The following is a 72,089-nucleotide window of genomic DNA, read 5'->3' on the forward strand; positions in this document are numbered from 1 at the left end:
ATATATGTATTTTCAACTTTAAGTATTTTTTAAGTATTTATTTCTCTTTAGACAACAAAGAAACTCTCAGGAGGAGGATGTTCAGGAGAGGGGAATTTACAGACAGCACAGAAGACATTTCCAGATGTACCAATAAAATTTATCAGGGCAGCACTCGGAAAAATTAAATTATGAGCACAAGTTACAAGTAAGGTAATAATTTGTTCACACACACACACACACACACACACACACACACACACACACACACACACACACACACACACTTATTTTTATTATCACATTTGTGAATTGGAGAGTACAACAAATTTTTTTTACAATTCTATCTGCTGAAATATTAAAAGAAAAACTCCAGGATGGTGTTATCAAGACTTACAGAAAAAGGAAAATAAAATAGTGAGACTGATAATGGCAGCCTGAAGAGGGAATGATGTCAGATCTACGATCCTGTCCCCATAGACACTTCATTAAATACTCCTCGCATAAGCGATCATTTGTTTTTTGTAATTTGTCGCAAAGATTATATTATACATAAATACATATAAATGTACATACATTTAAAAAATCTAAATATTAAAAACTTTAAGGTATTTAGGATGCTGATGACTGTTAAACACATTTTAACAGTTTTGTGAAAAGGGTCCATTGGTTGTTTATGGGGATTCATAGCTGTAATGCTTTTTATACTGTACAGACTGCATTCTGCCCTACACCAACTATACCACTTACTTTCTTTACTTTTTTTAGGGAAATGGAGGAAATGCAGCCTGCTGTGAATTGGATTCTGCTTTGGTCTACTTTTTTCTTTTATTCTTTTTTTTTCTTTTTTTTTTTTTTTTTTACAATTTTAATAAAAAATTGTGAAAATACATAGTTTCATTGTGAAATTTTTCTAAATTCATATCTGTCCTGCACGATAATCCTGCTGGAACTGTTGTTTAATAGACCTGTAGGATTGTAATTCCTGCAGGAATAATCCCTGCATAAATTTCCTGCAGGTATTCCTACAGGAAAATGAGCTGAAAATCCTGTAGGAAATCTGCATAATATTCCTGCAGGATTCCTGCGGGGTTTTTTTGTAAGGGTACAGTGTAAGAAGTGGTTCCTAGCATGCCAGCCAATCAAATGACCTATCACTAGAAAGCCCAGGATGTCATCTGAACAGTACAACAGGACTTGACAGAGTAGCTCAAATAATTTAAAGAAAATACACAAAAAAGTAATGTCCACTACAGAGGATACAAGTCAATGGACGGGGACTCAGGAGGATATATGTATCATCTCCTTGTGATGATTTCTGTGCACATGTGACCAGCAGTGTGGTAAGTGGGGGGGAAGGGTGGGGGCTATGCGGTATAGGTGAATCGGATGAACTAAACTGGCCATAGTGTAGTTGTATGGATGAGAATTATGGGTGTTTTCCAGTACTGGATTGCAGCTGGAAGGGCATTCTGTAAAACATACGCTGGATAAGTAGGCGGTTCAATCCACTGTGGTGAGTCCTGGTGAATAAAGAGAGTAACTACAAATTGTGGTGAATAAAATATATGTCTAGCTATTCTGTGCCATGCATCGTTCATAACTTAAAATAAAAAAACTGTTTATTATACACAAAGACAGTTAAGCACCAATAAATGGATGCATGATGTGTACAGCATGGTTCTCAATGCAATACAGTGTGTTAAAACAAGCCATGTGAGCATGAATTTAGAATGCAAATAAAATATTGAAATTAAATTAAATAATAATTCAAAAACATAATATATTATTTTCTAAATGTAAGTGGTGTATGATGAGTGATGTATAAGGAAAAACTGAACCTGGTGTGACCTCATCAGGTCACATGACCAGAAAGAATAATGGATTTAAATATGTAAAAAATGTTTTACAAATATACAAAATATTCTTTTTAAAAAGCAAGTGTTGTATGACGTGTGTCAGGTGTGTGAGAAGATATTAAAGCTGGTGTGACATCATCAGGTCACATGACTAGGAAGTTATATAGATTTAAATATTACAGAAATTCATAAAAAATAGATGAAATATTCTTTTTAAAAAGCAAGTGTTGTATGACGTGTGTCAGGTGTATGGGAAGATATTAAAGCTGGTGTGACATCATCAGGTCACATGACTAGGAAGATTAATGGATTTAAATTTTACTGAAATTCATAAAAAATAGATGAAATATTCTTTTTAAAAAGCAAGTGTTGTATGACGTGTGTCAGGTGTGTGAGAAGATATTAAAGCTGGTGTGACATCATCAGGTCACATGACTAGGAAGTTATATAGATTTAAATATTACAGAAATTCATAAAAAAATAGATGAAATATTCTTTTTAAAAAGCAAGTGTTGTATGACGTGTGTCAGGTGTGTGGGAAGATTATAAAGCTGGTGTGACATCATCAGGTCACATGACTAGGAAGTTATATAGATTTAAATATTACAGAAATTCATAAAAAATAGATGAAATATTCTTTTTAAAAAGCAAGTGTTGTATGACGTGTGTCAGGTGTGTGGGAAGATATTAAACCTGGTGTGACATCATCAGGTCACATGACTAGGAAGATTAATGGATTTAAATTTTACTGAAATTCATAAAAAATAGATGAAATATTCTTTTTAAAAAGCAAGTGTTGTATGACGTGTGTCAGGTGTGTGGGAAGATATTAAACCTGGTGTGACATCATCAGGTCACATGACTAGGAAGATTAATGGATTTAAATTTTACTGAAATTCATAAAAAATAGATGAAATATTCTTTTTAAAAAGGAAGTGTTGTATGACGTGTGTCAGGTGTGTGGGAAGATATTAAACCTGGTGTGACATCATCAGGTCACATGACTAGGAAGTTATATAGATTTGAAGATATTATAATAATAAAAAATTGATTAAAAATAAACATTATGATTTACCCAAAAGTGAAGTGGTGTACGATATATTAAAAGTGTTACTGCGTGTAGCACAGGTCCCATAACACCAGCAACTTCTATCAGTTACAGGAAAATGTTGAAGTACAATGTAATAGCAATGTTATTAAAAAGCTAATAACATATTACAATATTAAAATATTTATAAAAAAATACATATTATTTTTAAAAAGCAAGTGTTGTATGACGTGTGTCAGGTGTATGGGAAGATATTAAAGCTGGTGTGACATCATCAGGTCACATGACTAGGAAGTTATATAGATTTAAATATTACAGAAATTCATAAAAAATAGATGAATATTCTTTTTAAAAAGCAAGTGTTGTATGACGTGTGTCAGGTGTGTGGGAAGATATTAAACCTGGTGTGACATCATCAGGTCACATGACTAGGAAGATTAATGGATTTAAATTTTACTGAAATTCATAAAAAATAGATGAAATATTCTTTTTTAAAAAGCAAGTGTTGTATGACGTGTGTCAGGTGTGTGGGAAGATATTAAACCTGGTGTGACATCATCAGGTCACATGACTAGGAAGTTATATAGATTTAAATATTACAGAAATTCATAAAAAATAGATGAAATATTCTTTTTTAAAAGCAAGTGTTGTATGACGTGTGTCAGGTGTGTGGGAAGATATTAAACCTGGTGTGACATCATCAGGTCACATGACTAGGAAGATTAATGGATTTAAATTTTACTGAAATTCATAAAAAATAGATGAAATATTCTTTTTAAAAAGCAAGTGTTGTATGACGTGTGTCAGGTGTGTGAGAAGATATTAAAGCTGGTGTGACATCATCAGGTCACATGACTAGGAAGTTATATAGATTTAAATATTACAGAAATTCATAAAAAATAGATGAAATATTCTTTTTAAAAAGCAAGTGTTGTATGACGTGTGTCAGGTGTATGGGAAGATATTAAAGCTGGTGTGACATCATCAGGTCACATGACTAGGAAGTTATATAGATTTAAATATTACAGAAATTCATAAAAAATAGATGAAATATTCTTTTTTAAAAAGCAAGTGTTGTATGACGTGTGTCAGGTGTGTGGGAAGATATTAAACCTGGTGTGACATCATCAGGTCACATGACTAGGAAGATTAATGGATTTAAATTTTACTGAAATTCATAAAAAATAGATGAAATATTCTTTTTAAAAAGCAAGTGTTGTATGACGTGTGTCAGGTGTGTGGGAAGATTATAAAGCTGGTGTGACATCATCAGGTCACATGACTAGGAAGTTATATAGATTTAAATATTACAGAAATTCATAAAAAATAGATGAAATATTCTTTTTAAAAAGCAAGTGTTGTATGACGTGTGTCAGGTGTGTGGGAAGATATTAAACCTGGTGTGACATCATCAGGTCACATGACTAGGAAGATTAATGGATTTAAATTTTACTGAAATTCATAAAAAATAGATGAAATATTCTTTTTAAAAAGGAAGTGTTGTATGACGTGTGTCAGGTGTGTGAGAAGATATTAAAGCTGGTGTGACATCATCAGGTCACATGACTAGGAAGTTATATAGATTTGAAGATATTATAATAATAAAAAATTGATTAAAAATAAACATTATGATTTACCCAAAAGTGAAGTGGTGTACGATATATTAAAAGTGTTACTGCGTGTAGCACAGGTCCCATAACACCAGCAACTTCTATCAGTTACAGGAAAATGTTGAAGTACAATGTAATAGCAATGTTATTAAAAAGCTAATAACATATTACAATATTAAAATATTTATAAAAAAATACATATTATTTTTAAAAAGCAAGTGTTGTATGACGTGTGTCAGGTGTATGGGAAGATATTAAAGCTGGTGTGACATCATCAGGTCACATGACTAGGAAGTTATATAGATTTAAATATTACAGAAATTCATAAAAAATAGATGAAATATTCTTTTTAAAAAGCAAGTGTTGTATGACGTGTGTCAGGTGTGTGGGAAGATATTAAACCTGGTGTGACATCATCAGGTCACATGACTAGGAAGATTAATGGATTTAAATTTTACTGAAATTCATAAAAAATAGATGAAATATTCTTTTTTAAAAAGCAAGTGTTGTATGACGTGTGTCAGGTGTGTGGGAAGATATTAAACCTGGTGTGACATCATCAGGTCACATGACTAGGAAGTTATATAGATTTAAATATTACAGAAATTCATAAAAAATAGATGAAATATTCTTTTTAAAAGCAAGTGTTGTATGACGTGTGTCAGGTGTGTGGGAAGATATTAAACCTGGTGTGACATCATCAGGTCACATGACTAGGAAGATTAATGGATTTAAATTTTACTGAAATTCATAAAAAATAGATGAAATATTCTTTTTAAAAAGCAAGTGTTGTATGACGTGTGTCAGGTGTGTGGGAAGATATTAAACCTGGTGTGACATCATCAGGTCACATGACTAGGAAGATTAATGGATTTAAATTTTACTGAAATTCATAAAAAATAGATGAAATATTCTTTTTAAAAAGCAAGTGTTGTATGACGTGTGTCAGGTGTATGGGAAGATATTAAAGCTGGTGTGACATCATCAGGTCACATGACTAGGAAGTTATATAGATTTGAAGATATTATAATAATAAAAAATTGATTAAAAATAAACATTATGATTTACCCAAAAGTGAAGTGGTGTACGATATATTAAAAGTATTACTGCGTGTAGCACAGGTCCCATAACACCAGCAACTTCTATCAGTTACAGGAAAATGTTGAAGTACAAAGTAATAACAATGTTATTAAAAACTTAAAATTTTGTAATAATGGTTTACCACTTAGTCCACATCCATATATTCTATTTGTATGATTCTTTTAATGTTTTCAGGTTTTGCAATACATATATTTTTTCAGTTTTTATGTACTTTTGAGACAGTCCCTTAATTCGCTCTACGATTGTCAAACGAATGTCCAACATAAAAACAACTTTACCGCACCTGGAGCTCCAGCCGCGGACAAACACCGCACACGCTCACTCCTCCACTGATGTCAAGAGGTATTTGCGCTTATATGCTGTGCTGTTTATGTAATATTAAAGTTAATTTACTTGAGATACAACATAACTAGTGTTCATGTTGGGTTGAGAAAGTTAATCTTTAAATAGAATTATTTCGTATTAGTGTTCAATATACCCACGTGAAAAATACTGTAGTCATTTGTTTTTGAATCATATAGTATAGTGTGTGTATTACAGCACTTTGTTAATGAATGAACGCTGTAGCATACTGTAGTATTGAAAACTTGAACTAATAGTTTCGTTTTTACTACTGTAAACTGCGGTGTTTTGTTGTATAACAGCCTATAGTTGTAGAAATCTACATTATTTGGTCATTTGTTTATATTGATATAGTTGTTGTGTTATCACTGCAATTATGTAATTACCACTACAGAACACAAAAGAATATATTCTGAAAAATGTTGGAAACTTTTGACTATTTCCATAGTATCCAAAGTTTTTTTTTTTACTATGGACACCAGTAGTTACAGGTTTTCAGCATTCTTCAAATATCTCATAAAACTTTAAAATTACTTGTTAGGGAGTAAACAGTGAGTAAATTTTCATTTTAGGGTGAATTATCCCTTTAATTCAAGTACTTTACTAGTGTAGTTCAAAAACACTAGCATTTAATATACTACAGTATTTTTTCATGTGGGTTTGTTTTGTCTGCTACTATACTTCTATTTTTGTCAAGTATTGAATACTAGAATATTTTTTGTAAGGAATAATTGATAATGGTACATTTAATTCTTAGAAAATAATGCCAAACACCTGAGGTGGTGAAATGGCCACAATGTGAATTAATGCACTTGGTTACCACACAAAGACATTGTTCATATGTTTGTCAGGTTTTTGTCTTCTAACAGCTCCTGTGTGTAGGATTGCTTTCTTACACATCTCATTTAATGCTGATGATAATGGTTTTTTTTTATCTAGTTAAATTTATACTAGTTTATTATTGTTTAGTGAATGTGCCCAAGAAGAGGTCCGCAGTCATTTGAACATGCGTAGAGGTGAGGTCCTTTTGGGAGAAAGCCCATCAGTAATTCAACAAGACCAAGTAAGTTCTCCTCATTGCCTGATAATATTTATAAAAGCTGTCAAGTTTCTTTATATTTTATATGAATATAAGATATAATGTCGTATCAAGCTATCAAAGGACACCCCGCAGCAGAACTGTGAGATAAACCAGCCGATTATTGTGGTAAAGCATGAGCCACGTGATGTTTGGACCGGTCAAGGCAACAATGAAGAGGGTAAGTCTTTGAGCTGTGGGGAAAAAAAATCTCTTGATGAATTGATTCTGCATCAATTATGAACTTTTTAAAATGTATCGCTGTTGTCTCTTGACCATTCTCTGAGCTTAGTTTTTAACCAGCAGATTGCGCTCTAGACTAGTTTTACCAGCAGATGGCGCTCTATGCTATTTTTTTAACAGTAGATAGCACTCTAGGCTAGTTTAACAGCAGACAGCGCTCTAGGCAAGTTTTGAACAGCAGACGACGTTCTATGCTAGTTTTTAACAGTAGATGTGCTCTAGGCTAGTTTTTGACAGCAGATGGTTCTTTAGGCTAGATTTAAAGAGCACATGGTACTTTATATTAGTTTTTAACAGCAGATAGCACTCTAGGCTAGTTTTTAACAGCAGATGATGCTCTATGCTAGTTTTTAACAGCAGATGGCGCTCTAGGCTAGTTTAACAGCAGACAGCGCTCTAGGCTGGTTTTTATCAACCGACTGTGCTGTAGGCTAGTTTTTAACAGCAGATGGTGCTCTAGGCTAGATTTTAATAGCAGATGGCACGCTATGCTAGTTTAACAACCGACAGTGTTCTAGGCTAGTTTTTACAGCAGATGGTGCTCTAGAGTCTAGGCTAGTTTTTAACAGCAGTTGGTGCTCTAGGCTAGTTTTAAACAGCACATGGCACTCTAGGCTAGTTTTTAACTGCAGAAGGTGTTTTAGGCTAGATTTTTATATTAGATGGCACACAATGCTAGTTTAACAACAGATGGTACTCTAGTTTTTAACAACCGACAGTGCTCTAGGCTAGTTTTTACAGCAGATTGTGCTCTAGGCTAGTTTTAAACAGCACATGGCGCTCTAGGCTAGTTTTTAACAGCAGATGGCCCTGTAGGCAAGTTTTTAACACCAGATGACATGTTATGGTAGTTTTTAACAGCAAACAGCACTCTATGCTAGTTTTACCAGCAGATGGTGCTCTAGGGTGGTTTTTAACGGTATACTTATGAAGAGTGCTTCTGTGTTTGGCTGAATCGACATTTACATTGACATAAGTTGACTTTTATGTTACAAGCTTAATGTAAACAGCTTTATTAATGATTAGACAGAATTGATTCAATAGAAAATAGCTATGCAGTTTTGATCATGTGAGATTGGATGCAGTATCGATTTCTCAGATTTTTCACCACAGCTCTATTAAGTTTGGAGTAAACTGTTGCATGACGGATTATAAATTATTCATAACATCCTACCATCTTAAGTACGCTTACAACTCTTTTACTTAACCACAGGAGGCGAAGTTGTGAGCCTTTCATCTATTAAGGAAGGGCTCAAAACTGTTCCTTGTATTGACAGAGGAAGTAAAGAAAACGCATCTAAAGCTGAATCGCCAGCCCTGAACAGAAACAGTCCACCTGCAATAATACCATTGAACCAAATGGTGCAGTCGATCTCAAAAAAACGTACTTCAGAATCTGAAAATGCTTCATTTAGTCACTTACAGAGCTGGAGCGCTTCAAGGTCCACAAGAACGTGCAGTGCCAGTACTTTTGCAGGGGACAAGCGTTTTGTTTGCTCCTACTGTTCGAAGAGGTTCAGGTGTTTCAGTCAACTCACAATCCACCAGCGGAGTCACACAGGTGAAAAGCCCTACAGGTGCACAATCTGTGGAAAGAGGTACATTCAGAAAGGACACCTGTACACCCATCAGCGCACCCATACTGGAGAGAAGCCATATCGCTGTCCGCTGTGTGGAAAAGGCTTTATTCAGAAATGCACACTGGACATGCATCTGCGAAGTCATACTGGAGAAAAGCCCTATACCTGTGTGAAATGTGGAAAAGGTTTCACCACAAAGTTTAACCTTAACAAACACCTGTCTTGTCAGTCTTGTGGCAACTTCAGTTAATGAACGGCTGTGGGTTTCAAACTCTACATTCAGTCGTGCTTTTTACCAGTTTGATTTTAGTTGAAAATTTTGTTTAATAATTGAAAAATGTATTGTTTCAGATAATCCAAAATGTATAGTTTCAGATAATTTATGGTGTTTCTAGATGGAGATTAAATATGAAAATGTTCAAAACACAGTAAATATAGTTTGTTTTATTGCGGTTTTACTAAAAGTCAATTCACCTTTATTTGTATAGCGCTTTTACAATGTAAATTGTGTCAAAGCAGCTTCACATAGAAGATCATAGTAAATTGAAACAGTGTCAGTTCAGTTTTCAGAGTTTAGGTTCAGTTCACTTCAATGTGGTTTAATCACTACTGAGAGTCCGAACACTGAAGAGCAAATCTATTGATGCGCAGCTCTACAGATCCTGAACCATGCAAGCCAGTGGTGACAGCGGCGAGGAAAAAAAAACATCACCAATTGACAAAAGTGAAGAATTAAAAAACCTCGAGAGAAACAAGGCTCAGTTGGGCAGCGTCTTGTGCAGAGCTGCAGTCTAGGCACTGGAGAAGCTGGACGTCAGCGAGACTCGTCTGTCCCCAAAGCGTCACAGGAATCAGTCTCATGCTGTCCACTCCTCCATGACCCCCACAAAATGTATTTGTGGATAACTGATGATCACGAGGGGCTAACAACTCTGATTTTCTGTCATCCGCAGCTTCCAAAAATATACTTCTATTATTTTTCATCCTATAGTGTAAATACAAAGTCAATGTTTCTAAATCTTAGTTTGGCGACGCAGTGGTGCTGTAGGTAGTGCTGTCGCCTCATAGCAAGAAGGTCGCTGGTTCAAGCCTCGGCTGGGTCAGTTGGCATTTCTGTGTGGAGTTTGCATGTTCTCCTCGCGTTCATGTGGGTTACCTCCGGGTGCTCATGGTTTACCCTACAGTCCAAAGACATGCGGTACAGGTGAATTGGGTAAGCTAAATTGTTCGTAGTGTATGTGTGTGAATGAGTGTGTATGGATGATTCCCAGAGATGGGTTGCAGCTAGAAGGGCATCCTCTGCATAAAACATATGCTGGATAAATTGGCGGTTTATTCTGCTGTCGCGACCCCAGATTAATAAAGGGACTAAGCTGAAAAGAAAATGAATGAATGAATAAATCTTAGTTTATTATCGAGTAAATCTTGTTTTTATTACTACTTTATACTACCTGACAAAAGTCTTGCCGTCTATCCCAGTTATAAGAGTGACAAATACTAACTTCTAGTTGATCATTTGGAAAAACTGACAGAAGGTCGATTTTTCTGATAAATCATTTGTTGAACTGCATCCCAATCATCACAAATACTGCAAAACTTATTGGAACACACATAGACCCAAGAATCTCACAGAAATCAGTCAAGTTCGGTGAAGCAAAAAAAAAATCATGATTTGGGGTTACATTCAGTATGGGGGCGTGCGAGAGATCTGCAGAGTGGATGGCAACATCAACAGCCTGAGGTATCAAGACATTTGTGCTGCCCATTACATTACAAACCACAGGAGAGGGCAAATTCTTCAGCGGGATAGCGCTCCTTCTCATACTTTAGCCTCTAAATCAAAGTTCCTGAAAGCAAAGAAGTTGATGATGCTCCAGGATTGGCCCTTCCCAGTCACCAGACATGAACATTATTTAGCATGTCTGGGGTAAGATGGAGGAGACATTAAAGATGAATCCAAAGAATCTTGATGAACTCTAGGAGTCCTGCAAGAATGCTTTCTTTGCCATTCCAGATGACTTTATTCAAAAGTTATTTGAGTCATTGCAGAGATATATGGATGCAGTCCTTTAAGCTCATAGGAGTCATACACAATATTAATTATTTTTTCCAATGTACCATGACTTTATATTCTATACTGTACATTATTTCTGTTAAGTGACAAGACCTTTGTCTAAGCAAGTCCTAATTAAATAAAATAAATAAATAAATAAATCAAGGCATGGTCAAATTGGTAAAATAAATAAAAAAATACAATTAATCTAGACGCTTTGTCTTACATATAAGCCACTTTTGATAGCAAATGACAAATTTTTAATTGTTGTTCCTAAAACTTGAATTTTGTCAGGTAGTGTACTATTTGTTTAGATTTTTGGTGTTAGGAATTCCTTTTTAATATTTTGATTTTTTTTTTTTTTTTTTTGTAATTTTCTAATTTATTAATTTTTTTCTCCAAAAATGATCTAGCTTTTTTACATGCATGTAAAGCTTTAATTAATTTAGTTATGTTTTTGATAACAGTCGCTGGTTCGAGCCCCAGCTGGGTCAGTTGGCATTTCTGTGTGGAGTTTGCATGTTCTCCCTGTGTTTGCGTGAGTTTCCTCCGGGTGCTCCGATTTCCCCCACAAGTCAAAAACATGTGGTATAGGTTAATTGGGTAAGCTAAATTGTCTGTTGTGAATGATTGTGTTTTGGATGTTTCCTAGTAATGGGTTGCAGCTGGAAGGGCATCTGCTGTGTAAAACATATGCTGGATAAGTTGGCAGTTCATTCCGCTGTGCCGACCTCAGATTAATAAAGTGACTAAGTCAAAAAGAATATTAATTAATGAATGAATGACCCAGCTGAAGAGTTTAGGAAAAACAAAAAGTGTCCAAAATATATGAGAATGTTCAGAAAAACAAAAGGGTAAGAATTGCTTAGATTTTTTTAAAGACAACCAGACTGGACAAGAGAGTAAAGAATAAATATATAGTACATAGGGGGGCAGTAATGCAACAAAAGAGACGCCATCTGCCACAAAACCACAAAGAAGTTGCAAGTTTCCATGCGCTTTTCTTTATGGTCGGTGAGTTACGGTAATTCTTCCCATGATCCTCCTTTTCTTCTGAACAAATGCTATTTATGGTTTGTTTCTACAAAACGAACGTTAAGAAATTTGAGGTTGTCTAGAAGAAAATAACACTGTCGTAAGGGGGTCTTGACAAACACCATGAACACAGCCGATTTTCAGACACATTTAACCGCTATAATTGAAATCATGGTGAGAACCGCTGCTGCGGAAATAAGCAAACTATTCGAGGAGAACTCACTGCTGCTGCGAATGGAGATCTTACGATGTACAAACGAAAACGAGTCTCTGAAAAAGAAATGTAATTTTCTGGAGAACGAACTTGAGTCTGCCCGGAAAACCGCTGGAGAGATGAACGGGACACAAGCACCACTCAGCGTTACAGGTGATTTATTATAAAATACATTGGGCGGCTAAATATATACCATACACATGCTGATATTCGTCGCCTTGAGTAACTCATACTGTTCTAGGTAGGACTATTTTGGAGTTCATGTCTTTTTTTAGTGTGCTCTGTCATCTTTTTTATTAATTCACCGAATATTATTTACATTTTGGCTGTTTAGTGCGTATTCCCGCATGAACATTATAATAGTAATTTATTGTAAACAACACTTAGTGTTTTTAACCATAAAGTGCATTATACTGTATATGTTATAGTGGTTACACTTCATTTTAGCCCAAATTCCTGCTATTAACAAACCATGAGATCATAGAGAATGAGATAATACTTTTAAAGTACTAATCAGTATCTTAATAATTGTCAAGTAATAAGCCAGTAGTTAATTGCAAAAATTACTTAAACTGAAGTGTTGACATTGTAGTATTTACAGATAAAAAAAATAATAAAAAAGAGTGATACCGTATACTGTTAGGCATGTGCCGGTATCACATTTTCATGCTGCGATTAATTGATTGAGCTTTTATCACGGTATACGGTATTATCACGATATTGTAATTTTACTAGAGAAACTTCAGTTTCGTCAACTTAGTAACTTTAATAACTTTTTAATTAACTAAAAGTACTTCAAACATTTAAATACAAATAAATATAAATAAAACAATACACAATATAAAAGTAAACTTGAGCAATTATATCAAAGTTAATGCGCAAATGGAAACCGTCTTCAATCAGCAATCGTGGAATGAACTGCCAACTATTCCAGCATGTTTTATGCAGCAGATGCCTTTCCAGCCACAACCCAATATTGGAAATCACCCATACACACTCATTCACACACACTCATACACTACAGTCAATTTAGCTTATTCAATACACTATTCACTCAGCCTATATTCAATAATAAACATAACAAAAACTGCCTGCTAATGCATGAGTAAATCTTCAAAGGGAACAGTGTTACATTTTAACCTTTCACCTCATCCTGCTTGCTGTTTCACTATCTAAACAATGAAAACATAATATAAGTCAAATTTGTTTCATTTTGATATTTGATTTACACTGTCAGAATATCAGTTTTAATAACCAATAATGGCCATTATAACAGTATAACGTACATTAAATTTAAACAATAAAGGTAAGCAATCAGTCAATGTGCAGAATCGGTGTATGTGGTTACATAAATTAATATATTAGCTTATCTTTGCACTCAGCCAAAACAGTTAACTGAGAACAAGTGATTCAAAAGACATAAGAACTGTTAGATAGAGACAACAAGATGAATTCAATATCACGTTTAACAACTATAGTGAGATGAGATCCTCCAGCAGATGAACTGTCTGACATGGACTAAACTCTCACCTGGGGTTTATGCTTACCCGCTGAACTAGCGGCTGCAGCTCTGGGCAGAGAGTGTGTGGTCACGTGATTTGCGTTTTTAGCCGTGTACTAGAATGAACAGAGAACTTTTCAGAATCGCTAAATGAAAGGCCGGTGTATTTCCCGCGATTTCTCTGCGCATCCCTTGCGTTTCTTCTCTCTGACTCTCGACTATTTTGACAAATACACACAGACGACGCACGCTCACACGGAGTCCAAAATAGGAGTTTGTGATTGGGCCAGCCCAATGTCAATACCAAAAAGAGCCAATGGGCTGTACAGTGTCACATGGGCCGGCCCGGTCTGTCTGTCCGGGAAAAAAGCATCTACTTTCAGAGAGTCACAGATCACAGCAGCGTCAATCAATAAGGCAGAAAAAAACGATAGGCTGCTAAGCCTTTTATGGGCCGATCAAATCATAAGACGATGATCAGCCCGGCCCAGAAAGTACGTCGGCCCACCGGGAAAGTGCCCAGTCTGCCAGATGGCAAGTCCGCCCCTGCGTGTGAGGATTATAGCGCGGTGGCAGCGGCGCCGCGCACACAGTGCTTCTATATGCGTGGATTGTTTACATCAGAGTGCGCATCAGTTCTGCGCAGCATATACGCAGTGTTTCTTCAAGCGGTTGATGGAAAATAAGCTAAGGCGCGTTCTAAGAATATAAATTCGGATCTATAATTTTTCACGGTATTTTGAAGTGCCCGCGATAACAATATCGTGCATATTCATTACCGTGATTTATCGCATTACCGAATACCGGCACAAGCCTATATACTGTAGTATTAACTATTGTTAACTGACAAACCAAAAAATACTGTAGTATACTGTAGCAAACTGGTGTATTTAGGTAATACCCTCTAGTTGCAGAAACGTATTGTATTGGGTATTTTTTATGTATTACCACAGCAACAATAGACACTAGTACTTTAAAATTAGCAACTAAATATGTATTAGCAATTTAAAGAATGTAACAAACTACATTGCTACAGTATTTTTTTCAGGTGGGTTGACAAACTGTGACAGGAAACGCACACAAATCTTTTTAAAAAACTAAATGTCCAAATTTGCAGGTGCATGGAAAAAGGTGCAGTTTGCCTGTTGTGTCTCCTCTTAAATTAACATATCCCTATACTATGGAGCTAAAAATATGCCAAAACAATCTGACGTTTTTCCTTCGGGTGCTCCGGTTTCCCCCACAGTCTAAAGACATGTGGTATGGGTAAATACCTTGATAAATACCTAATTAAATTGCCTAAATTGTCCGTAGTGTATGAGTGTGTATGGGTGTTCCCCAGTGATGGGTTGCAGCTGGAAGGGCATCCGCTGCGTAAAAACTTATGCTGGAAAAGTTGGCAGTTAATTCCGCTGTGGCGACCCATGATTAATAAAGGGACGAAAAGAAAAAGAATGAATGAATGAATGAATCTGAAGATTGAAAATACGACCATTAATAATTCAGCCCTGAAAAATTCAGTTGTCTTACATTTCAGATGTTTAATATTCAAGTTATGAAATTAAAATTAAGAAATTCAAATTCAAAACAATTTTAACAGCATACAAAAATTCAGATTTAGTAAATTATTTATTAAAACAATTGTCAATAATTCAAACTAGTACAATTCAAATTCAATTGTTTTGGCATGTTATTAGCTTCATGCTTTTCATCACAGTTACATTTGGATTACAGTTTTACTACAGAAAAAGTTTTGAAAATGCGTTCCTTCTTACTGTTCTTTGATCCTTGTAAACAAAACTCCCCATTGAACCAAACTGCATGATAACTCAAGTATCTTTCACAATATCTATCTGTAGATCTAATTAATTATAACGGCTGTTATTGGCATAGTCCGCTTTTAATTTTTTTAAATTATCAGTTGAGAAAAAAACTAACATATGCCCGAATGTTTAACAGAAACTGGACAACCTCCCACAATTGACAATGTGTTTGGTAAGGAATGGTGCATGAACCTCTGGAGACAGGAGGAGTCAGGGTTTGGAGAGCCGGAGGATGCACAAAAGGTTTGTTTCACATACATTGCATTTAGAGTTTCCTGAGGGTGTAGTTTGTTGTAGGTGTCATTTGTTCTTCATTTAAACATTAAAGAAGATTTTTATAGTAACAAATGTGGTTCTTGGTGATTCATAAAATGTAAGTCAAAGGCTGCTAACACTTCAAGAAATAAAAATACAGAAACAAAACATAAATCTAAATTCCACTTATTTTTTGACATATTAGAGAATACTTTTTACTTTTTTGTTTTTTTTTGTTTTAAGTTTCGGTACTCCAAACTTTCTTATTAGTCTAAAATCAACTACTATTGACAATCTGCCAAAATGATAGGTTGTGAAATGTGACATTTTGTTATGTAGTAGTTTACTAATAGGTGTCACCCTTGTCATAGAGAAATACACTGGTCTCACGGTTCAATTCAGTTACGATTCTCATGTCATCGATTCAGTTCCATTCGATATCACATTGCCAATCATTACAAAAAAGGCACAGTTCAAAACAATATTTTCAGGAAGACTAAAAGTAAAAGACAATGGCTGTTTCTCAATTGCAAGATCGCAGAGAACGGACTTGCTTTCTTGTGGAGAGTGGTCTTGCCAGGTGTCCTCGGAAGAACGAACTCGGGAGACAGCGAGAACAGAGAACGCATCCTCTGAGAAATGAGATGCTGCATTCTTCCTGATGGTCACATGACCTTCATGCATTTTTAATGGAAAATTATTTAAACATTACAGCATTCATACAGCGATTTATTGTTTTTCCCCTTTTCAAAATATATACTATGCATAAAGACTTTACAAATATATGTTGCACAATATAAATAAAATAGATTTTAATATGAATTTCAGCAAATAAACACCCAAACAAAATGTGTTTATTCCTTTATTAAGATGTCCATAGTAATGTTTATATTTACCGTTTCATTTAGGTAAACTCCTGAGATAAATAAGTTATATCTCTGAACTTTAATAATAAATCTATATAAAATGCTGCGCTTCCCACCTCCAGTTGCAATGACATCTGGGACTTCTCAAGCGAGTTCGGCGCTCAAGTCTGCACCGGTCCGTCTTTGATATCAAGAACACATCTGGGAACTTTCACGCATCCTCCGTTCTTGTCGTCTTGAGTATTGGAACTGAACTTTGGCAGCTGATGGTGACTTTACAGGAGAACATGAGGAGGCAAGATCGCTGAAGAACGCAAATTGAGAAACAGCCAATGATTTGCCAACTATACTGGATCTGACAGTGATTTTGCACCATACAAGTTTAAGTAACTTATTTTTAACTCGCTATTGCTTTGCCTATTAAAACAGATTGTTTACCATTTATTCAATATTTTGTGTGCTTCACCCTTAGATGTAGGTATCAAACACGCATGCAGAAGTTTTTATTGGTGGAGACATAGAGGGGTTGGACAACGAAACTTTAACACTGGGTAATTTAGTGTTGGACGTTTCATGGCTAAGTTTGACCAGCCTGGTGGCCAATCTTCATTGCTCTTACTGGTGGAATGTGTAATCAGCGTGTGAAGGTTTAATTAGCAGAGTAATAGCACAGTTTTGCTTAAAATATTGCAATGCACATCATTATGTGTGATATATCAGAGTTCAAAAGAGGACAAATTGTTTGTGTGCATCTCATTAGCACATCTGTAAACAAAACACAGCCGCGGTATCCAGGCTAATCTCAGCAAACCAGCAAGAAGGACAAACCATATTCAACAGGAATAACTGGGACGCAAGAGGAATCTGTCTGAAAGGGATGTCCGGGTGCTAACCTGAATTGTATCCAAAAAACAAAGCCACAGCTACTGAACTCATAGCAAATTTAAATGTGCACCTCAACTCTCCTGTTTCTACCAAAACTGTTCATCTGGAGCTCTACTTGGTCAATATACATGGCCGAGCTGCTATAGCTAAAACTTTTTTCAGTGGTGCCAGCAGTGAAAATCTTGGGCTGTGGACAATGTGAAGCAAGTATTGTTCTTTGATGAGTCCACCTTCACCATCTTTGCTAAATTTGGGAAAGTTACGGTGTGGAGAAGCCCCAAAGAAGCACACCACCCAGACTGTTGCATGCCCAGAGTGAAGCATGAGGGTGGATTAGTGATGGTTTGGGCTGCATTGTCATGGCATTTCTTAGGCATAATGCTTGTGCTAAATGGGTGCGGTACTGTCAAGCACTACCTAACCATTCTGAAGGACCATGTGCACAAAATGGTTCAAATATTGTATCCTGAAGGCTGTGCATTAGGAAGATAATGCACCAATACACACAGCTGAACATAAAAAATAAAGTTGAACATCACCCATGGCCTGCACAGTCACCAGTGCAAAACTTGTATATGTCATTTTCAAGTCGAGTTGATGCTGTATAGGCCACAAAAGAAGGCCCTACGCCATACTAATGGCTTATTGTTGTCTAAAACTAGACGTTTCAGATTCATTGTCCAACCCTGTTCACACACACACTTGAAAATGCACTTTAAAAAAGTGATGTTTGTGTTTTAGTTTTTTTGTATGTGTCATAACATCTCTGATAACCTTTCTGCTTTCAAGTGGTGATAAAATTTGAACACATGAAGACAGAATAAAATCCTTTGTTTTATTTGTTTAAAATCAGAGGTTTGGAAATTTAATATGCCCATATATATTAATAGGCGAAAATTAACTAAGGGCCATCAAAATTAGGTGAAATTTGTCAAAATCTTGCAACTTAAAAAATAAAAGCAAAAACAAACCAAAAAAAATGGCCTGGAAATATATCAAATAAAATATATAAAATAAGTGCCGGTAACCTCTAACTTCCATTTTATTTCTCACCAAGCACCAATGTTTTTCTAAAGAAAAAGAGACATGTGTATGTTTGATATGGTTCATTTTGGGGTAAACTATTGCTGAAATCACCAGTTCTTTCTTTAATTTTTAATTTTTTAGCCAATAGATTTGCTTGATGGAGAACCAGATATGATTATGATTAAAGATGAGACGAAGAATGCCAGTTGCTGTTTAAACGGTAGACCTGAGGACAACAAAAGCAGCAGTCTGACAGGTTTGTGAACAGAAAACTACAGACTAATTGTTATATTAATTATATTAAAGAGCCCCTATTATGCATTATAAAAGGTCAATTTTGGTTTTGGTCTCCAGCAACAGGCTGATATGCATGCAAGGTCAAAAACACATTCATTGTCTTATAATATGCATTTATTTTTTACCTAATTATCCCAATGACTCCCATATGATTCATTCAGCGATTCATTTCTAGTGGTTCATTTAGCACGATGCTAATCTGCGCTGATTGGTCCGATGACCAAGTCTGTTGTGATTGGTCAACTGCGTTCAACATGAGACAGAGAGAAATCCCCACCACAGCTTATCAACAATTTTGAAGTAGTCAAAGTGCAGAGTGTATGTGTGAGCCCAAAACAGTAGTGCATTAAAGCAATGCAGTTTTACACCAGCATATTGCTCTATTTTTAACCATAAGTAATAATAACGACACACATTCATTATTAATCCACACAGTGGCAAAAGCTGAATGATTTTAAAACTTGACCTCCGCACGTGTGTAAGAACAGCTGACAGTGACCATAGGAATGACAAATGGCAGGGGATTGTACTTGTAATTTGCAAGTTAGAGAAAACAAGGAGGCAACCAATTTAATCACACTTACTTACACTTGTGAAATGGTGGAAAAACTGAGAAAAGTTCCTGTAAAGCTCTGACAAAGTCCCATACATCAATTGTCTTTTCTGATTCTTCTTGTAACAAACGGCCAATGAATTCTCCTTTGTAAGCGTGTAGATTGCTGAATCACTCATCAGAAAAGTTATGGAAACACAGCACAAGGCTGGGGCTATAATGCTGAGGTATTTTTGCAAAAATAAACTTTAACCACTGACTCTTCACAACCTCATCTTTGGGTAGAGAAAATAACACTAACTTTCCCTCACACTTCAGAGCACAGTGTCTTCATGACTTGATTCAACCGGGATCTGCTACAGCGTTCGTCTTCCTCGTTTTCTTTCTACAGTGTTTGTGGGCGGGGCTGGGGGATTCAATTCTCCTGGGTCTGCGTGTGCAACAAATGGGCGGGGATTGAGTTCTGTATGGACGTCACACCGCTAAAGATTCATTACCCGCACAATTCATTTGAACCACATGAATCGATAGTTTTAAACACGGTGCACTTTTAAATTGAAGCCTTAGCTGGATGTTTCACTTCACTTAAAGCTGTGTTACACACCGCATGGAAGGTCATTTTCAAAAACCCATAATAGGGGCTCTTTAAGACATTCATACTGTATGTAACCTTATATTACAGGACCAGCGATGTCCAATGATGAGAGATGTGCTGACCAGAAGTCTGATGATTATATCACATACACTGTGCCTTCAGATGAACAAGCCCAATCGCATGTACAGCAGCCACAACCAGAAGAGCAAAGTCTTCATAGGACAATTCATGCGCATGGACACATTACAACAGATGTAAATTTCAACCACATGAAAGTTGAAGCGCAAATGATGAAATACAAGTGTGTGTTCTGTGACAGACCCTTTAAATATATAAGCCATTTGCAAAGACATATGCGGAAACACTCTGGAGAAAAACCATACGTCTGTGCAATCTGTGGTCGACGATTCGCTCAGAAAACGTATCTCACAACTCACGAGCGCACACACTCCGGCGAAAGGCCGTATGCTTGCATTGATTGCGGAAAGAGTTTCTCTCAGAAAAGCTCTCTAAATGTGCATCTCCGAAGCCACACTGGAGAAAAGCCATTTAGCTGCTTAAAGTGCGGTAAAAGCTACACGTACAAAATTGCTCTTAAAACACACCGATGTTAGAGTAGAAATGAGCCATTACTGAATATATTGTGTACTTTTAGATTGAAACTGTTGTGGGTCATTATTAAAATATTCCCGTTTTCTGTTTGATGAACAGAAGGAAATACGTTGCTGACTGAAATATATTAAAAAAAATGAAAAAAAGTTGATTGAATTGTTTAGCATAAAGATTGATTATAAATGCAATAGATTTAGGACAGTATAAATGTAAATGCTCACCGACACTAAAGTGTCCCATAGTAAATTCCTTTTAAGCAATATATAATTGTTTATACACTGTGAAATGTGTTCTTGTGAAGCTACTAGAGAGAATGAACTATGGATTTGTTCTTGCTGTAATTTTGTAGCTAACCTTAATTAATCTTAATTATATTTTTACCTTTTGCCCTATATGAAGTGTTTACTGTTTTCTAAATTAAACATTAGTTTTATTTAATTAATGTGGTTGTGTTTAATTTATTGTTTGTTTTTGGGTAATGTAATGCTTTAGGGACAAGGACATGTAGGCGTCTGAATCAAATTTGAGCTGCAAAAGAGAATTTATATACAGTGCATCCAGAAAGTATTGATAGCGCTTCACTTTTTCCACATTTGTTTTGTTACAGCCTTATTCCAAAATTGGTTAAATTATTTTATTTCCTCAAAATTCTACACACAATACCACATGATGACAATGTGAAAAAAGTTTTTGAAATTGTTGCAAATTTATTAAAAATAACCCTGAAAAAAAAAATAAAAATAAAATCACATGTACATAAGTATTCACAGCCTTTGCTCAATACTTTGTTGATGCAGTTTTGGTACAGCCTCAAGTCTTTTTGAATATGATGCCACAATTTGGTACACCTGTCTTTTTGCCCATTCCTCTTTGCAGTACCTCTCAGGCTCTATCAGGTTGGATGGGAAGCGACCGTGTACAGCCATTTTCAGATCTCTCCAGAGATGTTCAATAGGATTTAGGTCTAGGCTCTGTCTGGGCCACTCAAGAACATTCACCGAGTTGTTATGAAGCCACTCCATTGATATTTTGGCAGTGTGGTTTGGGTCATTGTCCTGCTGGAAGATGAACTATCGCCCTAGTCTGAGGTCAAGAGCACTCTGAAGCAGGTTTTCATTCAGGATATCTTTGTACATTGCTGCATTCATCTTTCCCTCTATCATGACTACTTTTTCAGTTTCTGCTGCTGAAAAACATCCCCACAGCATTATGCTGCCACCACCATGCTTCACTGTAGGGATGGTATTAGTCTGGTTATGAGCAGTGCCTGGTTTTCTCCAAACGTAACGCCTGGCATTCACTCCAAAGAGTCTCATCAGACCAGAGAATTTAGTTTCTTATGGTCTGAGAGTCCTTCAGATGCCTTTTGTTGGCTTCCGTCTGGCCACTCTACCATACAGGCTGGATTGGTGGATTGCTGCACAGTTGGTTGTCCTGTAAGGTTCCTCCCTCTCTACAGGGGAATTCTGGAGCTCAGACAGAGTGACCATCGGGTTATTGATCACCTCCTTGACTAAGGCCCTTCTCCCCTGATCACTAAGCATAGATGGCCAGCCAGACCACTGTGCTCATTGGAAATTTTTCTGTAACCTTCCCCAGCTTTGTGCTGAGAGACAATCCTGTTAATAAATCAGTTATTAAAAATGAGTTATTTAAACTATTATGTTTAGAAATTTGTTGAAAAAAATCTTCTCTCCGTTCAACAGAAATTGGGAAAAAAAATAAACAAGGGGGCTAATAATTCAGGGGGTTTAATAATTCTAACTTCAACTGTTTTGATCGAAGGAATGTTAGGAGAGGACGACAACAGAAGAATGCATTTTCTTTCTAGATATGTACAAAAGTGTAACACAGATTCTAGTCTATGACTAAGGTGTATAGCAGTTTTACAATTCAGAAGATAAATAACTGGGGATTGGGCAAAAGGTTTACCAATAACTTTCTTTACTAATTTGTGGATTTCTTTCCAGTATGTCTAAATCATGTCACAGTCCCAGAATACAACATTGAGAAACATTAGGAAATACCTTATTGAGATGAATTGGTGTTAAATAAGTTCTGTAAAGGAATTAAAAATTTTGCTATTGGTTTGATATTGTGGCACCTTTGAAAAATTTGCAAGAACAGACCGAAAGCCATTCTTCTTTACTAAAATTTGTTCCACAATCTTTCACCCGTATAACTTTCATGGAGGTATGGGAAGAACACTACATTTGATGACATTTAGTAAAAAAGATATCTTCCTTTGAGAGAAAATGAAGAATACAATTGTTTTTCCATGTCAAAATATTCAAGATGTATTCTGCCATCCCTAAGGGACGATTCTAGAAAATGTCATAGTTGCAAAATTTTTTAAAAGTTGTTATTTGGTCTATTAAATTCCTGTTTTAAAAACTTAAATGATTTCAAGTTCCTGTTGTCAAATATCTGATCTAATTCTAAATTCCTCTTTAGTCTCCATGATTGATGGAGCCATTCTAATCGCAAGGGGATAAGTGTCCCATAACCGAGGACCCGCCACAGGGAAAGTTTCAGTCTGGACTGAGGAGCTAAAAAAAAAGATTTTGATTACTTGATCTGAGAGATAGGTTGGGGCTAGATTATGAAGGGACTTACATACCAGCAAAAAATATATAATTATAATCAATTCTGAATTGGATGGGGAGCCAATGGAGGCCCCTTAGAAGAGGGCTAATGTGGTCAGGTTTCCTACTATTACAAATGTATCTATCAGCAGCATAATCAAGGTGTTCAAGACTACTAGAGACAATTAAACTGATGTGAGTTGGAGGTGGTTGGAGCTAAACTATGCAGAGCTGTGGCCCTCCAGGAATTGAGACCACTGCTTTAAAAAATTTTCTTGTGAATTTTAATGCTTCAACATTTTATTGTTCAGTGTTATGGATGTTATGTAAAAGTCAATTCATACATTTATTTTATTTTTTTCAGCTTAGTCCTTTTATTAGTCTGGGGTCGCCACAGCGGAATGAACCGCCTACTTATCCAGCATATGCTTTACATATGCCCTTCCAGCTTCAACCCATCACTGGGAAACATCACACACACATACACAACAAACAATTTAGCTTACACAATTCACCACATGTTTTTGGACTTCTGGGGGAAACCGGAGCACCCACAGGAAACCCACACGATGGGGAAAAGATGCAAACTCCACACAGAAATACTAACTGGCCCAGCTGAGGCTCGAACCAGCAACCTTCTTGCTGTGCGACGGTCGTGCTACCCAAGTCAATTCATATGAAAATTTAAATCATCAAAAACTGATGATAAATGGATGAACTATGGATAGTTGTATAAAGCATAAAGTTTTACAAACTGCAGTCAGTATTATGGGCTGCACTGTGATCCTTAAATGGAGTCTTTTAATATGCCATGAAATAATCTTTGGTCTTAGTATGCCTGACAATACTTTTTGGCACATAAACTACTGTTGCACTAAATGACATTTTAGCAGGTGTCATAGTAATAAATAATATTATGTTGTATGGCACCTTTCAAACTCCCAAGGACACTTTACATAAGGTAAACAGAAGCAACACAACAGAAAAGAACACAGACAGTACAGCAGTCATTTTCAGATTAGACAAACAGTGTACAGAAATAACTCCATTTGTGTTTGATAAGTAGTTTTTCTTTAGAAATGTGTATTTCATCCAAGTTATTTAATCTCATTGTGTCTTTGAAATCAAATAAAGCACCCGTGAACTACTGAAGCCTCTACATATGAAGCCTCTACACGACGGTTTACGGTAATCCATCCCATGATCCTTTTCTGCTAAAAGCAATGCTTTGTTTCTATCTACATAAATACTAAAGGTAACATATCACCATTGTTTGTTTATGGAAAAGTATACATCTGCATTTAGATATTAATAGAGTTGTCGAGGGGACGGGGTCAGTGTTCATTGTTAAAGTGTCCCTTTAATGATGGACATCATGGAGAACGCCGAATTTCAGACACAGTTAACATCCATCGTGGAGACGTTGGCGAAAACGGCTGTTGTGGAAATAAGCAAACTTTTCGCGGACAATTCGTCTTATCTGCGATTAGAGATTTCAAGATTTACAAGCGAAAACGAATCTCTGAAAAAGAAATGTCGGTTTCTGGAGAGTGAACTTCAGTCTGCCCGGAAAACCGCTGGAAAGATGAACGGGACAGAAGCTCCACTCAGCCGCACGGGATTTAACGTTACAGGTAACATTGGAAACCTTCGCTAGCTCATTCACAAACTAATGACACGCATAAATATGTTGTTAAATGACACTTATATCAACAAAATAACATGAATGTTTAACCCCCCAAATCGTTACCCCCTCTGTTCACAAGTAACTCCATCTAATGTTCAACAGAAACTGCACATCGTCCTGAAATTGACAATGTGTTCGGAAAGGAATGGTGCATGAACCTCTGGAGGCACGAGGAGTCCAAATCTGGAGAGCAGGAGGATGCACATCTGCACTCTTCGGTCGTTATAGGAGAGGTTGGTCTTGCATGCTGCTGTTTGAAACCCTAAAAACTAATGTCAGATGATTGCAACTTTGAATTTCCTTTCTCTAGCCAGTAGATTTGCTGGAAGAAGAACAAAATATGATCATGATTAAGGAAGAGAGTTTCGACGATTGCTCTTCAGAGACAATCGAGGAAGACCATGAGAATACGAATGTGAAAGGTATGCAGAGATGATGTGGTAGCTGATTGCATACATTTATGATTAAACAAAAACTGTGATTGTGATTGCACATCATCAAGTCAGGGAAGCACAGCGCTGTCCACAAAAGAAGACACCCAGGGCTTCAGAGTTTAACTGCTTCTTTTAATTCAACATGACTATTAATCACGTGACTGAAATCTTCTCTCAGAAGCATTTTTTTATCGACTGAAATGAGTTTTGAGTAAAGTGGGATTTTTTTTTTCAGAACTACCAGTTGTACATTGGTCTATGTTCACATATATCCAGCTCATTTCAAAATGTTCTGACCACTTTAAGCATAATTGCCAGTGTTTTTTATGCAGGTCAAATCTTCATTCAATTTGAAAAAAAGTTACAGTTTTTAAGATAAAAACATCCTGTCAATCGCCTTTCTGACAAGCTGACCGATGACAAGTGAGCAGGGAGACCTGTTGTTTCCATATCAAGAACAAGTAAACACAGGGAATCTATCAAATCAGTAGATTTAAGTCTTACCCTACTAATTTTGGGGCACAGGACGTTGTATAGTCTAAAACAAGGGTGTCCAAACACTGTCCTGGAGGGCTGGTGTCTTGCAGATTTTAGCTCCAACTTGTCTCAACACACCTGCAAGGATGTTTCCAGAAAGTCTAGTAAAGCTGCAGTCACAATCGAGTTTGAGCTTGTGAAATTCTGTTGTACGGCGCTGCGAAAAGGGGCGGGATTAAACAAGATAATTAGACAATTAAAACATTTCATTAAAAAAGCTATTGGCGATGAAAAAGCGATTGGTCCATATTTAAAATTTCTGTCCAGAGGTCATGTTTTGATCCTTGATTGGTCTCACGCAATCATGTGATGTGATTTCGCAGGTCAGAGTTCACCAAGCTTGAACGCAGCGAACTGCAAAACTTGTCGCACCAGTTTGTATTTACGGTCTGACGCATTCACGTGCGTATGAATGGAAGTCTATGGCGAAAAAAGTTCAGTTAAGACTGCAGCTTAAGAGCTTGATTAGTTAGCCCAGGTGTGTCTGATTGGGGTTGGAACTAAACTTTGCAGGACACCGGCCCTCCAGGATTGAGTTTATGCGTCACTGGTCTAAAACATGCCACAAACTGTACATCATCCAACTGGAGCTCCTATATTAAAATTTTCTAAGCACCATAATGTTTTCTTCCCTGTATAATGTTGTGTACCCAGAAACATCACTGTGAAGTGACATTCTCCTTCCCATTTGCTTAAAAAAATAAATTAATAAAAAAAAAAAGGATAGTGCCAACTTTTCTCCTTCTTGACATTTTGGCACCAAACAGCACTAGACTACAGTTGTGCACTAGTGTTGTTATAGCAACAAAAGTCACCCTCAGGTGCTATTTATAACCAAAACACACTTTTACCCTTTGACTGCCGCTCTACCAAATGGTTGACCATGTTTTTACTGTTAAAGTAATTTAAAGAATGACTGTTTTAAATAATAGTTTACACTAAAAATCAAACAAACATAATTCTGTTGCACTAATACACTTGATTTTGGTTTCATTGTAAAAACAAACAAAAAAAAAGACAAGAGAATATGTTAAATGAGAATCTGAAATATTTTATGGCATAATTAAAAAATAAAGATGATTTAGTATTTAAAAATGTTTGAGATTGATTATGTTTTAAATAAATTGGTCTTACACTTCATATTTTCAGATTTTCATAGTATATGTATTAATTCCGGTACTTTTACCATAAACCAACATATCTACCACTTGGTTGAGGCTGATATTTTAGAAATTATAAGAGGTGTTAAAAAAATGCATCGAGTGTGTTAACCTGCGACATAAGGAGTTAAGAAATGCAATCCCATTTTTTTTTCTTGGTGGGGTAGTTAAAGGGTTAAAAGCCTTTTTTTTGCATTACTATTAGTCTTAAGGTGACCAATTAATCCATGTTTGTTGGTAATCTTTAATCAAAATCGAACCATTTGCTTATGCTCTAAAACATCAGTCCTTCTCTGATGACATCAGTTCAATGGCGTGAGCGAAATATGAGCAGTATGAAAGATGAGCGGAGGCTAAAAATAAAGCCCCGCCCCTTATTCGGTATTCAGTTTCACTTGGAAATATGCCATCAAACAGTAATAAAGCTCAGCAGAAACTTCTGATTCATATGGATTTTAAAGTCCTAAAGAACCGGAAGCTGCAATTGTTTAGTTTTTTTTTTTTTCCTAGAGAAATAGAATTTTATATGAGCAAACAGTGGCTGTGGCTTGTTTTGTCTACCTAACCTAACTGACTCCTCCTGCTCACCGTTTTTTGTCAAAACCACGCCCATCCAGCTGTCAGTTAAGTATGTTAGCCACACCCAATACCTCAATATCAATCTAAATCATTCCGTAATCTTATAATTTAACTGAAAACAAACAGGAAGTGCATTTTCAGATTTTAATTAAAGATTAGAAGGGCAAAAATTTTTCTTCTTAATGACATGCACAGATTAAGTGATTACCACAAAACATGATTACCTAACAAAATCAGATAGTTTTAATTTCTTGGGGAGTTTAAGGATATCTGAAAATAATATTGCAAATTGAAATGAGCAAAATAGAAAGTGACAGGTAAAAGGAAAAAAATATATATATACCAAATCACTTTTTTTCACCCCTTACAGTTGTAATCCAAGAGGAAATCAGAAAAATACTGCCAGAGCTGGACTCTAAAACTGTTCAAAATGTGGTCAATCATCTCTGGTTTGTGGTGGGTGTGGAGAAGACAGAAGACCTTTCCTTAGTAGAAGTATCAGATCTGAAGGACTTAATGGAGCCAATCCAGTGTCGCAAACTTGTGAAAACATTCAGACAAAGAGGTAAGAAACAAACTTTAAGGCTGAAATGTTGCTAGGGTGTTCGTCCAGAATTCTCTGTTACGCCTGTTGCACAAAAGTGTCTGCCAATCTCTTGTAATGGCTCAAATGGTGATTAAACTGAGAGACCTGACACTGACCTGCAGATGTGGCCTTTAAAAACATGTTTTTTCTCAGGTGTCTTCAGACAACAACAGCAGTGGCCTTCATTTACAACACAAACTTCTGAAACTCCCAATTATATTTTTTCAAACAATGGGGCTAAGGCTGGACTATACTGTAAAAAATTACACTGCAATATATATTAGGGCTGTGCAATTTGGGAAAAATATCTAATTGCGATTTTTATTTAATTAAATTTTTGAATTTTTTTGACAAATATTGCGATTTCGATTGCAATTTAAATTGAATTTACTTTTGTAGTCAAGCTTCAGGTCAGTAATCATTATTGTAGCTTCTTACTGCTAAAATGCGGTGAGTGTTAGCTAAAAAAGAAACTGAAAAATTTACTTCAACATTTATTCAAAATTGTTTTTAAATATTCAAAAATTAAACAAATTTTTTTTCTCTAGAACAAACATTAAACACAAATAAAATTACCTTACCTATCTGTAAACAAGTTCAACTCAAATTAGGGAGATAATGTAGCTTATTATAAAAACAAAAAATAATAATTATAAAAATACAGAACACCCAGTAAACTAAAATGACTGATAAGAGGCAGATTGAAAAGTTCTGATTGGGCAGAATGGAAAGTGAGCTCACTCGATTGGCTAGTAAGTCTATCACACACAGATGGCAGTCACGCATTTGCTCTGGGTTGGGGAAATTAAATAATACATATAATATTCCATATCGTAGCCTCTTGCAAATCATAATGTTTCAAATCTTGATTGGAATTTGATTTTGATTATTTGCACAGCCCCAATTAGAATTATATATTTAAGTTATTTAGCAACAAATCAGAGCACTGGTGTGATGTAATAAGGTGATGTAGCAAGTAAACAGTTCAAGCCAAGAACGATCACCAAGAGGCCGGCTGTAGCTACATTGCTCAAATATTTGCAAACGATATGGATTAATAGATTAATCACACATATTTGCACTAGCGAACCCCTTACAAATAATGTGATAATGGTACTAAATGCTGCTTTGTTTATGCTTCTTCTGTGCGCGTTAGCAGTTTGGCACCGATCGCCGAAAACGGAGCTTTTTGAAAATGCTGGAGAGGCCGTTTTCATTTTAAAACGCTGCTGCTCCGTCTCAGTGTGGATGGGGAAAACGGAGACGGGGCTGCAGATTAGGGGCTGATTGGGGCTTTTTCCTCAATATTAAGTAGCCTACACAAAGTTCAGTCTTGCATCCTCTCCTTGTAAGTTCAGACTTTGCAAGTTTGATATGAAAAACAAACTCCCGAGGACACGTGGGGTAAATCTTGAGAAGGAACAGTGTACTTTATAACCTCATTCACATCACCCTGGTTACATTGTTTCACTTTCTTAACAATAAAATGAAGACATGATATAAGGAACTGCTATTTTCATTTTATTATTAACTTAACAGACACCAAAAATTGAGGCATCGTGTAGCTGCATATTTATATGATCGTCATCTTCACTGTATGCATATTTATAACAAAACAGAGCCTATAACATTACTGCCTCCTTTCATTTTCATTAAAAATACAAAACATACCCTTTCTTTTGCTGAATATCAGTTTTAATAATCAATAATGGCCATTATAAATGTATAACGTACAATACGTTTATACAATATAGAAAATAAAGACAAGTAATCAGTTAAATGTGCAGAATCAGTGTACGTGGTTACATGAATTAATATATTATTATTAATATAATATTATTATCTTTGCGCTCAGCCAAAGCACATTACCTGAGAACAAGTAATAGATTCAAAAGACCAAAGTCAGGGAATATGTCGTTAGATATAGACAACAAGATGAATTAAATATCATGTTTAACAAATATAGTGAGATTAGATCCAGTGGTAGATCCTTGATGAACAGTCAGAATGTGCGTTTTCAGTAGTGTAGTGTGGACAGAGTTGTTCAGAAACGCTGGGTGAAACGGCAGTGTGGACGTGGATCGTTTTCCTCTAAAACGCCGTTTTAAATCTAAAATGTATTAGTGTAAACGGGGCTTAAGATGATTTGGCAGATCCTGGATCTTTTAATCTTGATAACGGATGCCTGGCTTATTAGGTTCCTCAAACAAGTTTGCGGATCAGATTAAAATATCTGTATAAACTGATCTAAGATTTCTGCGTTTGCTTGTTGTGAAGGACAAATCCATCGATCCTATAATACTATAATACTAAATAACTTCCGAAACACTAGTTGGCAGTGAGGTTTTATGTTCCTCTGTGTCGAGTTTCTTCACTGGTGTTTTTTTAAACGCTACTTTAATGTACAAGTGGCTTAAACTCACTCATTCAAAGGTGGGAACCAGCGGACGTGCAACAACTTTAATCATAAAGTAAACACAAAACAACATTCTGCATCCGGAGCTCCTTCACAGGACTCCACACTTGTAAACACTCACTCCATCTGGCTCACACCGCTTTCACCCCCGCCCACACTCGTCAGCGACACCAAGTGGACCAATCATAGAGCTTGCGCTACACATCGCTGTGACGTGTAGTTACATTTTTGAGAGGTCAACATCGCCGACGGCCACGGCGAGGGCTATGCATCCACGCGTAGGCTGCGCTTGATGCAGAAGTATAAATCAGTCTTAATTCATGATCAGCAATGCAGCAATTGGCTGACAGCAGGCTAATGGCATCTTTTGATTAATGTTCAATTGTCATCCATGTGAGCAAAATTACATAAAATTTAGTCAATGAAAGGTTTTATTAAATATGATAAACGACAATTCTCTATATTTGTTGTAAGCTGCAGGGTGTACACTTTTAATTGTCAAAAGTGTAGTATTAGCAATTTATTTAGTTTTACCTTTAAAGTGGATTTGCTTAGTTTATTAAATTTTTTTTTAATTCTATGGCATAAGGTAGGGGTGTCCAAACTCAGTTCTGGAGGGCTGGTGTCCTGCATAGTTTAGCTCCAATTTCCTTTAATACACCTCTTTGAAAGTTTCTAGTATACCTGGAAGGAGCTTGATTAGCTAGTTCAGGTGGATTTAATTGGGGTTGGATCTAAAATACACAGGACACCGGCCCTCCAGGACCAAGATTGGACACCCCTGGCATAGGGCATAACTGGCTATTTAAATTCATTTTGCATTAAAAAAAGCATTTTGATATTTGAGAAGTGTCCAGATCTCCCGCTGCATCAAATCACCCACATGTTAGCTTTCAATGTGTGCACGACTACCATAAATTATGTAATTAAAAAAGCAGCAGTACTAAAGCAGAGGCAGTACTTTTTCTAAAGTACACGTTTGCAAAAAGTCCATATTTGTATCTTAAAAGTATTAGTTCCTGAAGTGCACATCAGTCACTAAAAGTACAAAAAATCTTCTGTGCAAACCCCTTGGGGGTACCACTGCATTTACACATGGGGTACAACATTCAGAACAACATAAGCTGTATGTTGTTTCAGGTGTGGTGTCTGCAGCCTCTTCACCTTCGATGGCCTACTCTTGCAAGCAGCAGCCATTCAAGAAAATTAAATTAGATCGCAACCACTCTTCTCCAGTAGGTTCAGCATCACAGACAGCCCCAACTCAGAGCTTGCAAGCTCACATTTTTACATCTAATCAAACATCTGTGTTTTCAACATCAGCAGTTTCTCCTCCATCCACCACTTCGCCCCATTGTCCTTCAGTGATGTCCTCGATTGAAACTCAAGACACTTCAAATTCACAGAAACATGCTTCTCAGTTAAATCATCAAGGAGTGATTCTTCCTGACATTTGTTTAAATCCAGTTTCCATGGAGGAGGAGAAAAAACTATACCTAGCATCAGTTGGACAAGATGGTAATCCACGGCCAGATCGCTTTGCTGCACTTTTGTTTAAAAGTCTTGTGCCACATAAAGTTTACTTGGACTGGTCAGGTACTGCCAATTATAATGGCAACAGGAAAAAAAATGCACTCCCTAACAACTTGCGAGAAGAAATAGCAGATGCCGTTCGCAGAAAATTCCCTGACAATAAACCCAGTGACTGGAATAAGATAAAGGATCGACTTAATGAACTTCTTCGTAAAAGACGACTGGCCTTCCCCTTAACCTAATTATGCGAAGGCTTATTCTATAAATGACTTATATACTACTTATGTTTGATACTTCATGTATGCACGGTGGAGGTGACTGGCTGTAAAGTGCTGTTACTTTCTGTTTTTATAAAACATTGAGTAATCATAATAGTCTACTGCTGGTGTTAAACTGAGTCGAATATTTATATTTTGACTTGGAAATATGAAGCATTTCCCGCTGCATAAATCTTAATATTAGATGTACAGTCAAGCCGAAATTCATTCATTCATTTTCTTTTCGGCTTAGTCCCTTTATTAATCTGGGGTCGCCACAGCGGAATGAAACGCCAACCTATCCAGCATATGTTTTTACGCAGCTGATGCCCTTCCAGCTGCAGCCCATCACTGGGAAACATTCATACACACTCATACACTACGGACAATTTAGTTTGGACTGTGGGGGAAACCGGAGCACCCAGAAGAAACCCACACGAATGCAGGGAGAACATGCAAACTCCACACAGAAATGCCAACTGACCCAGCCAAGGCTCGAACCAGCGACCTTCTTGCTGTGAGGCGACAGCACTACCTACTGCGCCGCCCTAATCTGAAATTATTATATCTAAAAATAAGATTTAAACTCAGAGATATGCTTTATATTTCCCCTGGGGTATGGATGATTTGCTTGACTAGATATGTCTGAGAGAATTTATTGTGATGTTTAACTTAATATTTCATGCATCACATCACACATATTTGTGCCAATATGCAAAAAAAATTCTCTATGTTACTAATGTAAACTCATATAATGCGTTCTAATGGTAATTTGCTGACATATACTGTATGCATGCTTCGTATTTTATCACCACAATAAATCATATATTTTATAAGTATTGTTTGTCTTTTGTTTTATTGTATTTCTGTAACTGTATACTGGCGTATCAATAACAGCATTTCCACTGTCGGGCCAGTGCGAGCCAGGGCTTTTATCAGGCCGGGTTGTGCCAATAGCCCGGGAGTATGAGCAGAGAGGCTGAAATCATGTCACGTTTCCACTGTCGGGCTAGTAGCTTGCAGCACGTCATGCAAACCCCCAGAACGTCCCCCCAAAATCCAACGTCACACAACCAGGCCAGTTCAGCATGAATCAGGCAGACAGATAAAGCACACCATCGCATCATCACGTAACGATTAAAATGAAAACAACCGAAATAAAAGAAATTACACTTTACTGTACAAAATTACAATATATGTCTATACGCACAGACCTATGTATTTTCATTCATTATATCTGTTTACTCGCAGACTGACTGTTGGCATCATGCTTCAAGTGTATTGTATATTGTATGGTATAGCTTTTGTTTGTTTTATATTGGTTTATTTATTTAATTTGATTTTATTATTTGTAATTCTTTAAATGATTTCAACATATCTTAGGCTATTTTATCTAGATTTGACACTATTGTGTTGAGTCTACAAAAGTAGACATGTGATTTGTAAAGTTATGTCTTTCTGTTGTATTCATATTTTGTATTATCTCCAAAATAAAGAAAAAAAGAAAGAAACCCAGCCGCTCGCGGTATCAACAAAGCGGTCAAGCGAGTGCTCTTTCGCCCAGTATCACACACTTGCATCTAAAGGTGCATGTTTCATGCACAAACACTCCTATTAAACATGACAAAACTCTTAAAAACTGAAAATATTTGGCTGATGTGTCTTTAATATGGTATAAAGATTATTATGTGCTATTGAAACAATCGAGGACGCAGCAAAGAAATATCACTTATAAATTAAAACTACTTTATTATTATATACAACACGCTTACATTTAAAAGGGAAACAGAAGGGCAATCAGAAACCATCTTATAGGCTAGGGGTCTTTTTGCTTATGGAGTAACCTATCTTAAACTGACCAGCTATATGTTTTTCTTTCCCTTATTTATTTTGGCATGTGTACTCCTGTGTGATGGGAAAACTAGTGTAATGGCGGCACACATTCTTTACCAGACTCGGGCAAACTCCGCCTCTCCTTTCACTCCGCCCCGAAGCCCTAGCTGGCCCTCTTTGGCCCAAGGTATTTGGCAGGTCGAAAAAAAAGCCAGCCACTGTCCCAGAGGAAGCCACGATCAGGCCCCGGAAGTGACAGTGGAAACGCAACTGGCCCTGTCTCGCTTGATTTAGGCGTGATAGTGGAAACGTGGCTATTGTGTCATTTCCAGCCTGAAGGTATTAAATTTCCATCCCCCAGTAGAGAGTATTTATTGGTCCCTCTTTGTCAAAATCGCATAATAAATTGAGCAAAGTTTTGGACTTCACAATTGCACTGGGACCATGGAATCAGTCCCACTGGCTCCCACCAGTGACGCCCGTTCCTCCCATTTTAATACTTTTACAGATGAATTGTAAATGAGTATGTTGTACAATTTGCGCCTATGCTTAATTAAAGGGTTAGTTCTCCCAATAATGACAATTCTGTAATTAATTGATGTCGTTGCAACCCCCTGAGACCTTTGTTCATCTCCAGAATACAAACTGAGATATTTTAGATAAGTTTGGGTGCTCACTCTCTTCCATAGACAGCAATGGTTCAAAGACATTTAAGCCCAGTAAAGGAACCCGAAACGTTTCTCGTGACTTCTACGACTTAACTGTAATCGTACAAAGCTCCAAGAATAACTCTGTGCTCTAAAATAACTGTAAATATGACTCTATTCATGTTTCTTTCTTCCTTGACAGGTCAGTATGTGTATGTACAATAGGTAATACAACATATTACCATTACGGTCAGCAGTGTAACACACTAGCATTGCATTTCCCAAAGTAAACACACATCAGGATCCGATGCGGAAGACATAAGCAAACAAAGTTGTTTTTTTATTGTGGTCATTTAAAGGGATTGTTCACCCAAAATGAATATACTGTCATGATTTACTCACCTTTCACTTGTTCACAATCAAACTGAGTTTCTTTCTTCTGTTGAACATGAAAAACAATATTTACAGTACATCTGGAAAGTATTCATTGCACTTCACTTTTTCCACATTTTTTATGTTACAGCCTTATTCCAAAATAGATTAAATTTCATTTATTTCCTCAAAATTCTAAACACAATATCCCATAATGACAATGTGAAAAAAAAGTTTTTGAAATTGTTGCAAATTTATAAAAAAAAAAATAAAATTTGAAAAAAAAATAAATAAATAAATAAAAAAAAAAAAAAATCACATGTACTTAAGTATTCACAGCTTTTGCTCAATACTTTGTTGATGCACCTTTGGCAGCAATTACAGCCTCAAATCTTTTTTGAATATGATGCCACAAGCTTGGCACACCTGTCTTTGGGAATTTTTACCCATTCCTCAAGCGACAATGTACAGCCATTTTCAGATGGCTGTTCATCTCCAGAGATGTTAAATAGGATTTAGGTCTGGGCTCTGGCTGGGCCACTCAGGGACATTCACCGGGTTGTTGTGAAGCCTCTCCATTGATATCTGGCAGTGTGCTTTGGGTCATTGTCCTGCTGGAAGATGAATCATTGCCCCAGTCTGAGGTCAAGAGCACTCTGAAGCAGGTTTTCATTCAGGATGTCTTTGTACATTGCTGCAATCATCTTTCCCTCTATCCTGACTAGTCTTTTAGTTCCTGCTGCTGAAAAACATCCCCACAGCATGATGCTGTCACCACCATGCTTCACTGTAGGGATGGTATTAGTCTGCTGATGAGCGGTGCCTGGTTTTCTCCAAATGTAACGCCTGGCATTCATTCCAAAGAGTTTAGTGTTAGTCTCATCAGACCAGAGAATTTTGTTTCTTATGGTCTGAGAGTCCTTCAGATGTCTTTTGGCAAAATCCAGACGGGGAATGGCTTCCATCTGGCCACTCTACCATACAGGCCTGATTGGTGGATTGCTGCACAGATGGTTTTCCTTCTGTAAGGTTCTCCTCTTTCCACAGAAAAAAGCTGGAGCTCAGACAGAGTGACCATCGGGTTAGTGATCACCTCCCTGACTAAGGCCCTTCTCCCCCGATCACTTAGCTTAGATAGTTGGCCAGCTCTAGGAAGAGTCCTGGTGGCTCCAAACATCTTTCACGTATGGATGGAGGCCACTGTGCTCATTGGAACTTTCGGAGCAGCAGACATTTTTCTATAACTTTCCCCAGCCTTGTGCCTCGAGACAATCCTGTCTTGGAGGTCTACAGACAATTCCTTTGTCTTCATGCTTGGTTTGTGCTTTGACATGCACTGTTAACCCTGGGACCTTATATAGATAGGTGTATGCCTTTTCAAATCATGTTCAATCAACTGAATTTACCACAGGTGAACTCCAATTAAGCTGCTGAAACATCTCAAGAATGATCAGTGGAAACTGAATGTACCTGAGCTCAATTCAAAGCTTTACAGCAAAGCCTGTGAATACTTATGTACATGTGATTTTTCAGGTTTTTCATTTTTAATAAATTTATAACAAAAAAAAGTTTTTTCACATTGACATTATGGGTTATTGTGTGAAGAATGTTGAGATAAATGAATTTAATCTTTTTGGAATAAGACTGTAACATTAAAAAGCGCTATGAATACTTTTCGGATGCACTGTAAAACAATGCTAGTAGCAGTCACCCATTGAATTCCCTAACATTTTGTTCTTATTATGGAAGTTGATGGGTGCCAGCAACCAGCATTCTTCAATATATCTTACTCTTCAGCAGAAGAAAGAAACTCATATAGGTTTAAATCAAATGAGGCAGAATAAATGATGAGGTCATTTTTATTTTTGTGGGGGAGCTATCCCTTTAATCGTTGTATAAATATTTATATAAAGTTAACTAGCAGTAGTCATTATTTATTTATTTAGAACAATTAGAACAACATAAGCTGTATGTTGTTTCAGGTGTGGTGTCTGCAGCCTCCTCACCTTCGATGGCCTACACTTGCAATCAGCAGCCATTCAAGAAAATTAAATTAGATCCTAACCACTCTTCTTCAGTGGGTTCAGCATTACAGACAGCCCCAACTCAGAGCTTGCCATCTGACGTTTTGACATCTGATCAAACATCTGTGTTTTCAACATCAACAGTTTCTCCTCCATCCACCACTTCACCCCATTGTTCTTCAGTAATGTCCTCGATTGAAACTCAAGACACTTCAAATTCACAGAAACATGCTTCTCAGTTAAATCATCAAGGAGTGATTCTTCCTGACATTTGTTTAAATCCAGTTTCCATGGAGGAGGAGAAGAAACTATACCAAGCATCAGTCGGACAAGATGGGAATCCACGGCCAGATCGCTTTGCTGCACTTTTGTTTAAAAGTCTTGTGCCACATAAAGTTTACTTGGACTGGTCAGGTACTGTCAACTTTAATGGTGCCAGAGGGAAAAATGCACTACCTAACAACCTGCGAGAAGAAATAGCAAATGCCATTCGCAGAAAATTCCCTGTCAATAAGCCCAGTGACTGGAATAAGATAAAGGATCGACTTAATGAACTTCTTCGTAATAGACGAATGACTTTTACCCCTAACCTGATTATGTAAAAGCTTGTTCAATAAATTACTTGATTGTTACTACTTGTGTTTGATATTTTATGTGTGAATGATAGAGCGGACTGGCTGAAATCTAAATTCTTTAGGTTACTAATGTCAATGCGACAAAGTTTATCTAGTGTTAACTTGCTGACATGTATGCATGCTTTGTATTTCACACTACATTAAAACATAGATTTTATGAGTAGTGTTCACCTTTTGTTTTAATGCTGTATGAAGTGTTGTTAAGTTTTTCGCCCCACAGTAGAGGGTATTTATTATACTGTTTGTCAAAAATTGCAGAATTAATAGAAGCTGTTTTTGACTTCCCAATAGCACTGGGACCCCTGAAATCAGTCCCATTTTTGCTCCCACCAGTGATGCCTGTGTTCCCACCATTTTAATACTTACATTGCAAATGGGTATGTAGTACAATTCGCACCTGGTTAGTATTTAATTAATTAGTATTATTGCTTTATAAAAGGATTAGTTCACCCAATATTGAAAATTCTTAATTCATGTTGTTGCAATCCCCGAAACCTTTGTTCATCTTCAGAACACAAATTAAGATATTTTAGGATTATAGATAGGTCTGCAAGCTCTCACATATTCCATCGACAGCAACAGTCTCAAGACATTTAAGCCCAAAAACGAAACCCAAAACCTTTGTATACCAAAATAATGTCTTTTCATCTTTGTCAGGTCACTGTGCACACTTACTTGGGGCAATACAACACATTGCAATTATAGTCACATGCAATCAGAGTAGCAGATGCACTTCGCAGAAAATTCCTCTCACATAAACTCCATGACTGGAATAAGAGAAGAGCTTGATTAATGAACTTCTTAATAATAGACAACCGACTTTCCCTCTAATCAGATTATGTGAAAGCATAAATTTACTTTTTATGTTTTTAAAAGCCACATCTGAATTCTCTTGAAAGCTTGAGTAATATATGACACAGACTAATATACAACAAAGTTAGAAAAATTGAGCTTGAACTGGTTTTGTGAATGTGACAGTGCTCAAAGGTCTTGTTGTGCTCTAAGGTTAGAGTATGTTTTCAGAGAAACAAATCCATGCAATTGGTAGTGAATGAGACCTAGTACATTATAAATAAGATTGCATTACATTCAATCAAAGATACATGCTTACATTATTTCCATGATTTTTCCCCTCTAAGAATCCATTGGACAAGTGGACGGAACAGCTGAGAAGACTCTCAATCCATTCTCATCAATTGAGTCCCTTCCTGAACAGTCCTTCATTCCTCACTATCCTATTAAGTCCAACTGGGTCCAAATTTTCCATGTTCCGTGGGAACGCATGTCACCAGCTCTCATTCAGGCAACAACCACTGGAGAAAGGGCTCGACCTGGGCCAAGAAGGGAGTTTGTTAGGATTGTTGTTGCAGCCATGCAAGCCCACTGTCCCAACCCGAACTTATCTGCCTGTGGGGAAGTGGCACGAACCATTGTATCTACATATCCCCTGACATTTGGAGACATTTCTGAAGAAGGAGAACAAATAGGAAATGGTTTCAGTTGCCTTCAAAGACAACTAAAAACTAGGGTAGAACATGTGAATAGAGATGTTTTGGAACACAGGATCCGTCGACCTAGAAAGCCATCAGCGAAGAGAGCTGGGCAAGATGATAACTACTTGGTGAAGAGAGTCAGATGCAAAGTGGACAGTTATGGATGCATTAATTGGCAGCCCCCGTCTGTCCCAGATGGAGAGACTGCAGAATCTCTTGAAATGAAGAGGAAGGTAGCGGCAGAGATTTTTCAGTCTGCGGGCCCAAGAGCCGTGGAGTTGACCAACGTAGAAGACTTAATGCATCAGACCTATGTTTACCAACGTCACATGATCAACTCATGTCCACCTCCTACTATCAGCGAGATAGAGGGGCACTGGCCATTCCTGTTCACCGAAAGGGGCCTCTGTAGGCATTTCAAAGTCCTGACTGGGATTGACATCAGAAGTCGCTTTAGTGAAACTCTTACAGTTAAATCCAGGAGAATACTGAACTACTTCAATAGTCAGAAACTGAAGTGGAACACAGAGATCCAGAGTCTCCTGAGTGAGATTGAAGAGAACCCCAGTGCAACAGATAATAACAGGAACACCATATCAGCCATCCTATTAATGATGAAGTACTTTAAGGAAAAGGACAACTCTGTGTTCATCTTAGCAGATGTCAGTAAACGTCAAGTGTTACAGATCCATTAAGGTTTTGAAAGAGGTTTGGCTAGTTCCAAAATAAATGTTTTTTATGTTTTGTTTTTAAGGAAACATCTACCAAGACATCAATTGAAAACGAAATTAGCTTACCAGCTACTCCCCGACTCATCATGCTTGGTAAGACATTGTCTTTCTACGCAAGTTAGTTTGGTCTTGTATCTTTTTAAATATGTGTATTACAGGGATTTTTCATATTTCAGGTGATACATTGCTAACTTCTTCCAAGTGGTTTATCAGTATTGAGGGCAAAGTGACACATTCTATAGATGACCAGCTGGACTTCACAGCGGCATTGTCTGTTTTCTTTGGGTGCTTTTACGTTTTTAATATTGAGTACGAGGAATCAGCCAGTGCCACTCTTGAGTTTCTCCAGAGGTGAGCCTTAAGGACATTTGAATTATACATTAAATATTTAAGGATATTTGTCTTACTCTTTTCTTTTGTTTCTTTTGGATCTTGATGGATCGTAGTTTCATGATACATACCTAACATAGATATTTGTCTGGCAAAACTGACATTTTGTCTAAAAATGTTCTGCTATTCTTCAGGTTCTTTGTGAGAATCAATCCTGAAGGATCTAAATGTACCTCAAAATCAGGTACAAGCCGAAGGACAGGTACGGCTGTCCAAAGGAAAACCCAAAACTTTAATACACGCGTGGCAACATTTATGCAGAGGCTTTCAGAATTTGAGTGGAAAACAAGCTAAGTAAGTTGATCTACCAAATAGGTCAAAATTACCTGAAATGTATTGAAACAATGGTGTGTTTTAAATAACTCAATATTTAATTTGTTTCAGGAATGTCTCTATCCAGGCCCTGCACTGACTATGAAGTTATTACTTGCGCGCTTTTTTTTTACCTTGATACCTTAACATTATTTTTTACCTTATTACTTGTACTGTCCTTATTGGAATGTTGCTGGAATGTTTGTATTATAAGAATTTTACTGCCGCCATTTAAGTCATTCATGCAACAATTAAAAAAGGTGCATCAATTAGTGTGTTTTGTTTTTACAAAAACAACTGCAGTGATAGTATAATGTTGTGCTACTTTATTAGTTTATAGCATTAGCTATTTTGTGTATTGTTTACTGCCTCTTTCTATTACAATTAAATGAATAAAATTACAAACTAACGAAAGATTTTTGCCGTCACAGTGGCACAGTGGGTAGCACGATCGCCTCACAGGAAGGTGGTCACTGGTTCGAGCCTCGGCTGGGTCAGTTGGCATTTCTGTGTGGAGTTTGCATGTTCTCCCTGTGTTCGCGTGGGTTTCCTCCGGGTGCTCCGGTTTCCCCCACAAGTCCAAGCATGTGGGGGTATAGGTCCAAGCATGTGGTATAGGTGAATTGGGTAAACAAAATTGGCCATAGTGTATGTGTATGATTGAGTGTGTATGGCTGTTTTCCAGTGATGGGTTGCAGCTGGAAGGGCATCTGCTACGTAAAACATACGTGAAATTAATATATATCTATGATAATGAGTTTTCACTGGTCAGTATGCAATTTATTTTATTACGAAATGTATCATTTTACATCACTTTTCTAGATTGATGGACAAGTGAGTGCAAGGGCAAAGCCGACAAAGAGCATGTGTTCGTGTGTATGGAAATATATTATCCTCCCTTCCTGTTAAGTTTGATCAAATCTGTCTCTTGAAACACACCCCCTCTCCGCTTTCACTTCTGATTCTAACGAAGGGAGCGATTCATTTGTGAATGAATATCTGTTATGAATGTTTCGTGTGAACCATCGATATCCCTGCATCTCAATGTGCATGTCCACCTTTCTGATCTAAATGGTATATAACATTTGTAATATTCAATGATTTAGAGCGGACAGTATGCACATTGAAGTGTAGCCACTGATGTTATCAGGCACTCTTGAAGTTACTTCAAAAATTAGCCATTGCGTAACTTAGCTGACAATAATAGACGCTTCTTGCGCCGCAGCTTCTTATTGTCATGTTTCATTTACATTGTTTGCTAATTTTATTCAACAAAACTAGCATAAGCTTGGAATTTAGTGTGAGTTGGTGCTCCTTTGAGTTATGGTCAGTGCAGTAAGTGACTGTATAATCAAAAAACGTTACATGCTTAACACAAAAGTTGGTAACATACAAAACATAAAAAACTAAATCTTACCTATGAAATGTTTTGCATTCATGCTTTGTTTTCTTTGTTTGCTCATTGCTACACTCGTACGCAGCACAAAAGTCCAGAATTTGCAGATTGGTTTTAGTATTGGCTGGTGCGGTTGAATGGCTGGGAGCGCACTGTACCAATGTGGCGGGACGCATGCTGATGGTTCCTTTGTGATATAGTGTATATATCTATGATGAGGGTAATTTCTTATATTTTTAGGACTTAATATTTCCTGATATTAGACAAAATGAGGTCATGATGCTTACCATAAAGAAACAGCCCAAGCCAGTTTTAGGAACATCACACTATTGATCTGAGATGAGAGCAACCAATGAGACCGCACAAGAAACCACATAGCAATGCCTTGGTAACTATTTATAATGTCTAAACTGGCATCCCTTTTTAGGACAAAACAAAATGCTCGTTTTCTTAATGTTTGTGAGCAATGATGTTTTAGAATATTTATTTATGCAACTTAAAAATTATGTTAAATTACGCTTAGAATAATCAAAACAAGGGGGTTTCCATGGTAACAGTTTGCCCCTAACCGTTTTAGATGAGACCAATGGAAATCTATAATTCATGCGTCCGCCCTATACAGCAGTTTACGGTAATTCATCCCATGATCCTGTTCTGCAAACTGCTAGATATGCTATGATTCTGTTCTCAGAAACACACTGAATACAGTGCAGTTGTTTGTTGAGAATACAAAGGCAGCTCTGCACTTACAGATTACTCGTTGTTTACAATATACATGACTGATTAATGGTCCAGTAAACGATGAACGTCATGAATACAACTGATTTTCAGACGCAGTTAACATCAATACTGGAACTGTTAGCGAAAAGCGCTGTTGCTGAAATAAGCAAACTATTCGAGGAGAATTCATTGTTGCTGCGATTGGAGATTTCACGATGTACAAACGAAAATGAATCTCTGAAAAAGAAATGTAATTTTTTGGAGAGTGAACTTCAGTCTGCCCGGAAAACCGCTGGAAAGACGAACGAAGCTCCGTTCAGCCGCACTGGACTTACAGGTGATTTTATTATGCATTATATGCCTCATTCATTCATTAATGCACTCGTTCATGAATGACCTGACGAGTAATGTTACGTCTGATCTCTGTCTGGGCTGCTGGTTTAGTCAGTGTCTGCAGTGGGCGTTACCATACCACGACTCTGCCCTTGAACAATGCATTAACCTTACACCCGGAGGACATTACTGTAGTAAATAGCATTCTGGATTTCTGTTTAACGAGTTAATACACTAAATTAATTCAGTCAGTGACACTTTCTAGATTACCCGTTCGTCAATAGGTGGTGACAGTGACCGAGTAAGTCAAGAAACCATTCACTTAGCAAATATTTCTTTTGACGGGGTCGAAAATATTTATACCAAAAACCTAAATAACCTGTCACGAATAAATCAAGAACTGATTAACTAAACAAAACAAACGAAAAACAACAACAACAACAACAACAACAGTTCTATTCATCCATTATGAATCAACAAACGATTTTCTAAAAATAGAGTCGCTCGTTCTCTCTCTTTGTCTGTCTATCGTTATCAGGAAGCGGTTCCCTATAAAAAACAGTTCTTCATTGTCCATCTGTCTGCAACGAGTTAATCGAACTGATACTCTGGGGAAAAACAGTTGTTCATCTATAATCAAGAACACATTCCCTAAAAAACATTTGTTCATCCATCCATCCGTCTACAACGAATGAATCGAACCGATTCTCTAAAAACAGTTGTTCATCTATCTATCTATCTATCTATCTATCTATCTATCTATCTATCTATCTATCTATCTATCTATCTATCTATCTATCTATCTATCTATCTATCTATCTATCTATCTATCCTTCCAATCAATCAATCCATCCATCCATCTATCCAAGAACCCTATAAAACGGTTAATCTATCTATCAGTCAGCAACGAGTGAATCAAACCGATTCTCTAAAAAAACAGTTGTTTGCTTGTTCGTTCATCCATCCATCCATCAACACATTCCCTATAAAACAGTTCTTCATCCATCCATCTGTCTGCTACGAGTGAATCGAACTGATTCTCTAAAAAACAGTTATCTATCTATCTATCTATCTATCTATCTATCTATCTATCTATCTATCTATCTATCTATCTATCTATCTATCTGTCATTCCAATCAATCCATCTATCCATCTACCCAAGAACCCTATAAAACGGTTCATCTATCCATCAGTCTGCAACGAGTGAATCAAACCGATTCTCCAAAAAAAACAGTTGTTTGCTTGTTCGTTCATCCATCCATCCATCAACACATTTCCTAAAAAAACAGTTCGTCATCTATCCATCTGTCTGCTACGAGTGAATCGAACCGATTCTCTTAAAAACAGTTGTTAATCTATCTATCTATCTATCTATCTATAAAACAGTTAATCTATCCGTCAATCTGCAAGAGTGAATCAAACCGATTCTATAAAAAAACAGTTGTTTGCTTGTTCGTTCATCCATCCATCCATCCATCCAAAAACACATTGCCTATATAGCAGTTGTTCATCTATCTATCCATTCTTCCATCTATCATTGCCTATAAAAACAGACAAAACATTTCTGGATTGTTTTATAATATATCCATGCAAATAATATATCTGTGTTACTCTAACAATATATTGTAGTGTTTAGTCATTGAATTGTGTTTATCATCAGCATTATATTGACTCTAGCCAAATCAATTTTATAAGTCGTGTTGTTAATAATAGGTTAAGTATGCTTTGGCTAAATAATATGGCTAACCAAAACCAATGCAATGCTTGTGTAACAGGGTCTGCACGACGCCCTTCCATCGACAATGTGTTTAGTAAGGAATGGTGCATGAACTTCTGGAGACACGAGGAGTCAAATGCTGGAGAGCAAGAGGATGCACATCAGGACTCTTCGGGCATGGCAGAAGATGTTGGTCTCTCTCATACTGATTCTGGTTTACTTGAGGCAACTTCACAATGCAGTTAACAAGATCTGTTTTTATCTTTCCTCCATTAGCCAGTAAGTTTGCTGGATGATGAAGAGGATGAAGAGCCAGATATGATCATGATCAAGGAGGAGACATTTGAAGATTGCTCTGGGAAGAATAAACCTGACGAAGAAGAAATGAGCAGTTTGACAGGTTTGTGGAGCAGGAAAAGTTATTAACTCTTCATTATGTTCATACATTCATATGTAATATATCACATTACAGGACCAGCAATGTCAAGTGATGAGAGATGTAATGACCAGAACTGTGAAGATTACATCACATACACTGTGCCTTCAGATGAACAAGCCCAATTGAACGTACAGCAGCCACAACCAGAAGAGCAAAGTCTTCACGGGACGATTTCAACACACGGACACAACACAACAGAGCAAAATTTTCCCAGCACACACAACCCCACGAGTGTTTCAGAAGAGAAAAGGTTTGAGTGTGTGTTTTGTCAAAGAACTTTCAACAAACTAACCTACCTAAAAGCACACATGCGAACACACTCTGGAGAAAAGCCTTTTGTCTGTACTGTGTGTGGTAAAAGATTTGCGCAAAAAACGTACCTCCGAATACACCAGCGCACACACTCCGGTGAAAGGCCGTACTCGTGCATGGAGTGTGGAAAGAGTTTTGCCCAAAAAAGCTCTCTAAACGTGCATCTCCGAAGCCACACCGGTGAAAAGCCGTACAGCTGTTCAGAGTGCGGTAAAAGTTACGCGTACAAACAGGGTTTCAATACACACCAGTGCTTTAGTTAGACTCGTACGCACTGCAGTAGGGTTGGGCGATGTCGACCAATTTGGCATCATATGATGTCTAATGTGAAACATCGCGATGGATGATGGCATCGTTATCATAGGTGGCGGTGAATTAATTATTTATGAATAATTAATTAATTCATAACAAATTAATTATTTGTAGCCTACCGTTTCAACTACCTGACCCGCATGGTCTTCATTTTAGCCATAACCAAATCGTAAATAAATAAATAAATATAAGCCACACACAAATTACCACCTGTCAATCAGTTTTTCCGCTGGCATGAATAGGTCTGTGTTGGTATAATGGCGTCGACAAACTTGGTTGGTAAAAAAGGTGCACAGGCAACATGAACCAACCAACAGTATTTGAGGTTTTCGCTAAAATTACTTCAAGAGTTTACATTTAGCTGATGATTGATGATAAAGTTTGTTTGGCATGCTCTCCCGGGAGAGAGCCCTGAGCTCATAAGATCCTCGCTCCCGTTAGCAGGGCGAGAGGGGAGTTTGAGTTTAGGTAGATCTCGAGAACTCCCCTGCTGTAGTAGTGAACTAATGAAAACATAGTGATTGCTCTTAAGAGATAACTACCTTACTAGGAGCATGTCTATGGTGCCGATTTGGATTAGTCAATTAACTTAGGTTGCATGTTTTTAGAACGGTAGGAGGAAACCCAGGGGAAACCCACGTGAGCACGGAGAGAACGTGTAAACTCTGCACAGAACTATCAGCTGGCTTGGTAAGGTGATGTTCTTGCTGTGAGGCAACAGTGCTAACGACTGGGCCACCGTGTCACCCATCTAGGAAAGGAGGAGGAGTAGGGGTGGAAGGGGGGTATTCTTCAAAGTGAAGATAGCTGTTATATGAAACTTAGGGTATTTATAGTGGCTTAGCAATCGTCTGATTGGCGAATCATAAATTGGATGATGCGGGACCAGCCGCAAGCAATCATTAGCATGTGATCCCCTCGAAATTAGCTTATAAATAAACTTCACAAGCGTGAAAGCAAAAGATTGAAGCAGCGCACTGATGCTGTGACACGTTACCTGATAGATTCAAAAGACTGAAGAGTCGTTGGAGACTAGATTAATTAAATATCACATTTAACCACTATTGAGAGATGTGATCCAGTGGTACATCCATGATAAACTGTCCGACGTGCACTGCTCTCTGGGGTTTTGTGCTCTAAGCACCCGCTGACTGACTGCTGGAGCTCAGACGGGGCGTATACGCTACAGTGCATGACAGAGTGCATTTTCAGCAGTACAGTGTGGAAGGAGGGCTGTTCAGAAACGCTAGGTGAAACGCCATTGTGGAAGTGGATCATTTTTGTTCTAAAATGCCATTTTTAAAATTAAAACGTATTAGTGTAAACGGGGCAGTGTGTATTTTTTGCAAGGGGGTTGCTGTTGCGATGGGGGCAGGGCAAAGAATCGTGATGCCGGCTCAGCATTGTGATGTCTATTAGACAATGGCATGGATTATCGACCCAACCCTACACTGCAATAAACTGTTATTGGATTTTATCTATCATCGTGTGCTTTAACATATTGGAAATATGTCCGTGTTCGGTTAAAGAAGTGTAGGTCTGTCAACAGTGTTTGCAAATGTGAAGCATTAGCTATGTTTTTAATGCAAATTTTGGAATATTGCATAAAATATTGCAAGATGCACATACATATTGAACACTAAGTAGGATAAACTTTATCCAATCAGACAGAAGTGTGCAAAAAACTAATAGGGAAACACATTCCAGCATGCACGTTATAAAAAAAGTCATGTGACTTTGTTTAGCAGATCATGTGGTGATAAAAATGTGCACAATAGGAGGACTTTAATGGACAAAATGGTGGACTCATTGTCCAACATCTGAAATGTTTTGGTCATTCTATAAACTGCTTTATTCCCAAATGTTTTATGCACTATTCCAGTTTTGTCCATTTCACATCTTTGGATGGAGACATAGCAACTGACTTACAGTAAACTTCATTTAGTAGCATATAGCTGTGTACATATATACACATTTATCTGAATAGAGCGATAAAGTGCTTGAATAAACTTTGACGAAACGAATGAAGTCATGCAAACCTTTGTTTATTCATACTTCAGCATGGTTGAAAATACACAAAACTGCAATCTGCCTACACATGCAATCTAGCAGACATCTGAACTTGAACAATCGACTCAAACTATTGGAAGTACTGTACATACTGCCGAAATAACAGCTTCCGATCAAAATCAAGAAGATATTAAGTAGTGTTACTGGTTGCTTTACACTAGTAGCCCAGGATTGTTAATACATTATGATGATATTTAAAAGACCAGGGACCAAATTTGCAAAAAAAAAAAAAAAAAACATATTTAGGGATGCATTCACCTGTGTAGGTCCTCAATATTTGGAATATATAGGCACATGCCATGTTTCCATGTTTAAAACTGCTCATATCCTTAAAGGTGCAATAAGTGGTTGTCTTCAGACTTTTGTCTTGGTTGAAAGTTTCTTCATATCCTGATAGCAATCATTCAGTCAAGTGCTCCAATTGCATTTAAATATATTTTAATATTCTATGGAAGGTGTAGGACCAAAAAAAAAAAACTCAAATCGCCCAATAAAAACCTTCAGCCCAAACATTATAACAGGTTGTTCACAGAAGCGTTTCAGTGAATGGCACATAAACATCCACAACTTACCTTATACTTAAATGTTTAGTATTGTTACAAATTGTACAATAAAATTCCCTCTCTGGTGAATACTATATGATGTCCTGTACTGATGTTGTCTTGTGTGTGTTCAGGAGGCTTGGCTTTGGATTGTGATGTGCAAGGTGGGTAGTAGGCTTTCAGTGCTATCAGGCTAATATTAGCAATTTTCAAGCTCTCCTATTGCACCTTTAAGCTCAATCTTCTAAATCAAACTTCTAAATTTTATTCAGGTAGTCATTAACAATGCCACAGGAAAGCCCAAATGCAAGTTGAGGATGTGAATAGTTCTGAATACACAGTCCATGTTAAGTGTCGTCTTTTTGAAATAACAGTAATTAAGACATGGTGTGAACATGAATTCAACTACTATAGAGTTTGTAATGTTGTTTTTCATTGGTGGGATAACTATATTAAATCGCACAGTAATACACAACCCTACCTAACAGAACACTCATCTGCCACTTTATTGGTTTTTCAATCGTTCATCTACTCCAGGGGTGCCCAAACTTAGTCCTGGAGGGCTGGTGTCCTGCATATTTTAGTTCCAACCCCAATTAAACACACCGGAACCAGCTAATCAAGCTCTTTCTAGGTATACAATAACTTCCAGTCAGGTGTGTTGAAGGAAATTGGAGCTAAACTATGCAGGACACCGGCCCTCCAGGAACAAGTGTGGGCACCCAAGATCTACTTAAATGGAAAATATCTAAGCAGTCAATTACATGACAGGAATTTAAAAGGTTAAGTTTGCCCCAAAAACATAAAAATGACTCAAATTTAGATAAACATCTCTGACCCTCTTAGATAAAAACTCCATATAAAGTAGTGGTTCAAGACATTAAAAGTCCAGGAAAAGAAAACAAAAACATTGCATATGGCTTGACTTCACTGGATCTTCACAGGAAGTTCCAAAAACACTTGTGTTTGTCATTAAAGACAGTAGTCAATGCACACCGTAATCTGAAATGGAAGAAATAACATAGTTGTTTTTACCATTTTTTCTTGGTGCACAAAATTTTTCTTTATGTTTCGTAAGATTACAATTGAACCACTGGTCACATTTGACAATAGCCCCAAATGGCACCCTATACACTATATACTTCTACACTTACACACTCAACAACATAGTATATGTATAGTGTCGTACCAAATGGAACACAATTTTTTTTTTACTAGGCGTAAATTCAAACAGTTTCCCTGATGATGTTGACGGTTGCTAAATTAGTGAAATAAATGATCAAACTACCAAATAATACCTGTCATGAGTATAACCGCATTCACCATCAGGAGGCCGTATAATCATTCTCATAGGAGAAGTTTGCTTTCTCAATCCAAATAAATAATGTAATTCAACATAAGTGCCTGAAAGCCCCACCCATTCTGCTACATGAGCAAAGCAGCAGCCGTTGAGTGCGTGAAGAGTCCAACAGTCCACACTTCATTATAACGGTTGATTAAGTGCATCATGCAGGTATTTTAAGTTCTCTTATTATTTTTTTTGAGTTTTCAGTGTAAACGCACTTACACTATTTATACTACAAATAGAGTGGAATAGTGCATAAGTATGCGATTTAGGACACTTTTATGGACTCAGAATGTCTTGGGAATGTTGCTGGATATGGAGGATGAGGAGCTATCAGATTTCATCAAAAATATCTAAATTTGTGCTCTGAAATTCTCATGGGTTTGAAATGACATGAGGGTAAATAATAAATAACAGAATTGTCATTTTTGGGTGAACTAACATTTTAATACATTCAGGAATGTTGTCAAGATGATCTGCTGAAGTTCAAATGGAGCATCAGAATGAAAAAGAAATGTGGTTGAAGTGACTTGGAACGTATCATGGTTGTTGATGCTCTGAAAATTAAACCGCTGATCTGCTGGGATTTTCATGAACCACCATCAGGGTTAAGGGAAGCTACATAAAACAGGAGAACATGCCCTTTCACAAAACTCAAATTACCTAAACTGGTTTCCTGAACGTGACAGTAGCCAGACTTCCATCCGAACATGAATTGAATCTTTTTAAAGTTGCAAAAAAAGTCACAAATGCATTTCCATCAGGTTGTTAGAGTGGCTAACTGTAGCATTGATAACCTAGTAATCCAACAGTAAAGGAGGCAACCAAAATGGAGACAGCTGGGCCCCATTCCAGAAAGAAAGCTAAATGAAAACTCAGAGTATGTTAACCCTGAAATGAAAAAAACTCTTGAGTTTTCCGTTTCAAAAAGGCAGGTTTGTCAACTTGAGAAAGCAGGGCAAGTGAATCTTGTTTCCTGAAAGAGAGGCAACTTTAACTCAGAGTCAGTTATCGTCGTAATTTACTCTGTGAACCTAACCTGGGTCAGGAGCAGGTTTTATTCTCTAAACTCTGAGTTTCTGTCAGTCTCCTCCCCTTTTTTAAAGATGAAGCAGTATTTCTCACCTTAGCCTTAGTCATTCCTTGCCTACATTTTAGTCACACAAAGAACAAAGTAATGAGAATGTCTTGTCCTTTTTTTGGAAAATGACAATTAAGTTCAATACCTTTGATATTACTGCAAAAAATAATTTATTAGCTTAAATTCACTGACCTTCGACAGGGATATGTACTGTAACTAGATTGATGGGATTATTACTCGTTCTAAAAACTATTTTAGAACTGCTTATATTTTAAATGTCATATCAACCTCTACCACTTGATCAATAAAAAAGGCGAACACACAAGTGCACTTTTAAATCTATTAAAAACTAAATTTAAGAAACTTTATCTTAAACGTATCAACCTTAAACATTTCCACTGAACATCGAGTTAAGGTTATATGCATTCTTGTTTTGTCAGATTTGTTGTAAAAACTATGCAGTAACCCATTTTATGTAATTTAACGCAATTACATCTGAAATAACTTCAAAATTATGACCAAATTCGCCACTTTTTAAAGTGAAATGCCTATAAACGTCACATTACATTACTTATTTTTTTATTACACTTATATATTTTAAATGTAAACTCACGCATTAACTTGAGCAGCTATGTTTTCCCACGCTAACTGTCTCTGTTTCACTGATGCAGAGGTGTTGCTTTGTTTAAAAAAAAAAAAAAAAAAAAAAAAAAGGTCATATTTGCTATAACTTTGCATGAGCACCTCAAGTTGAGCTGGAGAAAAAAAATGCTGATGTTTTTTTTTCAGATGTTGCCATGGTAACTTAATATCTGTGCTCCGTTGATAATGCCTTTCTATAGTCTCGGTGTGGGCGTTTAACTAAATTAAGCTGCGGTCACACTGGACTTTTCTCGCCATAGACTTCCATTCATTCTTACGCAAATGCGTCAGACTGTGAATGCAAGTTCGTGCGTCAAGTTTCGCAGTTCGCGGCATTGCAAAGTTCAAGCTTGGTGAACTCTGACCTGCGAAATCGCATCACTTGACTGCTTGCCAATCAAGGATCAAAACATGACCTCTCTGGACAGTTATTAGCAAACTTAAAACATGGACCAATCGCTCACTTCTTTTTACGTCTAATCTTCTTGTTTAATCCCACCCCTATTTACAGAACCGTACGACAGGATTTTGCAAGCTTAAACTCTAGTGTGACCGCAGCTTAAGTCTACTCAGACTTGATTGACCTAACTCAGATTGGCTGTTCTGAAACCAAAAAGTTTTTAAACTCCCGGTAAGTCAACTCAGAGTTCAGTTTAAACCCCGAGATGGTTGAACCTCTTTACTGAAACAGACCCCTGATGTATTGCCAAGTCAAATTATTTGCATTAACCCTTTTTCAGACAAGTGCAAAAATGTTTTATTCAAAAGTTTCCATCACTCGCTTATGTGATACATGAAAATGTGCACAAACACCAGGTGAAACCAGAGTTGTTTCAATAAAAAGGTTCAACCAACTTTGGGTTTAAACTTGAATTCTTACTTGAGTGAAATAAAAAACATTGTGTATTTGGTTTCAGATCAGCTAAATTGAGTAAATCTGGTAGACTCTGACAGCCATTATCAATATAGCACCAAAACTATGATTCACCATGACAACAACATCCAACAAAAAGATGTTTGCATACAAGATGAGATAAAAGTACAAAAACTGTCTCTTCCCAAGGGGTTCAAAGAGAACATTGATTAATATGGACTTTTTATATTCAAATGCGTACTATTTTAAGGTCCCGACACAGCTTTAGTACAATTTGTGTATGATAATGGACATGGCCAATATTCTCATTTTTTTAAGGAAAGGAATATTTTACGCAGTCATGCACACATTTTGAAAGATAACATGACGGCGATTTGATGATTCGAAAAAGTTGCAGACACCTTTACCAATATCAAAATGAGTATTTGATGCAAAATTTATTTGAACAGCCATTTAATAAGAAACTTGAACAGGCCTAGGCAACTATAATAAAGAAAATTCTCTCTAAATGTGAAACTAAATAAATTGACACCTCTCGACACATGAAAGTGTAAAGCCTGCAGCCCACAACAAATGCGTAGTTAGTGTTTCATATTAAAATGTATTTTATGTAATTTTGCTCATATGATTAATTGAATATTATCAGATGATGTCATTATGCTGCTGTTCTGTCAGCCAATCGTTGCATTGCTGATCATGATTTCGAGGATCGATAGATCTGTCCTTCACAACACATGCAGTGATCTCAGACCAGTTCATCCTGACATTTTAATCTAATTCGCGAACTTGTTTGAAGAACCAAATTAGCCAGAGATCAGTTATCAAGATTAAAAGATTCTGTCAAATAATCTTAGATCATTTAAGCGAGGTACAAAGAACAAACCCCTGGTCTATTTCAGGATTGTTTCCCCTTTAAGAGATATGACCAAGGTGGGTTGGAGTTATGAGGGGAAAAAAGTGTGACAAATTAACTCAGTTGAGTCAAAAACCAGCCAAACACTCAATAAGCAATTCCACTTTAAGAGCATTTACTTCATTTTGGTTTAAATTTTTTCTAGCAAAAGCTGTACAAACCCATTCAATCATGTAATATGCCAATTATTTGTGCCGATCACGTTACTACCTACACCAATGAAACAGTTAATTTTGTGTTGTGTTTAACCTGGTAAAAAATTTGTAGGAAGAGCTCATTTGAACTTCTCAATTTTTATTAATAATATTTTTTCAGAATATTAATTAAAAAGTAAAATGCACTTTGATGACCTCTAAAAATTAAAAGTCCAATATCATCTTAATGGAGCTAGGAATTTAAGCTAAGAATTTAAACATGGCTTGAGCGATAAAAAAGGGAGAGGAGTGCAAAAGAAAATCTGGATTTGCTTAAAACCTGCTCCTGACTAGGTTAGGTCCATAGAGCATAGGTCTCAAACTGGATTCCTGGAGGGCCGCAGCTCTGCACAGTTTTGCTCCAACCCTAATCAAACACAGCTGATTCAACTAATCAAGCTGTTCAAAACTACTACAGACTATGAAGCAGATGGGAGTTGGAGGTGGTTGGAGCTGAACTATGCAGAGATGCGGCCCTCTAGGAATTGAGACCATTGCCATACAGTAAATTACCATGGTAACAGACTCGGAGTATAAGTTACTTCCCTTTTAGAAACAGGCTTTCCTTACTCTGCTCTCCCAGATTTGACATACCATCCATTCTGAAATCAAAAAACCCAGCGTTTCCCTTATTTCAGGGTTAACCTACTCAGAGTTTCACTTAACTTGTTTTCTGAAACGGGTCCCAGATCCCAATGGGATGTGCCAGAACAGGAGATTCAGATCATGGACATCCCAACAAATCAGCAGCAACTGTGTGATGTTATCATGCCAATAAGTACTATAAGCACCTCTGAGGAACATTTCCAGCACTTGTTGAATTGGTCACAAAGTGTTAAGGCAGTTCTGAAGGCTAAATGTGGTTCAACCCATTACTAGCAAGGCATTACCCAATAAAGTGGCTGGTGAGTGTACACATCTGCTATAACCTCCAGTGTCCAAACTTGGTCCTGGAGGGCCAGTGTCATGCATACTTTAGTTCCAACCCCAATTAAACACACCTGAACCAGCTAATAAAAGCTCTTTCTAGGTATTCTAGAAACTTGCAGGGAAGTGTGCTAAACTATGCAGGTCACCTGCCCTCCTTGCCGAGTTTGGACACCCTTGACCTAGTTTTACACACAGAGATATTAAAAAAACTACTTATTTTTGCACAACTACAGCAATCTCAGATAGAGAAAGCAAGAGAAGATTGCTACATAAAGCTGAAGTCTAAATCACAGTGGTTTTTCCGTGGTTTCCTTCGAACTCGTTTGGTTGTTTTGTCATGGACAGCGAGGTGTTGTTGAAGGGTGACTTTTTGAGTGAACCCTTTTCCACAGGTCATACAAGTAAAAGGTTTCTCTCCTCTGTGGATGCGTTCATGGTTGCGCAGGCAGACCTTCTGGGTGAAGCTCCTGCCACAGATAACACAACTGAAAGGTTTTTCTCCTCGATGGATGCGCTCATGAGCTTGTAAATTCCCTTTCTGGGAGAACCCCTTTTCACAGAAGCTACATTTATAAGGCTTTTCTCCTGTGTGGACCGCGTAATGCACCAAGAGATTAGTGTTGGAATGAAAGCATCTTCCACAGACCTCACAACGAAACTTCTCATTTGTTTTGATCTTTGGAAAGCGTTGTCTTCTCTGGCCAGCGTTTTGGAGAAGAAATAAATTCTCCTCATCGTAATAGCTAATGCTCTTTGGCAGCTTCTGTACCCGTTGTCTTTTCACACGATGTCCAGCAGTGGTTGCAGCGTATACTTCTGCTTCTTCTTCGTTCTCCTGGGCCTCAGAGGGAAACTGGTCATTGTGCTCTTCTGAAAGCTGAGAACTGAGAATACATGGACCACCATATTCCAAAGGGTCGTCTATTGGTGCAATCAACTGGTCCACCAGCGTCAGTGGCAGCTTCTGTAGGGTGCTGATCAGATGAATTTAAGGGAGAATTTTGCACTTCTGAGAACTCTCCAGACACAAAGTTGTTTTCGAAGGACTCGTATGCAAATGACGGCAGCTCTGCTCTTGAAGCTTGAGGAGGTGTTTCTGTTATTAAATATTAAACATAGTTCAAACTAAATTGTGATACAAAATAATTGTACCTAAACTAGAATTGGAGATCTGAAGAAATGAAGGACATTACCTGTACAACTGGGATAGTCATCCACTTCAAAATTCTCCTCTTTGATTATGACCAGGTTGGTTTGTTCTTTGTGCTGTGATCATGAAAAACATTATTTTTTTCATTTTATTTTCTCAAGACAGTAGAAATGGGATTCATGTCAATCCTCTGGTGGTGTCTTATTAAATGATCATTTTTTTTTTTACATTTCAGAACATTACAAAGTTTGGAATTGGCGGTTGCAATGAAAAAGAAAAATCATGATGTCTGGAAAGGTCACGAAAATAGGTTGTGTTCACAGCCAGAAATGGGTACATTGAAGGTAAATGCAAAGTTAATTTGTGTAGAGCTAAATTTTTTTTTGACATTACCAATCGGAAATTGATTTCAAATAAACTTTAGATTGTTTTGATTTCTTAGTTTGCAAAACTTCTGTTGAACTTATTCTGCAATGCAGAGATAAGCTCTTTTCTGTGATTGTTTTAGAACTTTTGATTTATTTGACTGGGGAAATCACAAAAAATAACAAAGGTCAGAAAACAATCAAACTACTTGCTAAGCAACAGTTGTTTATTACAAGACAAAATAGTATGAGAAAATACAAGATTGCAATACCAAGCAGCATCAGCAAATGTTTTTAGACTAAAAATCTATGAAAGTGAAAGTCTGGAGGTCTCAAACAAATAATAATAATAATATTAATATAAAAAATAAGTGTGCTAAATAAAATGGCTAACAGTAATTTTAAACTACTGCATAAGTATAGGTTTGTATAAAACAATTGCCTAATAATACAGACAAAAAAAGGCACAAGTCTGTTTCTTTATCATTTTCTATGTGCGCACTAGCGTCAAAATACCCTTCAGAATACCCTATAGTGCGGGAGATACTGAAATATGCCACATCAAGTTCAAGGGTACATGACGAATAAAATGCTACAGTATGTTTATTAAAAAAAAGAAATTTAAAGAACAACTGGGATTAGGATATTCACTGCCCCATTTATCAACAACCTGGAGAGGGTGTATTTTCTTTTACAGTGTCATTTTTATGATAATATATTTTGCACATTGTATAAAATGCTTTGAACTTAATTAATTCACCATAAAAAGCAACATTTACTCACCCTTCACCAGTCACAAAACTTATTTCCGTTTAATAGATTAAAAAAAAAAAAAAAGGTTTTAAAACCTGTAACCACTGTCTTCCATAATGGGTTTTTTTCCTACCATGGATGTTAATGTTAGAAATGTTCAACATATCTTCTTTTGTGTTCAAAGAGAAAAATAAACATGTTTGGAGCCACTTGAGAATAGGTTATCATTTTTGGTGGGTGAGCTATGTCTTTAATAAGCATTTGAAAGTGACACAAAAGCTACTTTTTGCAGTAAGTTTTTGTTTTGTTGCTTTTGCTGCATCTTTACAACCACTGACTCTTTCATCTTCTGACAACTCTATCCGTAAACTCCTTCCTTTGAATATTTCATACTTACAGAATCATCTGTGTAACGGATATATTTTAAAACACATTTAGCAGTGGAAAAAGTTGAATTAAAGTAATCATTAAAAGTAACCTTATAAGGCGACACAGAGTACAAGTCGACGTCGATCGCCATCTCATCTCCTCTGGACTCATTCCTCCGATCCACAAACTGGAGCACCAGTCCTTTCCAAAAATCCTTGAGGAGGGATGCTCTCCTGTCAGGAGTCAAACGTGGATTAAAACCACAGCAGTGCACACACACAGACAACTGTCCAGCAAACTCTTTCAAACAAAACAATCCAGCAAAGCGTTGTTTACCTTCCTCGGTTTGCACGCAAATGGAGCGGTGTGTTGTGGACGCCGCGCGCGCTTCCTTTCTTTGTGAAGCGCGTGCGTTCGTCTCGCCTTTCGCTCCCGACACACAGCATTTTGTCTTTAAGAGCTTGCGTTTTCGCTCATGACGCGAGACAGTTCTTGTCGTAAAACGCAAAATCGCTGTCTACAATTTTGCATATTTCTTCCATTGCCGTTTTAGTCATTAGGTCCATCACGGAGCTTAGCCGCAACCGGAACGACAGCGATTTTGACATGTTGACACTCGCTTCTTTGTTTGCATGCAACGGAAAAGATTGCTGACTGAGAAACGTAAGGTCATTCACCGAAACAATAAATACAAACTGTGCATGCAACTTGGTACCGTGGACAAACCGGAAATAAAGTGTTCGCGAGGAGACCTCAACTTTTATTTTGCCGTAGAGTACCTTTAAACTTCCGGTCTGTGTTGGACGTGTTTTTTTAACTAGCGTTTCCTCGCTCTAAGTTTCTGACATCTGCTTTAAGTGTGTCACAAATCATAATATTCTGATATAAGTTTCGAAGAGATGTTCTTCTACTAATAATAGCTTTCTATCTAGCAGGACGGAGGAGTTGCGGATCATTCGAGAACTACAAAAGTTCAATAAAACTACAGACATGGCCGGAGGACAGTTGATTGAATGCTGAAAAAACTACATTGTGAATAGGAGACAAGAAAACAGAAAGAAAAACTACAAATTATCCAAATCAATTTATAATTTTAAGAGCATTTTGTTTTAAAGGGATAGTTCACTCAAAAAATGAAAACCGTTCTCACCATACTTGCTGTCATGAGTACATGTTTCATTATTTTATATCTCTTTGTTTTTTCTTCTGTCATCCTGCCAAAATTCTGTCATCCTTCCCTCATTTGTCACAAACCATCATGAGACCATTAAAAGATATTTTGGAGAATGCTGGAAATCTGTAACCATTGACTTTCATAGGAAAAACAAATACTATAGAAGTCAATGCTTACAGGTTTCCAACATGTTGTTCACACTTTGTTTTTCAACAGAAGAACGAAACGCAAACAGGGTTTGTGACAAGTGAGGGGAAGCATGATCGAATTGTACATTTAAAAGCCTTGTAATTGTATAAGTACTTCTGAAATCACCCGTGGATGGAATATATAATTTGCAAAGCCTTCACCATACTGTAATCATAATAATATATTAAAACATGTAAGAAAAAGAAAACATTGTGCTAAATTTTAACACAAAGTTTGAACAATGGATGAAGTCGAGTTCAAAATGACATATTAGGGTCAAAGCTTTTTTTACAGACGATATTTTGGGGATCTATTTATCACTCTATAATTCAGAAAATAATTAAATAAAGGATTTTTTGTAGAATGAGGGAAATATTTATACGTGCACATTCTGTAACAAAACTTCATAGAGTAAACACATCATGAATAAAACTGAAGTTCGGTTAGGTTTATAATAGGCTTTCAAAATAGGTATTGTACTTGAATCCATGAAGTTGGACAAAAGAAGACTCTAAAGTGCCTTTTGGAGTGTTTTATTTATTATTTATTTATTTTACATTAGACTAGAAAATAAAAAGCTGTATGAAAATCCAGGAAGCCCAAAATGGCCAAATTGTTATGTGTATGTAAAAAACTATATTCTTGCCTGTGTCTGAAGTGACTTTAGTCAAGTTAAATAGCAGTGCCTGATTGGATCGAATCAGCTCTTTCATATTTAAATAATGCACAGAAACAGTGAAAACCTGATGACGTCGCTGTGTTCTGGCAGCCATTAACTATGCAGAATTTGTGCATTTACTTCATGGCAGTGACGTTGATTTGAAATTTATTTTTAAGCTGGAAGAACGAATTTGCTCTAAACAATGCAAAAATAACCCGTTTTCAACCAGCAGCATCATGTAGGTGTCCGAATAGTTTCTATCAACATATATCAAAACCTCAAAAAATGTGTTTTAGTGTTTCATAGCTCTTTATAGGTTCAAGAAACTCTTGAGTACTTTAAGATTTTAATAGATTTGTGTGTGTTAAGCATCAATTAGGACAGCATTAGCACCTGTTAGCTTTAATTGTGGGGAGAACTGAATAATTTGGAGCCTCTGTCAGCTAATTTCATTTTCCGGGTTTAAAATAAGTTTTGGGGTGGGATCAAAATCAGTGATGTAGCGCTCAACTGCCAGTGGAGTGATGCCATGTTGGTTTCTCATTATTATTCATAGCTGAGTCTTCTTATCCTATGATAAGACTGCTTCTTAATTATTCATGGCAGCACGTGCTTCCATGACAGACCTGCTAAGTTGTGAAACCGTGCACGGCACGCAGTAGTTAGATGGTTATGAAGGGTAGTAAGTGTTTGTTTCCATTATCCACGTAATTTCCCCATCAAGATCCTTGACAGCAACCTAAAGAATATTACGCCGCATTGCTACCACTAGATGTCAGTATGTGCTAGTGTGGCAGGGGTGTTGGAGCCTCTCCAGCAGTGCACTCTAAAGTCTCCATTTTTAACCTGGTCGAGTTCAACCCAAAATGTAAAAATAGCCTAAATAAAAACAAGATAAGCAATTCTTTCCCCCTCCCTCCATCATACAAAATAATTCTCAAATGCAAAATAAAAAATAGAATTAAGTAATTTGTCAGACAGCTGTACAAGTTTTTGTTATGGGGAAAGCAAAAAATGCAAATGCAAAAGCCAGAAACATTTATCAAGCGCAAAGAAAAACTATTAAAATGCAGTAGCGAGGAACATGATGACCTTTATATAGACACATTATTACATGATATAATTGTCAATATATATATTTATTAATTTAGTCGCTCCTAATTAGTTCACTAAGCATTATTTGCATCTGGTTTTAACAGGGAACGTTCCCTTTGTGTTCTTTTGGAATCTCAATGCTAGATTTCATTTGCACTCAATTATGTGCATTCTGCCAGCATATGAAACAGACAGCTAATCGATAAACAACAAGAGACCACTTGACAGTTCTCTGGATTTATTAGGTATTGGATTTGAGTAAAATGTTAATAACACAATAACATTTATTCCAAAATCAAAACATCCCCATATAAAGATTTTTCTTTTTGTGTGTGTTAAAATATCAATAGGCCAGAAAAACAAATGTTTTCATTAGTTCTGACTGAAAATCATCGAGTCATTCCACCAAATATGGGTTTCTCTAAAACGATAACATAAGTATTCTTTTGTGTAAAAATGAAAATAAAACTGTCATTTTGAGACATGATTAAGCAGAAAAGGAGCTTTTAATAACATTTTATATTAAGTACTTCACAGAATAAATGATAATAAAAATGTTTTGTACTCGAACACAATTTTAAATAGTATACTCCAGAATTTTTAAGCTGTGTTTACATTTTTCTATAGCTGTTTAAGCTGAAATGATGTTGGTTCCTGCATTTTAATCACACAAGTTTGATTCTCTGTTTACCCTATTTAATGTGCATAAAAGATGGAAGAAAATGAAATGTAAAAATGTGATTGTTTAAATTACAAAGTTTAAATTAAATAGAGCTTCAAGAGCTCACACTTAGCTGATGATTGATTATAAAGTTTGTTTGGCATGCTGTCCGGGAGAGAGACTTATCTCATAAGATCCTCGAGCCCGGGGCTCCATCCTGTTGTAAGGTGAGAGGGGAGTTTGAGCTCAGGTAGATCTCCAGAACTCCCCTGCTGTAGTAGCTAATGAACAGATAGTAATTGCTCTTTAGAGATAACTACTTATTAAATTTATTTATTAAAGAGACAAATCCCTCACTGCACGGCAGCTGCACCTTCAGACAAATCTCCTAATTCCTGCAGTAAGCGGACTTTATGATTGTTATGAGCGTCAAAAGTGGCTGAATCTGTTTGGCTAAAATATTGACTGCGTGTCACTGCATCTCAAACGACCTAAAACAATATAACTAAAGAATCTCCACTGTGCTGAGCGAGAGCGCTTACTGAACAGCGCATCATCGATGACGTAAGCGTTGCCCAGGCCCAAATGTAATGTGAGTGCGGGCCATCGGGGAGACGGGAGGGGGGACAAGCGTGCTTTGGCCCATTTCAAGGCAAACTGTACATAGTGTAAGTACGCCCTTAGTCTACGATCTCCATTAATTTGTGAAGGAACTGAAGGCTGAACCCATTGTCTCTGCTCTGTAGAAGGGTTTTATTGCCTCACTGCCTCTCATACAGAAGTGGCTTTAATAAATCCTGGATTTCACAGTTCAGGAAGTCACAAGCTGGGAAGACTGAAGTGAAGTGAGGACTTCTACATGTCTTCAAACAATATATGAATCAAGGAGCCACAAGAAAGTCAACATCGGCAGCTCGCTGTTCTGTTCACACTACATGACTTGATTTTGTGTCTTTTAATCTCTGTGGTGTTCACACTACGCGACACTATGTAAATGATCCACAAGAGAGGGGTGACACACTACAAGATCTGACAACAACTCAGCTCAGTCAAGCTAACCAAACCACAGCCAATGAAATGTTGAGGGAGGAGTCGTCAGGAAAAAGCTGAACACTGCTTGTGTGCTCATTACATCAATGACAGCGTTTCAAGCTTTCAATAAAGCATTTAAAAACATTGTCAGTCAGCTGATGCATCAGCGGATCAATCGCTCATTTGCAAGGTTCGAGTGGATTGATACGCAGAGTTTTTAATTTTTGTAATTTAATAACCCTTTGAAATAAAACTAACATATTTATACACCCTGACGTTTCCTAAATATCTATGTACTTCTTTCTAACATTAAAGAACTGAACATTTCTACCTTTAATACCATATTGGTCAACATAACTGCATGCATGTCTGCCACTTTTCACTGTGACTTTAAATATGCGTGCATTTTTTTTTGCCTAGCAACTTCCTGCTAACATAAACATAACTTTCAGATAGCAACAAAACACACATTTACTTCAGATATGTCTTTCAAAACAGCATATTCTGTGCAGGGAAATAGCTCCTGTTTGAAAGTGAAAATGAAAGCGAGCCCCAGAACTTCGCCTCTTCTAGTATCCTAACTACATATTTATAGGTTGTATTACCAAAAAAGATAATATTTTTATGGTAATGTCATCAAATATGATGACAGACATTCAGAGCTTAATTTGAATATCTCAATAGAAGCTTTGAATGTAAATATGATGTGACAATATGACATTTGATATGAGAACGGTCAGAATGAGCAGAATGGTAATTCTAATAGATACAGAACTCTAATTCCCCTGTTAATATAGCCAACTCTCATGTCCTTGTTAGGGCAGAATGAAGCGAGTGCATCAATGCCCATTCTGGCCAATCACAGACGTTTCTGATGGGCTCCGGAGCACACAGGCATTCATCTCATGCTGATATGCTTTCTCATTGGCTGCAGCTCATCACTACATCTGACCGCACGTGGGGTCGAGTCGACTGACTGCTCTGGAATATTCAGCATGCTAGATATTGGATTGCCGTCTGCAAGGTGTCGGCGACGCTTCAGCGAGCCTCTTTGACGCGTTGTTCAGTAGTTCACACATAAAGACCGTCAAACGCTGAGCAACCGCACATTTCTACCTGATCACAGCCCGACCTGTCGGCGAGCTCGTTAACTTCCAAATCGGGCTCAAATCAGGCTTAAAATTCTGTAGTATGAACTAGGCTTTAGATGACACTGAAAATTCTATTATTCATTACTCACCCTCATGCCATTCCAAACTCTTGACACTTTCATTCTTTGATCTTCAGAGCACAAATGTAAGTATTTTAGATGAAATCCGAGAGCTCTCTCATCCTCCATGTTGACCTTATTCTTCACATATGAGTGGGAGCCGCCATTGGAATCTTTTTGGCTGGAGATTTGTTCACTTTCATTGATCTTTAGATGTTAAAAACAGCTTGTTATGCTCCTTGATGTTGCAAACTGATATGTTCTTATTATATTATTCTATTTTTATGTATAGTTATGAACACACCTGTTTGTAGTATATATCGATCTGCCAATATATTATCGATACTCTGGGGCTAAGTATTGATATTTATCTAAATGTACAAAAGATAAAAGTTTGGCTGAAAATAGTAGGAAAATAAACTATAGAAATTACTTTTTAATTTTGATAGATAATTAATGTTGTCAACTGCTGGAGACATCAAAAGTGCTCAGAGGAGTCTGCTCACCTCAATAGACCGATTTCACGCGGCCACCATTAAACAAGCGAAATCCAGGCTGGGGTGGGAAGAAACCCGGAAGTATCGCCTGAGTCACACATGAATGTTGTCTACCTGGCTGTATATTTTATCAGCGAAGAGAAAGTGACGCAAATTTAAACTTTTACCGCCTTCCAAGTGACCCGAATGTTCTGATTGGAAAGTAAAAATAAAAAGAGACATCAGAACTAATTTTCAGCTAAGGGAAATGGCACTAGTTTGCTATTGTTTTCTCTCCCAAACACACGTTTTAGATGCCATTTATCAAACTCAAGTGAGTGAACTGATTCTTTTACTCTACTAGACCTGTCAAGATACTGAATTTCATTACTGAAAATTATAAATCCGTCAATTTCCCGCAAACATTTAAGTGCTGTTGAACGCAACACCGCTGATTTGCCATTGTGTTCACCAGTGCTCAATAGAAATGACTGTGATTGGCTGTGAAGGTCATCAGTTCACCACACTTCACCGCTGTTTACAGACCAGCATAGACGAGCGATCCACTGATGATTCGACTAATCTTCGCGGCTTTAAAACGCTCCAGTCTCCGTGTTTCTGTGTTTGCACTCACTGAAGAGCGGTGAATTGATGATCTTTACAGCCAATCAAAGCCATTTCTGTTGAGCACTGGTGAACACTATGGCAAATCAACTGTGTTAAAGACCACACGCTGGCAGGAAAGGGATGTTTTTAAAACTTCAGTACAGGAACATCACTATTACAGACAACACGAAGGTGCGGTATAGATGACTGCATTGTTTTATCGCTCACCGGGTTACATAGGCTGAAGCAAGCAGGGAAGCTTCCATGGTGTTCACCTGGTGCCATGAACTGAAGCCTAGGAGGATACTCTTAAAGAGATTGTGATGTTGTTTGATGCCTAATATGCTTTCAATTGTTTCAATTAAACTTAACTGAATAATATTAAAGTGACGTTTACACCCTATCTGCATTTTGAAATCGCAGAAACAGCTGAAGGTTTGTAGTCCACAGCATGTTGCTGCAATGTTTACAGTGCTGATCCTATACTTCTGGGTTTCTTCTCACTGCAGCCTCGCTTTCGTGTTTTAAAATGGCAGTCCTGTGAAATAAGCGTATAAGGATTCTGATCAGTTACTGTTCTTGAAGAAAAATATATTAAGCTGGGGGGAGAGCATGATTTTGCATGATTAAAAATAAAAAAACAGGCCTAAGCATAAAAATTTGAAAAAAGGTGGCTTGCCATCTCCAGGTTGGAGGAAAGTCTTTATCCCAGGTGGAGGAGCTCAGGTTTCTTGGGGTTTTATTCACGAGTGAGGGAAGGATGGAACGTGAGATTGACAGGCGGATTGGTGCAGCGGCAGCAGTAATGAGGTCAATGTACCGGCTCGTTGCAATAAAGAAGGAGCTGAGCCGAAAGGCAAAACTCTCGATTTACCAGAAGGTTGGTTAGATAAACAGGAGCTAGATTATTGAACGCTTTATAGGTAAGAAGTAATATTTTGAAATCAATACGAAACTTAACAAGCAGCCAGTGTATAGAGGATAAAATTGGAGTGGACTTCTAAAACCATCACGAAAACAAGCGCACTTCCGTTCGGTCCAGGACGTTTAAAGTAGGAACCAAAAACATTGTCAAAACTTCTCATGTGACTTCAGAAGTTCAACTATCATTTGAAGCTCCAAGAACACAAAAGATTCTGAAAATGATTTTGTTCATCACAAATCTCTGTTGACTCCTGCGTCAGGTCTCATTGCACATTTAAGCATTGGGTTCCTGCCTGTAATGGCAGTACATCATACTCCCCATAGTAAACGTGCACCCTGATTTACCACAGTTTTGTACAGTGTTTTGGTGTACTAAAGTGTTCTTGGAGGTTCGTATGATTGCAATCAACTCAGTGAAGTCACAAGAAGAATATTTTGACTGGTACTTTTCTAGACTTCTTGAACATCTTTTGTTTGCATGCAATGGAAAAGATGTTGACCGAGAAACTTAAGGTCATTTGCCGAAACAATAATTACAAACTGTGCATGCAACCTGGTACTGTGGACAAACCGGAAAAAAGTGTTCATGTTCAAGAGTTTTATTTTGCCAAAACATATTGGGACCAGAGCCACCTTTGAAGGATGAGAGAGCTCTTGGATTTCATCTAAAATATCTGAGTTTGTGTGAACGAAGATCTCAGAGGATTGAAACGACATGAAGGCGAGTAATTAATAGCAGAATTTTAATTTTTAACACTCATTTTTCACAGAATTCCTACAATTATTTTTTATCTTTTATAGGACATTTAAATGAAGGACAGCACGGTGGCGCAGTGGGTAGCACAATCGTCTCACAGCAAGAAGATTGCTGGTTCGAGCCCCAGCTGGGCCAGTTGGCATTTCTGTGTGGAGTTTGCATTCTCTCCACGTGTTCGCTCCTGTTTCCCCCACAAGTCCAAAGACATGTGGTATAGATAAATTTGGTAAGCTAAATTGTCCGTAGTGTATGTGTGTGAATGAGAGTGTATGGGTGTTTCCCAGTAATGGGTTGCAGCTGGAAGGGCATCCGCTGCGTAAAACATATGCTGGATAAGTTGGTGGTTCATTCTGCTGTGGCGACCCCAAATTAATAATGGGACCGAAAAGAAAAATGAATGACATTTGGATTGAACTCTGTTTGGTGGTAGGTCCACCATCAAGATGCTGAGGCCTGCAACAAATTCTAAAACACTTCGTAATTCGGTTAATTGTAATGAATTATTCGCTGTCTTCACATCATCCAGAGCTCAAAGTGTTTTCAGTATAGCCTGTGTCTGTATCACTTACATCCATAAGTCAATTCTAAAGGTCAGGCGTCTGGAGCATGAAGAGCAGTGTAGTGGAGTGGTATTTTTATCTGTTTCAGTCAGGACAGACGACCCTCAGTTCCACTCATATCAACATAGAAAATGGAGGGCGATTCGCTCATAGAGGAAGACCCGTCATGTTCAGTGTGTGGAGAAGTGTTCAGTGTTCCCTTGGTCCTCTGCTGTGTTTCATGCGGAAGCAGCTTCTGTGAAAATTGCTGTCAGCAGTTTTGGGAAACACAATGTCCTTTTTGCAGACGAGAGGCCTCTGGATCCCATCTCAGAAAGTGCAGAGAGCAAAGAATGAAGGTATTAAATATAGCACAGCTCAATGATAAAGGCTGGATAAATATACAGCTTCTGATTATTTGCATGAAAGTAAAAGAAATCTGACCTTGTATATCTTATCAGTCTCTTGTGAAGTCCAACTGATATTTTTATTGTTAAAAAAACTTGCCTATATAGTCCTTTCATTTATAGCCAACAACCACCACCAATCATACTTTTTCTCTTTTTTCCCCATGCATATTCTTCTGGTAAATCTAGCTCTGTGAAAAAGTATTTGCCCCCTGTCTGAATTTTTGTTTGACCACATCAACAATGTGGTGTTTTACATATTAATGAATTGTCATAATTATAAAAAAACTTCTAAAATTTTATTTAGTCCAGTTAGTTTTACCATTTACTGCACCTTGTTTTGATTTTTTTTTATAAGTTCCCAGGTTCTGCAGGTTGCAATGTACCAAATTTTGCATGACAATCCCTTAAGGCCCAAGGTGTTTTTTACATGCATTTTTATATTTCTCTTTGCTACTTGGGCTTATTAGAACTTAATTAGAATAAAAACCTAAGTATCATCTATTGATACAATGTACTTTTAGAGAAAAATGATGTTCATATATGTGGACCCATGGTCCGAATTTACATAAAACACTTTTTCCTAAATTGTTTACTATGCATATTTAACATAGATTTTTTTTTTTCATTTCATATGCTGCAAAATAGTTGCAGGATGACACTGTATGTCTGTAACAAAATATAAAACATTCAAAGTATTTTAAATAGCCACTTAAGAGCTAAAATGTGCTGTCCACGTATGTGGACACTCAAGCCCTTGGAGGTTATGCCAATTGTGGTTTGTTTTGGTTCAATTTGGAATTTCCCCAACCAGCGCAGAGCGCGGGGGACCATAGTGAGTGCTCTGACTTGGCCCCCCCTGGTCCACCTTGTTTTAATTGTTTACCTTAAATTACTAAATCACATCTTAACAAAAAACGTCTTACTTTCACTTTACTAACTAAAGTGGAGATTAAGTCTGGTGCACTGCATTTTGGTAGTTTGCCAAGTCAAAAAAGCGATGTAATGATCTGACAATTTTTCTGTTGTATTATGGATTTGTTTCCATACAATCTATAAGGGAAGGTTGTCATAAGACAAGGGCTGTCATGAAGGTGTTGTTAAATACAAATTTTGCTAATAGGAAAACTTAGTTCAAAGGTTTTGATCCACTTTAAATGTTGAATACAACGTTTCAAACTACTAAAATGTCAATTAAAGTGAATAGAGTTGAAATAAAAGTTTGCATAATGCAATGCAAAAAGTTAAATAATTGCTAAACACCCATGAGCCAGGAGCTACAGGCAACTGCTAATTAATGTATGTTTTTCAAAGTAATGAAAAGGCCATTCCTAAGGCTTTAAAGGGATAGTATGTCATTTTCGCCACTAGATGGCATATATTCACAACAAAGTTGTATTTTGATGCCATGAGTATGGAGTCTTCATTACAGTTTACTGCACTCGTAAAACAAGATTGCAAAAGCAGTTACTGATGAGAGACAAGTGCGATTTGGCACAAAACCAGCAGAGCTTTTATTGTGCCATAGTCAACCACTTCTGGTTCTTTCACTCGTGATCACATGGAGAAGCAGCAGCTCTATTTTTTTATACTAAATACTCCATCACACACTTTCCTTTGACTTAATTCCTGCTTTATCAGGGCTCGCTAAAGTGGAATGAACTGCCAATTACTCTGTTTTACTGGTAGTTGACCTCCAGCCGCATTTCTCTTTTTTCGCATCTGTCATTCACACACACACTACCACCAATTTTAGTTTATCCAATTCACCTATACCACGTCTTTGGACTGTTGGGAGAAAAGACAAAAAGGCCTACTAGTCCATCCTGTACTTGAACAAGTGACCTTCTTGCAACAGAGCTAACCACTAAGTCACCGTACTGCCCACCACAATATATAACTTCATTTTAGTGTTTTTTGGTTTTTGTATTGAAAAAAACCTAACATACTGGGCCTACAAGAGCACTAATGCAGGGGTTCCCAAAGTGGGGGTCACGGGACAATGATCACAACTGAACATTGAGGATGATCTCCGAGTGACGGTCTCCAAAGTTAAACCAATGTGCTGAAAATATGCAGAGGCCTACAACAAATCCTAAAACACTTCGTGATTCAGTTAATCGTAATGCTTTGCTGTCACCAGTCTCTTTAACTGAAGTTAATATTAAATTAAACAAATTAATAAATAACTCTAAAAATGATATGGCTGTTAGACGGTTGCACTTTCTTGTGTTGTCATTATGCTTATGTTAATATAGGCCTATTGTTGTGTGTGCAACGGTTGCATATTTATAACTACCTAAGAGGAATTTGGGGGTTGTGAGTTACTGGCATTGTTATTTTAGGGGTCGTGGGCTGAAAAGTTTGGGAACCCCTGATCTAACGAACCACAATCAGTTATATTATCTAAATATATACCGTTTGAAGTAGTTAATCTAAGTTAAAGTTTTCAGAAAGCCAAAAAGATCTCTAGAGCAAACTGTGTTTCTTAACACCAGTCAAAAATCATGGCACTAGTATGATAATTTGGGAAGAATTTCTTGCATTGGGACCTTGACATCTTGGCATCAGTAAAAGAACAATGATTTCTGCTTTGCGCCAGAGAATCCTCCAGGAGAATTTAAATCAGACAGTTTGTAAACTAAACCTGAAACCAAGCTGGGTTGTTCTCAAAAACAACAAACCCTAAAGAGAAGAAAACTTTTTAAAATGGCCTTGTCAGAGTCCAGAATTATACTCAGATGAAAAGCTGTGGCAGGATCTGAAATGCACAAGTCATGCTTTAACGCCTACTAATGTCACCGAGTAGAAGAGGGCCAAAATACTTCCATATAAATAACCAGAGGAAACATTTGCTTGGAGCTACCGCTGCTAATGTGGGGGCAACCAGATATCAGTTACCCCTCCATTAGCAGGATTATCTGCAAATAGTGTGAATGTTGAGAACTTTCTTTAATGATTGCATGAAAGATGAATCTTGTCATGCTTATATTCACGAAGGGTCATTGAATGGATTTGGTTGAAGATCTGATGGGGGCAAAAACTTTTTTACAGCATCGTTTTGGCTAGTTTTGTTCATTTATCCAGCATTTTAGCTCTTCTTTTGAAGTGGTCACACATTCTTAAGTGGAATTTGAAATATCTTGATGTATCTCCTCTTGCGTCAATGCCAGGATCAAATTACAATCCAGAAGCTTGTTGTTATATTTCGTGATCTGTAGGCACTCATCAGAAGATATCAAGTGTCAGTAGAAATCTCGCTCAGTGATGTATTCTCTGATTAAATTCTGGAGCCAATCAGAAGACAGATCTCCCAAGGGCCATCTTAAGTGGGAGGGGGGCTCATGGTATCCCCTTGTGACACAACTAGGCAACGAAGGACTCAAAGAAGCAATGGCCACCAAGCAATCACATCTTGCAGAAGACCTGTCGTGCCCCATCTGCGGAAGTATCCTGCAAAAGCCTGTAGTGCTGTTTTGCAGACATCGCTTCTGCAAACCATGCCTGGAAAGCCTTTGGAACGGTGGAGGGTCTTGCGAATGCCCTCTTTGCTGTCAGCCATCGTCTATGGGGGAGCTCGTAGTCAACACCGTGCTTGAGAAGACCTGCGAGGGCTTTCTGGAGAAATGCAAAAATGACCCTCTTGCGTGCAGGGAGCATGGTGAGACCTTGACGCTCTTTTGTTTGGAGCACCTGGAACCAACTTGTAGCAAATGCAAGTCATCAATGAACCACCAGGGTCACAGATTATATCCATTAAACGAAGCTTCCCATGACTGTAAGGTATGGTTTTTTGGTCACCTAGATGTGTGCTTGACTTTGTTTACAAATTATGCTGATTTCAGTGTGTACTTTCAACAATTACACTGTGAATTCAAGAGGAGAACCAAACACACTTCATGAGAATAACCATTTGCACAGCCATCCCTTCTCTTTAGGACTGCAGAACTTATTTATGGATTCTTGGCTGGGTTCATTATCAGACTATAAATAGTGGAATGCTCTAGCTAGGATGAGGCCTCCTCTTAAGGCTGAAACTAGACGCCCATGTTCTTAGTTTAGAGTTGATGAAAAGTATACACTAGCTAGCATCTAAATAAATCTTCCTAAAATAATGTAAAAATCTTTCAAGGTCAATACAAAGGATTATACCAGGTCCCCTTTTATCACAACAGAAAGGAAAACAAAGCATTATGGTTTCTTGTTTTACTTGAGGTTTCACGTATTCAAATTTCTGTTTCTATTACAATTGCATGAACCAAACAAGTGCTTAAAAGAGATAGTTCACCCCAAAATTCTGTCATTTATTACTCACCACCAGGTCGTTCAAAACTCCTGAGACCTTCTTTCATCTTCGGAACACAAGTTTAGGTATTTTAGATGAAACCTGAGAGCTCCCTCATCATGGATAGACAGCAAAGGTCCATAGACAATCAATGTCCAGAAAAGGAACCCAAAACATTGTTAAAACAGTCCACATGACTTCAGTGATTAAACTGTAATCATAAAAATCTCCAAGAACACTTTTGTGCAACAAAAAACCCCAAAAACCTACGATGATCTTTCTGACATCAGATGAGGGTACATTTGTACTATGGGTAATACGATTAAGTCACTAGCTATGTTTCCATCCACCTATTTTTATGTGCATTTTAGATATGCATATAAAAATACGGTTGATGAAAATGAACAATTTTGAAAACACGCAATAAAAAATATATGCACATAACTGAGAAGGATTAACTGTTTGTTCAATAAGAAAAGATGCACATAAACTACGATGGAAACACCGAACAAATTCCAGTATGCGCCTTAAAAAAAACGTGATTTTGTTATAAAATATCATGTTATGATAAAAATATGTGTGAATAGACAAACCAGCAGGCTGAGGACATTGTAAAACATCTAAAATGAGGTTTTGGTCATTCTAAAAGGCCTCAATCGTTTCAGTATTAGTGTTATATTTTACCGATTACCTCTAGAACTGTCAAGAGCATCTGTGCCACCACGGGTTTGTTGCATGTCGGCATTGTCTTCTGAGGCACAAGTAGTATATTATATAAAGAAAAGATTGACGCAGCTTCTCCTACCTCAACAAATTCTGTTTTTACTGTTAATATTCTCTATACTGTTAA

General features: G+C 37.2%; 5 protein-coding genes and 1 long non-coding RNA gene across 6 annotated transcripts in view; 5 read left to right on the forward strand and 1 right to left on the reverse strand.

Moving 5' to 3' along the window:
* LOC130221579 (uncharacterized) overlaps positions 1–190 on the forward strand; it is a 1,144-nt gene extending 954 nt beyond the window's left edge. Inside the window, exon 4 of the long non-coding RNA XR_008836285.1 lies at positions 52–190. This is a non-coding gene — a long non-coding RNA (uncharacterized LOC130221579). The remainder of the gene's footprint in view (positions 1–51) is intronic.
* An 11,754-nt stretch (positions 191–11,944) lies between these two features.
* Positions 11,945–21,222, forward strand: LOC130221577 (zinc finger protein 37 homolog). Its single transcript, XM_056454119.1, has 4 exons — positions 11,945–12,295; positions 15,603–15,709; positions 18,640–18,754; positions 20,031–21,222. Exons 1-4 carry the CDS (start codon positions 12,052–12,054, stop codon positions 20,555–20,557), a joined length of 993 nt encoding a protein of 330 aa, XP_056310094.1. The 5' UTR covers positions 11,945–12,051; the 3' UTR covers positions 20,558–21,222.
* A 3,123-nt stretch (positions 21,223–24,345) lies between these two features.
* Positions 24,346–41,045, forward strand: zgc:113210 (uncharacterized protein LOC541387 homolog). The gene is made up of 9 exons (XM_056454117.1): positions 24,346–24,774; positions 24,930–25,060; positions 25,138–25,249; positions 27,908–28,102; positions 38,980–39,995; positions 40,088–40,157; positions 40,241–40,415; positions 40,589–40,748; positions 40,839–41,045. Exons 1-8 carry the CDS (start codon positions 24,504–24,506, stop codon positions 40,746–40,748), a joined length of 2,130 nt encoding a protein of 709 aa, XP_056310092.1. The 5' UTR covers positions 24,346–24,503; the 3' UTR covers positions 40,839–41,045.
* Positions 41,046–42,825: 1,780 nt separating this feature from the next.
* Positions 42,826–46,155, forward strand: LOC130221576 (zinc finger protein 382-like). The gene is made up of 4 exons (XM_056454118.1): positions 42,826–43,219; positions 44,991–45,121; positions 45,209–45,332; positions 45,405–46,155. The coding sequence occupies exons 1-4, from the start codon at positions 42,964–42,966 to the stop codon at positions 45,944–45,946; spliced, it is 1,053 nt and encodes a 350-aa protein (XP_056310093.1). The 5' UTR covers positions 42,826–42,963; the 3' UTR covers positions 45,947–46,155.
* Positions 46,156–54,151: 7,996 nt separating this feature from the next.
* On the reverse strand, positions 54,152–57,669 carry LOC130220577 (zinc finger protein 665). The gene is made up of 3 exons (XM_056452808.1): positions 57,560–57,669; positions 57,355–57,456; positions 54,152–55,560 (listed from the first exon to the last, which is right to left on the reverse strand). Exons 1-3 carry the CDS (start codon positions 57,667–57,669, stop codon positions 54,852–54,854), a joined length of 921 nt encoding a protein of 306 aa, XP_056308783.1. The 3' UTR covers positions 54,152–54,851.
* An 8,975-nt stretch (positions 57,670–66,644) lies between these two features.
* Positions 66,645–72,089, forward strand: part of trim35-13 (tripartite motif containing 35-13) — a 12,555-nt gene continuing 7,110 nt past the window's right edge. The window contains exons 1-2 of the mRNA XM_056454121.1: positions 66,645–66,906; positions 70,176–70,737. Coding sequence (XP_056310096.1) covers positions 70,222–70,737 — 516 coding nt within the window. The 5' untranslated portion in view covers positions 66,645–66,906; positions 70,176–70,221. The remainder of the gene's footprint in view (positions 66,907–70,175; positions 70,738–72,089) is intronic.

Source organism: Danio aesculapii, chromosome 3, assembly GCF_903798145.1.
Source record: "Danio aesculapii chromosome 3, fDanAes4.1, whole genome shotgun sequence".
NCBI classification, from domain to species: Eukaryota; Metazoa; Chordata; class Actinopteri; order Cypriniformes; family Danionidae; genus Danio; species Danio aesculapii.

Bases quoted from the DNA above. Each gene is read 5' to 3' on its own strand.
- LOC130221576 (XM_056454118.1), top strand. From the start codon at position 42,964: ATGAACGTCATGAATACAACTGATTTTCAGACGCAGTTAACATCAATA. The intron at 43,220-44,990 runs GTGATTTTATTA...CTTGTGTAACAG, and splicing joins CAGCCGCACTGGACTTACAG to GGTCTGCACGACGCCCTTCC. The intron at 45,333-45,404 runs GTTTGTGGAGCA...ATCACATTACAG, and splicing joins AGAAATGAGCAGTTTGACAG to GACCAGCAATGTCAAGTGAT.
- zgc:113210 (XM_056454117.1), top strand. From the start codon at position 24,504: ATGATGGACATCATGGAGAACGCCGAATTTCAGACACAGTTAACATCC. The intron at 25,061-25,137 runs GTTGGTCTTGCA...TCCTTTCTCTAG, and splicing joins CTTCGGTCGTTATAGGAGAG to CCAGTAGATTTGCTGGAAGA. The intron at 25,250-27,907 runs GTATGCAGAGAT...CACCCCTTACAG, and splicing joins TGAGAATACGAATGTGAAAG to TTGTAATCCAAGAGGAAATC.
- LOC130220577 (XM_056452808.1), bottom strand. From the start codon at position 57,669: ATGCTGTGTGTCGGGAGCGAAAGGCGAGACGAACGCACGCGCTTCACA. The intron at 57,457-57,559 runs GTAAACAACGCT...GACTCCTGACAG, and splicing joins TTGCGTGCAAACCGAGGAAG to GAGAGCATCCCTCCTCAAGG. The intron at 55,561-57,354 runs GTACTCTGTGTC...TCATCTGATCAG, and splicing joins ATGGCGATCGACGTCGACTT to CACCCTACAGAAGCTGCCAC.
- LOC130221577 (XM_056454119.1), top strand. From the start codon at position 12,052: ATGAACACAGCCGATTTTCAGACACATTTAACCGCTATAATTGAAATC. The intron at 15,710-18,639 runs GTTTGTTTCACA...TTAATTTTTTAG, and splicing joins AGCCGGAGGATGCACAAAAG to CCAATAGATTTGCTTGATGG. The intron at 18,755-20,030 runs GTTTGTGAACAG...CTTATATTACAG, and splicing joins CAAAAGCAGCAGTCTGACAG to GACCAGCGATGTCCAATGAT.